At 41.5% G+C, this 72089-nt stretch overlaps 1 long non-coding RNA gene across 1 annotated transcript; it reads left to right on the top strand.

Moving 5' to 3' along the window:
• Positions 1-18747: 18747 nt before the first annotated feature.
• Positions 18748-67955, top strand: LOC125612070. The gene is made up of 7 exons (XR_007342334.1): positions 18748-18899; positions 19078-19219; positions 19967-20021; positions 37304-37436; positions 54297-54527; positions 55945-56003; positions 63562-67955. It is a non-coding gene; the product is annotated as an uncharacterized LOC125612070 (long non-coding RNA).
• Positions 67956-72089: the final 4134 nt, after the last annotated feature.

Below are 72089 nucleotides of genomic sequence, written 5' to 3'. Positions count from 1 at the left end.
GAGATGATGCTCATGAAGCAATGGCCTGTTGTCTGGAAGGTCACCAAGTGATAACAGCAGCTTCCATTTATTTAGTTGCTTACTAAGTGCCAGACACTGCAGCAGATTCTTTACATATTTTAGTAGGGATGGTTTCAGAGGCCGCATACTGGGTGAGTTAAACACATAAAAGGCTCTGTGCATTTTTCTCTTAAGTTTCTTTCTTTTTACTCATCAATTATCTTTTTCTGCATGATGGCAGATCCCCAGTGTCAGTCATCACCAGGCAATCTCAGTTGCCTCAGTATTTTTTAAGTCACTTTGGGTTTAAGCTCAATAAGTTCAACCTTTTTCCTTTTCTTTCCTCCCGCTTCGCTTGGCATTTGCATTCTGGGGCTGAGAGGTATTCTGGTGTGAGTGTGGGTGAGAGAATGGCTATGGCTCTGGCCCAGAGTCATTCTTTTCTAATGATGATGGCTGCCTAGATGTAACTCCTGGTCCTAGGTTAAGGCTATGCCTCATCTGGTCCTTGGTTGTGTGGTCTTTGCTATTTTTTATCTGTGGCATCTTTCTCTCCAAATTCTATTGCCACCCCATGGGGTACAGGGGAAACTTGCTGCTTTCTAGTGCTATGCTGGGGCCACTGGAGACCTGTGGGTGCCCAGGGTCTCTGTCTCTGGAACCCCATGGGGCCATTTCTGCTACCTGCTCCTGGGCCTCTCTGAACTGCCATCAACAGGCAACCAGATGAGAGCACAGTGAGGGGTCTTTCCTCGGGGATCCACAGCTCTCTCAACTACTTTTCCTTTCTGCACTAGTCACCTGGGTGTGGGGGTGGGAGGGCCCCTTCGCAGAGAGTCCTCTGCTTTCTCTCTGATGTTTCTCCCCTCCTCCCTACCTTGGAGAAAGTTATGAAGATGGCTGATGAGACAGGAAAAACTGGTTCTACTTGAGCACATGTTCTCCTAAATATTTTCTGTCTTATTTCTGGATGGATAGCATTGGACTTTAAAGCCAAGAATGTGATGTCTTTGTTCTCTGGTTCTACCCTGACAGCTTTCCTGAAGTACAGGAGCATGAGTCTAACTGCCCTGGTGGGGGGAAGGTAGAGATGGAAACAAGGAAAGCAACTGGATGAGTAAGGGGACCTCACTGATTTCCTGAACAAACACTATCTTTTTAATCTTTCAGAAATCCTATCATGCAGTTTCTATTATTAATCCCATTTTATAGCTCATAAGTGTTGACTCTAAAAAGTGACTTGGATGACTAATCCAATTCAGCCACCAAGTATTAACAGAATGTCTGCTATGTGCCAGGTACTATTCTAGATTTTAGAAGACATAGTAGTGAACAAAACAGATCAAAACCTCTATTCTCCTGAGGCTTAAATCCATGTTGGGTGGGGAAAGCAGGGAATAAACTGTAAGGAAAAAGACCAATAGGTAAGCCAGATAGTTTAACCCACATTGATAAGTTTTAGGGATACTTATAAATCATAGAAAGGGGATAGAGATTGCAAGACAGATGTGGCCTCACTGAGATGAATCAGAGTAAAGACTCCCATATTGGAGGGAAGTAAATCCCAGGGAGAAGGAAGAGCAGGAACAATGGCTAAGCTGGAAGTATACTTGGTTGAATTATTAATGGAAAAGAAGAGCTGGGATTTGAACCCCACTAGTTTGACTGCAGAGCCTGCGTGCTATACTCTGATCTGAAAGGTTCAAATATGGTAGTCATTGCTATTATTACTTCTGTGCCATTGGCTGGACATCTGACATCCTTCCCCTCTATGAGCCTTGGTGGGCAGTTGAAAATGCCTGATTCCTCCCACCCCTGCCCTAGATTTCCCTGTAACTATGGAAGGGATATATGCCCAAGTGCAACCAACAGAAACACTATGTGGGCTTCATATCAGGAGCAAGTGATGCAAAGAAAGGGGACCAGGAAGTAGAGTATCTCATGGACCTGGTAGGCCAAGAGAAGGGTATCACTGGTGGCTGTAGGGGAGCAATGATGGACTTTGTCTGTGGCTGATGACATCATCAGTGTAAGTTACAAGGTTAGGGCCACATGAGGCAGGGCTTGCATATATACTCCATTAGTTCCATGGCTTAACCTTGGTGTCCCATGGTGTTTACCACTGGGCTGGGTAGCCCTGAGCCAGGTTCCTGAGACTTTCACAGGCACTTGTTGAACTAGCTATTGTCCATCTGTTTTCTCCTTCAAAAGTAACATAGGCTTTATTTTTAGTTCAATAAAAAAAGGACTAGATGACAGAAACATTTTCTTTTTCATTCTTCTACCCTGTCCCCTAAATTTAGAGTTTGCAATTTTTATAAGGTTTGCATGATGATAAATAAGAAATAGAAATGTTATTAAGATTGAAGTGAACTTCCTTTGAGGCTGTGGAAAATAATGAAAAAGCTATTTCATCGGTTTTCTTTCCATTTTCAAAATATAAAATGGAAGACGGGGCCGCTCGCTGTTTTGCCATCATCAGGCATGTCTCCAGTGCCCTCCGTGGTGCTCACGTTACTCCAGCAAGGTCTCCCCACAGCTGAAGGAACGGGTTCCTATTCTCTCCTCAGCTTTGTCTCTGAGAGCAGTAAAAAGATCCACATTTCTCCGGATATCTCATGTTACCTGCAAAACAATCTCTTTCTTCACTCCGAAACTACCTTCACTAAAATGCACTAATTTCAGTTGGCAGAAATGAACACATCTTCTCCAAATCTATTACCTCCCAAAGATCATCATACATTAAGTACATACACCCAACTCACAGACCTGTCATCTGTTCCTGTATACCCCCTTTAAAAATTTAAGTAAATTATGAACAAAATTTGAAGAATCGTATAGCTTTAGAAATCTCTATTCCAAGATCATTCTTTTTCAATAACGGTGGCTGTCAAGATGTAAGTCTGGCCTGAAAGAGTTCACATTATGATGGCCAAATTATGAAAATTATGATGCTAATTATGGAATAAAATCTGAAGAATTAAATAGCTTTTGAATGTCAATTTCACCAACCAAAAGCTTCCCATCCTCCTCACCCCATTTCCCCCTTTCTGGAGACAACCACTTCACCCTGAAAGGTTTTTGTCATGTACTTCCATGCCTCCCAGTAGGCTCAGACTTATACTTTTAGAGTGTTTAATTTAGACATTGTCTGCGGACTTCCCACAGGGAAGATGAGAATTTAGCCTTTGGCTCTCCTGACCAACTCCCACCCTTCCCATCCACCTTTCTTTCTAATTATAGGACAGAAAGAGATTTTGAGAGATAAATATTGAATGTTTATATTATCATCCCCATGTAATGATTTTTACAGGTGATTCATTTAGAAAAATGATTATTTTTCCTTCCCACAACATTTAGTTCTTCCTAGAGTTAATACTTGGTAATTTTTTTTCCTACTTACTTGGTATTATATATACAAATCAGCAATTAAATTGCAAACCCTTTGCCAAATACCTCAATGTCCTCTCCAGACTTATCTGTATGAGGGTTTCTAGCAATTTCTCTCCAGGAGGCTCCTGATTTCTTTCCATTGCCTTCTGCCTTGTGCACATCAGATTTCCTAGGATCTGCTGTGCCCATCATCTTAGGGACTTCTTCATTTCTCCCCTGGGTTCTTCTCCTTTGTGTCCCTTGTCATCTTACTCCCATTATTCCCTCATTTTGTTAGAGTGCATCCTCTAGTGGCTTCCTCAGAAATTTGAATGAAAGGTATTTTTTAATTGGTTTTGCTGATCTAAAAATGTTTCTGTTCTTGAATTAATAGTTTGTAATAGAATGTCATTGTTTTACTCTCTTCCAGGTGTTCCCCCATCCCCTCTCGAAACATGGTCCTTACTATATGAAAATTTCACAGTGAAATGCCTTGCTGCAGTCCTTAATTTTTTAATCCATTTCCTGTTGAACTCTTTTATCAGGGAACTCATGTTTTTTATCTTGGGAACTTTTCATGAATTATATTTTTAAAGATAGTATTTGTTTTATTTCCTTAAATTTCCTAGAAGTCCTATTATTTGACTACTAGGTCACTTGATTTATGTTTTAATTTATTTTATATTTTATTCTCTGATTTCTTTTCTCTCTCTCTTTGTTTATTTTCTGGGAGACTAACTTTTCATTATGCTTTTTATTTTGTTATTTTTTAATTTCCACTATTTCCTTTTTGTCCTCTGAATATCGTTTCTAGTTTTTAGGCATGATTGCAATATTAATTTTTAAGAATATAACTGATATTTTTGTGTATTCTCACCAGTCTCCATGTTGTACCATTTTTAAAAAAGTTAGGATGGTAGAATCTTTCCTTAGGCTCCTGGATGCCTGATAGCCCTTGGTTGTCTAACCATATTTCAAATGTGGGTCTTCAAAGTGAGGCTTTAGACACATTATGAGATGTGTCAACTGAGAGCTTAAAGGTGGAGTGATCTGACTGTGTCTTTCCTTGAAGAACCCTCCATGTTTGTACCTTAAGGTCTTTTCGGTTCCTTTTGTTAGATGCCCCAGAAAGGACACTTTTGGTCTCTTTCCTGGAGTCTATAGGAAATATAGTTTATCTTCCAGCATTCCAGAGTCAAGAAGAAAATAATACTGAGTTTCAACATTCAGTAAGTAAACTTTTATTAATTCCCTCTATTTTCAATATAGTATATCTACATCAATTATGCTCAATGTTCTGCAGTTCAAAAACATTTTATTTTGGAGCAGTGCTTCTCAACTTCACCTGGAAGGCTTGTTAAATCACCGGATGCAGAATCCCAACCTTAAAGTTAAAGGTGAGAGACAGTCATTTGCATGTCTGACAAGTTCCCAGGGAATGATGGGTGGGTGGTCTAGTGGTACACCTGGAGAATGGAATTCAGTCAGTGGGATGGGTGAGCAGGAGCAGATACCTGGCTTCAAGGAGTGAAATGGTTTATGGTTGATTTTTCATTTACTGTAAATCCAATTCACCTGGTTTTAGCCTCATCCTCACCGCAGTTTCCAGAAGTGCTTAGCTGCTGTGAATTTATGAGTCTTTGGAGGGTTCTGTGATATCAGTTGGGTTGCCTACTGACTTACCCCACTGTTGGTTGAAGATCCAGCTTTCTCAAATTCACGAAGCCAGATTTTTCTTATTTAGTTTTTAACTTCCTAAAATTTTGTTATTTTTTCATTGCCAATATATGGATTTTAAAATCCCTTTCCTGTCATTGTAGTGAGATATATGGAAGGATGTTTATAACCAGAAGTTCTTATGTCTTTCTTCAACTCTGGAGAATTCTACCATTCCATCAGTTGTTATTCCTCTTTCATTTCCTCTGTGCTTTATATCAGAAACTTCAGTTAGATGAATATTGGAGTTTCCCAGTCTATAATTTATGTCCGTTAACTGTTCTTTAATTAAGAGACTCATCTCTTTTTCTCTTTCTGCTTTGATCTGGGTGAATTCCTTGCTGTTATCTTCTAGTTTCCTAATTCTCATTTCACTTGTGTCTGATTCAGACTTACTTTATTGAGTATTTTATTTCAATGACCACATTGTTCACTTGTAAAAATGTGAATTGATTCATTTTCACAGACTTCTCATTCATTTCCTGATTTTTTTTTTTTTTGGTTTCATCATTTCTTGCTCTTTATGTAATGACTTTATTTTTTTGCTGCTTTCTGAGACATTTAAATAGTTACACTTGAATATCTTTGGCAGACTGATTTATATAGTTAATTTTACATAGAGAGAAGATGTGTTCCTATTTTTCCTTTTGTTATCTGTCTTTAATAGCTTTTGGTTTCTTTGTGTCTTATCAATAGGATCATTTTAAGTTGGAGCTTTTCTTTTTAGCTATTTATTCTTTCTCTTTATTTGTGTTTCCTTTTCTTTCTCTAGTGGTCTTTGTGGTCACTTTTATTGGGCCCCAGACCCCAATCAAGATGGGGCTTTCTATTCCATGAATAATTCAGGGCTTCTAGCTAGCACCTGGGCTGAGTATGGTCAGTTCAGTCCCTTCCTTCCTCTCTCTCTCTTTACCTACCTCCTATAGACAGCATTCTCTCCTTCCTAAGTCATAATTTTCAAAGGGGCAGATTCTATCCCTAAAGGGAAAGGCCTAAGGCTACCCAGCCTTGTCTGTCAGCCCAACTCCTGAAGTTCAGTATGTAGTATGTTGCCGCACACCTAAGAATACAATGGAGATGTTGTTTGTTATAAAATGATAACTTCTATCAGCATGTGTCTGACTACTCTATATCATAGTGTGTACCAAACTTGGATAGGGGTTGAAAGAATTATGTGTTTGTTCTGTAAATCTCTAATATTGCCCATGTATTTAGAGAAGATAAGTCTTATCAAACTTTAATGTACAGATCTAACTTTACTGGAAGTAGTTTAATTTCCCAACATCCTTTTATCTTAAATCTAATCTGACATTCTCTTTTAGCTTATAAATTTAGTATATTAATGTTGTGGATTGACTGATATTGTAGTATACATCATCTATGTTATATAGTAATATGTTTATATAATTATATGGTATATATTTTATAATGTATGGAATTTCTTAATATGTCAATGTTTATTTAGATTCACCCACATTAACAATTTATTTACTTGCCACTTAACTCTTGCAACACAATTTCTTCTTCTCATACCAATATTCTCTTCATGAAATAGAATGTTTAGTCATTTTTGAGAAAGAAGATCTATTAGTGATAATTCTCTTAATCTTTATATGTACAGAAATTCTTTGTCCTTAATCTTATGACTAGAGAATGACAATCAGCTATGTATTGAATTATGAGTTGACTATTTTTCCCCCTCATTTGGATATACTATTTTGCTGTATTTTGTTTTCTCTTATTTATATTGAAAAGTATGCTTCCATCAGTTAACCTATTTTTCTCTTATTACTTTTGAGATTCTTTCTTTGAAGTTCTAGTTTTGTAATAGTATATTTCTTCCAGTTCACTAATTCTTCCCTTCTGTGTAATGATTAAAAAAAAAAATTGTCCATTAAGGATTTTTTTTTGGGGGGGGGGTTAAAATTACAATGGCTACTCTTTTTAAAAAATTCCCCTTTTTATTGGCACATTATAATTATACATAACAGTGGGATTTGTTACAATATACTCATACATAAATAATAAAATGGTATAATTTGATCAATTTCATTCCCCAGTACCTCCCCTTTCCTTCCCCTCCTTCCCATAATCCCTTTTTTCTGTTCTACTGGTCTCCCTTCTATTTTTTTCTTAAATTTGTTCTAGTTAGTTATACATGACAGTAGAATGCATTTTGACACATACACAAATGGAGCACAACTTCTCATTCCTCTGGCTATACATGGTGCAGAGTAACACCGGTAGTGAAATCATATGTGTATATAGGGTAATAATGTCTGTCTCATTCAACTTCCTTCTCATCCCCACAGCCCCACCCCTTCTTTCACTCCCCTCTGCACAATCCAAAGTTCCTTCATTGTTCCCTATCCCCTGCCTCACTATGAATCAGCATCTGCTTATCAGAGAAAATATTCGGCCTACAATGGCTACTCTTAAAATTTTTATTTTGTTCTTTAAAAAATCTAGACTTTTTCCCTTAATTTCTTGCTTTCTTTGTGTATTTTTTTCTTTCATGCTTTTATTTAATTAGATGATTATTCTATAATCATTTTCCAATATTTTTATCTAACTTTCTTGAGAACATAACACAGTTGTTTATTTTACCTGCCAACTGGACTCTCAGTAGATTTTTTTTTTCTTCATTGCATTAAGTAGGAGTTGGTTTCAGTGAAAGTTACACAACAAGAAAAATAATGTTGTAAACAATAGAAGTGTATTTGTCTCCTATGAAAGTCCTGATACAGGCTGCCCAGGATTGATATGGTGACTCTCTACAGTGATCCTTGTGCTGCACAGTGGAGCACCAGCCATCATATCCATGTTCCAACAGCAGGCTGGGTGGGCAAAAGGTGAAAGAAGGAACAGGGCACATGCCAGCTGTCTTTGGAGGAAATATATTGGAATCTTTCTGCAACATTTCTTACATCCTATTAGCTAGAACACAATCCTATGGCTACTCCTAACTGCCAGGGACTTTGATAACTTCTAAGTCCTCAGCAAGGGAGGATAGGTGTGTAGAAATTCTTTAGATAAGCAGCAAGCAGGCTCTGCTGAACCCAAATAGTTCATAATATTGGATTCTGTCCACAGCTTCAGTGGGGCTTTACATGTAGGACTCCTATGCCATTTGGGATGAGAGCCTACCTGTTCAGAAAGTTCAGTCCCTCATTCTGCCAGGAACCCAAGGTATCCCTTGTTTGGCATCTATTTTTGTTATTTCTTTTGTTAATTGCTTATGCTGAGGGGAGGCGAGGACATGAAACAACATAGACCTTATAAATTTGAACTCCAGAACTGTGTGATGTACGTCTTCAAGTTTGTATGTTCTTTGAGATTTTATTTTTCCTCTGAGAGTTTAATCAAGATAGATGAGCCTCCTGGTACACAAATAGTGGGTTGGAGGGATTTTTAAGTCTGATCCTTTAAGCATGGTGTAACCCCTTGAGTGTCTTGGTTTTCTACAGGGGCCTTTGATCAAGAGTCAAATTGTATGGGCCCAAGGTTTCATCTTTTGTTCCAATGTAGTTGTCAAAACCCAAGCTTTTCAATCAATGGTACTGATACCCCCATGCCCTTCTCCACCTCTCTATCTACTTATCAGGGAAGTTTCAGGGTCAGCACAGGGGGGTGAAATTTCCTCTTTATTTTAACTTCCCGTAGATATCTTTTATTTTTTAAAAATAAGTTCTTACAAGATCAAATATATACTCTGTCATTTCTTTCTAGGATTCTTGGTGTTTTCATAGAAGAGATTTTCAAATTACCACTCTACTTATTGAAGAATATTTCCCCCAATATTCTTTTCTTAAAGTTTCTATTTAAATTTTTTTTTCTATTAGCCTGAGTTTATTTTTATTGCTGGACACCAAGAATACTAACTGACACAATATGTTTTAGAATTTGCCAGTTTGAGTCAAGGCCTGATTCTTCGTGATCCCTGAGGTTTCTTATCTTGTTAGAGAGCTCCAGACACAGAAGACCAGATGGATGCTCCCAGGCTCCTGATGTGATCCCCCCACTAGAGCAATTCATAACTGGGCACAATTCCAAGTTGACACAGACTATTCCCCCATGAACTCACCAATTCCATGTGAAGGGAATTCCCTGTTAAATAAACTCTAGTCTCAGAACTCTCCCCATCTGAGGCCAGCAGCTTGAGGGTCTTCAGAAAACTGTACCAAAAAGGAAATTTGTTTCTTTTAATGGGCTAAAGTTCATCCCATTATGCCAACTTCTTTGGATAGTCAAAATTAGGCAGCAGAGCTTTGGAGTTGGGATGAAAACGTTCATCCCATCATAATGAGATAGACTCCAAGATGCCTATCCCATTAAAAATAGCCAAAGACCTGCACCAGCTGCTTCCCTGGCAGACTCTGAACTGTTTCAGGGTCAGCAGGAAGGCACTGAGGTAGAGGGACCAAGATCTGTGACATAGAGTTTGGGGGAGTTAGGTTTATCTGCCCTTTGGTCCTGGGTCTGCCACCCACCTGCTAAATCACTTTGGGCTTCACCTCTTAGTGTCTATTTCCTTAGGAAATGATGATAAGGTTGCCAGCTGTACCAATGTTATGGTACTGCGAGGACCAGAGACTTCTCAGATGTTATATATGCTTGGGAAAGAAGTCACGTTACCTCTGCAAATGGAGAAACTGAGAATTATAGAGATGAAGTGATTTCTCCAAGATCACACAGGGATTCAGTTCCTGAGGCTTTGGACTCCAGAATTCATTCCCTTTTCCCAATGCCACTACTGTATAGGTGTACGATAAGAGGAGAAAGAAGGGAATACAAAGTTTAGCAGCACCTCCTCTTGGCCAGCTAATCTAGGGACAGTATGTTTTTTACTCCCCATACCATAGTCTCAAGTCAGAGGGTGATTTTCTTATGATTATTTTACAGATGACAAAACTGGGTATCAGATACTGTCCATGATTTACCCAAAGCAGGCTATCAATTTCAAGAGCTAGGAATTGAACCTGGCATTGTCTGATCACAAAGCCTGTGCTGTCTGTCTCTGTGTCTTATTATAGTACTCTCAAGATATTAGCATGCTCCCCTAAAATCCACATGCATTTATACAAGGTTCAAATCAATTAGTTCACACTTTGCTACCGAGTCTCCTCTGTGCCAAAGGTGATCAAGGTGCTCTGGGTTTTATGCTTTCAAACCCAATGAGGACTCTTTTCCCTACTTCTTGCATGACAGCCCAGAATTGAGAACCATGGTGCATATGGTGTTTGCAAAATGCTAGTTGTGTATGGGTGTTTAAACTTTAGTTTTGCATCTTTTAATTTATTTATGCAAGCAAGCCGCCTTTCATGAATTTTAATCTGCGCTGTCTTAAAGAAGTGCTTTCCAAATGGGACAGCATTTGTGATCACCACTAAGCCATTCTAACTGCTTGCAGGCCTGGGGAGAGAGGCAGTGGAGAATATTAGCAAGCTCTGCACCATCCCTGTGTCATCCCAGGCATTGTGGCGTAAAATGTGCTTCGTGTCTAGGAAAAAAAAAAATAGAAAGAAAAAGAAAAAACCACTGTGACTTGGGTCTTTGGTTATTTTTAATGCTGAGCAGCAGAACCACAGGGAATATTATGAGTTCCAAGATTTCTGACAGGAGGGACTCGCCGCTGAAGTGCTTTCTTCAGGAGAGAGAGAGAGAGAGAGAGAGAGACACTGCTACAAGTCTTTATTCATTTATTTATCATGCTTCAGTTCCTAAAAAAGAAAACACTTCTCCTGTGCAGGGGAAATTGCTTCAATGGATAGATTGCATTTAAATAATTTAAGTATAAAATTACTCAAACAGGCCGACTGATATTTCGAAAACGAGACAGTCACAATCACTTAAGAGTGCTGGCAAAGTTGGTGAGTGGGTGTGCAGATTGGGGTGAGAAGGCCTATCTGATGGGGGAGGGCTCTCTGTCCTGTCCTGCTGGTGGCCCCAGAGGAAGCTGGTTTCTGGTCAGGTCTTCCAGACCCCAGAGCCTTGAAAGAGAGAAAAACTGTTCACAACTTTTGGGTCCTGGTCTTCATCTGGGCAGCTAACTGGAGACAGACATTGGATCCATATTCAGATGGCTCGTGCCTTACCTGTACCAGCTCTCTCTCTGCCCAGGCTCCATAGTCCTGGGGTTCCTTGTTTATACAGGTTGAGAATGCAGACCTCTAGAGTTGTAAGGCTGGCTTAGGTTTCTGAAAGGACTCAGCATGGGGTCTGGTATGTAATGGCCTTTTGGGTTATGACTACTGCATATTCTTCCATGTGTCTAGGAAGCTTTTCATACAGAGATGCCATCTGGTCCTAGAGTCTGTCCATTCTCAGAAAGACTACAGCCATGCTAAAAATGGCCACAGCTCTCTGTGACCTGCCTTACATGCCCATGTAAAGCATGATGAGACCAGCAAGGATCTTCCCTAACATGTCCAGATAGCATTTCTTCGAGCAGGCTTTTGGTTCACTAAGAAGAGTGGAACTAATGAGAGGCAGCAGCTCATACCTATGCATGATGCTTCCTCTAAATGCCTCAAAGACATGATCTACCCCCAAACCTGAAGAGCCTGGCAAAGAAACTGCTCTATGGTCAAACGCATTTACAAATTGCTACACACTTCATGGTCCTTTTGACATGTACTCTGGCATCTGAAGACTTTGAAAAGTCCTGCAGATAAGAAAACTTTTAACATTAAATTCAACTTAACTCTGCATGTGTTCATCTCCTTTGGTAATGAGAACCTCCCCACCCTAACCTTACACCAAGTGTCCCATTAATGTCCTTTGGCCTTCCTGAAATAAATCTATGGACATTGCCCAGGATGTTCCTTCTTCTTTCCTTTCCTACTCTGTTGCTTTCTGTTTTATTTTCCTCTGGACACTAAGTGGGCCACTTGCAGTGGGTTTCAAGGACTTCTGTTTACTACTAACTAATTAATGAAGCAAATGCATTGAGTGCTGAGTTTAAGATCAATCAAGCATCATCCATACCCTCCACAGTGCAGTCAAGACAGGGAACAGACGCTTCGTCTGGGAGGGTCACTGCCCTGTGCCTGGTGCCATTAGCGTGTGTGCAGTAAGCATGCTGGAGGACAGACATGCCGAAGGGGACATCTCAGGACTAGCCCAGAATGTCAGGCGAGGTCTCCTAGAGGACAGGTCCACGTTCTGTTGTCTTTTGTCATCGTTCTTTGGGGGGGATTTTGTCTTTGAGACATTTAGAGGAAGCATCGTGCATGGATTTGGGCTGCCGCCTCTCAGCAGCCCCACTGTTTACTTTGAAGAGAAAATGTCTGCTTTGTAGGCAAATGTTTTCAGCATGGAAATGATCATTGCAATTGCTGTGGTTGTCACAAATGTTTCATCAGAGCCGATAAAGCAGCTGAGTGTTGGCAAAATCGATGAAAACATCTTGAGAAGTGTTCGCTGCCTACTTAGCCGTCTGTGGCTCATCTGGTGTGAGGGAGGAGGGGAAGGAGGCGGTGAGCTGAGGCCACACATGAGATGCTGAAAGACAGTATGGCATGGTGGAGGGGCATCGGGCTTTGCAGCCAGAGTGCCTTGTTTTAAGTCCTGTCTCTTTTTATGAGCTCTGTGACCTTGGAAAGGTTACCTAACTTCTCTGTGCTTCCATTGCCTCATTTGAAGACTGTGGATAATAACAATATAGGTTGAGTATCCCTTGTTGAAAATGCTTGGGACCAAAAGTTGTTCAGATATTCGAGGCCTTTTTTTTTCTTTTAACATTTGCATACAATTTACCTGCTGAGCATTCTTAGTCTGAAAATCTAAAACCTGAGATGGTTGATTGGAGCTGATAAAGCAACTGGGTGTTGGCAAAACCCACGAAAGTGTCTTGGAAAGTGCTTGCTGCCCACTTAGCTCTCTCTGGCTCAACTGGTGTGAGGGAGGAGGGATGGAGGCTGTGAGCAGAGGCCATACCTGAGATGCTAAGATGCTCCAAAACCCAAAGTATTTTGAACATAATGTTGGAGCATTTTAGATTTCAGATTTTTAGATTAGGGATACTCAAGACATACAGACTTCACATTATTGTATATGTAAAGTACTTTTAGCACTACTACATATTGATTTGTATCACCATTCTTGAGTTTACAATTACATCCTGAGTCTCAACCGACAAAGAAGTTTTCAAGATATCACTTGTTCAACAAATATTTATTGAGCACCTTCCACAATCCAGACACTGTTCTTAGAGCTAGGAATCCAGTGGTGAATGAGATAGGCCAGGCTTCTCTTTTCTTGGGGGTGCTCTTTCTACTGAGGTAGACAAATCAAATAAAAGACACCTTCAGATCATGACATATATGATAAAGAACACAAATCAGAGTAATGTGGCCATAGGATAAAATGTATTGTATTTAAATTTCTGAACTTCTCTGCCATTCCGCATGTGTTGTCTGATGGTTAGCATGGAATGTATTTAACTTTCTTCATCCAATCTATAATTTTAATGTGCTAGAAGAATTTAAAGAACCTCTATAGGATTTTGCATTCCTATCTCTCCCAGCAAACATGGTGACATCTGGTGATATGGGGAGGGGAGTGTCTTATCTGCGACCTGCTGCTATTCCAGGAGAAGGGGCCCTCAGACCTGTGAGGTGCTGTTGGACTGTCCTTCAACTTCTCTATTTGTGACATAATGCCTTCTACCTGATGGCACCTTCTGCCTAACTGCTCTCTCAGCATAACCTGGACCTGACCACCCTCTCTCTGGCTGACTGACTTTCCTCTGAGCTCTCCTTGGCACCATAGACCTATATAAGGCTCTGACTTTATGGGACACCACCAGCCCTGTGTGGCTTGTTTTGGTGGTCTCCTCAGCAGGTCCACTGGCTCCCAAATCCACTGCCTTTTCCAGAAATACCTAAGGAAATAAAGAGAGGCTCAGGGAATGAGCCTTCCAGAAGCTCCTACTAACCCTCGCATGCCAGAGTGAGAGGAGGGGCTGCCTGCCAAGAAGTACTGTTCCCCCAGAGTCTTGTAACTCCAGCAGGGCCAAAAGCTCCCTATTGTCTCCCTCCTCTAATTTGGATGTTTCTAAGCCACTCCCCTTTAAAGTTCAGTTTCAAAATGAAGAGGAGGAAAAACGAAAACCCTGGCATCAGACCATCTCTTTCCTCCCTCATTCCTTGTTTTTTTCTCCTCCCCCCTCAAAATACTTCATGCAAAAAAGAGAGTATTCTTCTGTGTTGAAACTTTATACTCTGGAGCCAAGACTCTCAGTGTTGGACTTACAGTTTTCTCTTTGACACATAAAGGACTTAGAAGATTTACAACAAGGAATAGCTGAGAACTGAGAACACTGAAAACAACAACAACAACAACAAATCATTGAGTTTTCTTGACCCATCAAAGAAGTGAGATGACAAAGTAAACCAATCCCCCAAACCTGGACAGACAAGTGGATTGAGAGAGATTTGGCTGCTGGATCCATAATAGAATAAAGAGGTAATGTTGGTGAATTGCTTGAGGCTGTGTGTGGCCTACTAGGAGACTGAGAAACTCCCAAGGGCTGCAGCCTAAGGGGGCCTCACAATTTTATGGGCCTCGCTTCTTGAAACCCTACAAGTCTCTTGTGGTAAATAGCCAAGAAAAAAATCTCCTGGTGGCTCTGGCACCAGAAGAGGAAGCAGAATCATCATGAAATAGATCCAGAGCATTCTCCATGATGGAGCTCCTCCAGGGAGAGAAGAATAAGGCCATTCCCCCCTCTCCAGCCCTCTCTAGTCTTCGTGTCTTACCTAAAGTGTGGGGACACGCCATACCAGTGGAAAAACACTCATGTGGAAGTCACAGCTCAAAGAGACCTTTAATAAGAACAGGAATTAAATAAGATTATAGAATACATCCATTCTTAACAAATCTTACCACCATACTAATAGGGATTCAGCATAATAACAGTGGATTATAGCTGAGAGACTGGAAGTTAGAAACTCTCTTACTTAGTGAATCCCAAAGACAACAACAAAGACAAAAACAAGGACACTAGAGGAATTTGAAACCTCTAGCACCTACAGCTGCAGCAAATATTAACATAGTCCAGATTCAAGCCAGATTACCATAAATCATCACATTAAAATCTCTTAGTTCATACAACTCAGCATGACATGTCTGTCTTTCAACAAACAAACAAAAATACTAGACATGCTAACAGTCAAGAAATCTGAAGAGAGAAGGCATGAGAACCAGACTCAGATATAACACAGATGTTATAATTATCACATATGGCATTTAAAATAACTGTGATTAATATGTTAAAGACCCTAATGGAAAAAGCAGACAACATGCAAGAATGGATGGGTAATGTAAAGAGGGAGATGGAATTATAAGAAAGAATCAAAATGAAATAGTAGAAATCAAAAGCATTCTAACAGAAATGAAGAATGCTTTTGATGAGCTCTTAGTAGGCTGGACATGAGCAAGGAAATAATCAGTGACTTTGCAAAGAGACCTGTAGAAGCTGTGGATAATAAAATACAAAAATGAATGGCTGGAGGCAGGGGCAGATGTGGAGAACAAAAAATATCCAAGAACTGAGCAGTAATTTCAAAAGGTATAATATGTGTGTATTAGAAAAAACAGAAGAAGAAATGAAGTCAAAGAAATATTTGAGACAATAAGTGATAAGAATTTTCCAAAATTAATGACAGATACAAAACCTCAGATCCAGGAAGCTCAGAGAACATTGGTAAACACCAAAACCAGACACCTAAGCATATTAGTTTTTAAAAAAGAAAAGTCCCAAAATTAATAAACTAAAAGCCAAACAAAGCCAAAATAAAAGACAAAAGCAAAGAGAAGCTTTTGAAAGAAATAAGTATGGGAATAGAGATGGGAAAAACTTACTTACACAGGAACAAGGTAAGAATTACAACAGACTTCTCATCAGAGACCATGCAGGTGATAATAGGATAGAGTTAAGTATTTAAAGAATTAAAATGGAAAAAATATTCTAGACCTCTGATCCAATAAAATTAATCTTCAAAAATGAAGAAGAAACAAAGACATTCTGTGATTAAAACCTAGGAGAATTCATTCATTATCAACACATTTTCCTCACAATAAATATTAAAAAGTTTTATAGGTAGAAGAAAAAGTTGTAAGCTAGAACTTGGATTTATATAAAGAAAGGAAAAGTATGGCCAGGCATAGTGACACATGCCTGCAATCCCATCAGATCAGAAGGCTGAGGCAGGATGACCCCAAGTTCAAGACCAGCCTCAGCAATGTGAGGCCCTAAGCCATTTAGTGAGACCCTGTCTCAAAGTAAAAATAAAAAGTTCTGGAGATGTAGCTCTATGGGAAAGCATCACAGCTTTCAATCCCAGTACCAAAGAGAGTTGGGGGGAGGAGAAGTATGATAGGAGCAAAAAGGACAAAATTACAATTGATAACTAATTAAAGTAGTGACAGTAATGATGCAGTCAGCAGTTACTGCATAGGGATAAGCGAGATGAGTGACAACAGAGAAGGGAAGGGGAGGGGGCTTTGGGAATATTTTGTTTTTGGAATTTTCTAATATAAATGCAAAATGGAAGAGTCACCCCCTAACCATGGGGAGATATGTTCTAAGACCCCCAGTGAATGCCTCAAACCTCAGGTAGCACCGAATCCTAAATCTACCATATTTTCTTAGACATGTATACTTATGATAAGTTTAATTTATGAATTAGACACATGGAGATAATTTGGAAAGGAGTAGGGAGGGAAGAGAAGTCAAGTTGCAAGAATGGAATGTGTGAAAAGAATAAGTAAGTGAGGCATGATCATGAGAGCAACGAGGCCAGAGGAAGCGAATGCCATGCTTCCTGTTTCGTAGGCAAGGAGATTGGCTCTCTGTACCCTAATTTCTTCATCTGTGATATGGTGATGGAGAAAGAAGAGGACCTAGAATACATCGTGCAAGCTTTTTTAACCTTTCTTTATTGCTATGAAGCCTTTTGACAATTAATTGACCTATGGACCCTGTCATTGTTTTTTTCCACAACCAGAAATGAAGTGCAAGACATTTATTTGGGAGGTGTAGAAAATGCCAGTAGAGAAGGGGGAAAGGAAATAAAGCCAATAAAGTGAAAAACTGGAGCTTTATCCTGCAGGGATAATATGGGACAATATAAAAAACAACTTCTCAGAATTTTCCATCTGGAAGGGTGAGGGAGCTGGGGTACTTGTACACCTACTCCCAAGGGTATTAATACCTGGCACTTCCAACCTGCCACATGGGCATCCAGGTGATGCTACTTTGCATAGTTGGTGGGGTGGAGAGTTCTCAGATTCAGAGAATCAGAGACTGGAGTTTGAAGCCAGCTGGGGCATATGGAAAGGTTGGAGGGGTACTTCTAGCATCTGCTACAGTCCCCCTTCTCACAATAATGTTTTGAAATACATAAAATAAAATACATAGGATTACAAAGAAAACCAATTATATTGAAATTCAGTTCTATCCACAGACCCCTCGGGGGACCCTGGGTTAAGAAGCCCTGCTAGGATTTCTTTTCAACGTGAAATTATATGGTTTTATGACCTAAGAGTGCAGATTGTGTTTCCCTGCCAGGAGGTGGTTGAGTAAAGCTCTGCCTACTCTAAGTAGACACTATTTCAAAGGAAAAATGCACTCACCCAACCTGACAATCCCCTGCAGCTCAGGGACTATAAATGATGCCGCTGGACTCCTTCACTCTCTTTTTATTTTTTACAGTGTTTGTTTTGCTTTGTTTATGTTTCTGTGTTTTTAATGCATCCTTTGTTAGGCCTGAAAGCACTCTGGGGTACCAATTTGCCCACATCACCCTGGCAGCAGTTCTGGCCCTCTCAGCTGTCCCTGGGGAGCTCCAAAGTCATGTGTATGAAGCACCAGGGCCCCATGCAGCCACAGAGGCAAGGGTCCATCATGAGGCATCACAGTGCCAACAGGTGGCTGTGTGTGGCATGCGGGAGCGGCCGCCCCACTGGGAGCTGCACGCCACCGAGACACTATCCCACCTCCTAATGTGACTCCGTGGCTCTGTTACTCACAGCTAAATTACAGTATTATGACTTCATTGTTGAGTCCCAATTCTCCTAATTATAGCCTGGAGATCTATTATTTGATTTGGTAACACCAAGTGCTTCTTTTCTAAATCATGTAATCTCTTGTAGCTTATTAATGTCAGGTTTGCGCACACGCAGGGACTTGGTTGTTTGCCAGGCAGAATCAAATTTTCAAATTTTCGCTGTGTTATGTTACAGGGCTTTGCTTGTTACAATCTAATTATATTGGCACTGAAATACCGAAAACCAATTTATATTAGAAAGCACTTTAACTCTTTCTTTGGAGTGAATTTACATGCATAAGTGTTTGCCACACCATTGGTCTTTTTTGCTTTTCCACTGGAAGATTTCTTTTGGGGAGGAGGTAAAACTAATAGTCTCTTTCTATGAAATAGCCTGCTGTTGTCGGAGAAGACCTGTGCATGAGGCCATTCTTGAACTTGTTTGAAGCGTGGGGTTGTAAGCACAGACCTTCCACCTCACGATTTGCTCTGTGCTGGGAATGTCATTACTCTAGATGCCCAGAAGCCCCTCTCTTGATGGGTGATGCCTCTGGAACTGTGCTCAGTACCATTACCAACCCCAACCCCCTACTCCCTTTCAGACAGACATTTCCACACTGTAGGGCCCCAAGGGATCCATCACCCTGAAGACCAGGAGGGGCTTGCTGCCTCTAGAAGTTGCTGCAGCTGTGAGATGACCTGCAGAATCTTCATTGCCTTCTTAGGAGGATCCTGCATCGATTGCACCTGACCATCAAGGTATCTGTCTATCATTCTGTCAGTCTCCTTAATAATGACTAGGAACACTGCTCCTATCACACCTTAGAACCAGGGAGCACTATTTAAATCACCCATTGGACTGCCTTTGCAAAGGATCCTGGGTTCTGACTCCTCTTCTGCCTCCTGACTCCCTTCTTTCTTTTTATCTTGGTAACAGGAATTGTTCCTGCTGATGTTGCGAAGGTAGGGAGGAAGGCGGTATCCAGGGGACAGCTGGGAACCCAGGTGAAAGGAACACCCAGAGAGCAGCATCTTGATGCAATGAAAAGAGCAGCAGCATTAACATCAGACAGGTCTGGGTAAGAATCCTAGTGCCTCAGTTTCCTGCTGTGCAGCTTGGGCAAGCCATTTAATTTTTCTGAACCTCAATCTCCCTAACCTGTAAATTGGGTATAAATACCCACCTCATACATTATTTTGAAGATGAATGGAACAAAGTGTTGGGAGTACCTAGAAGTTCTAATAAGCAGAAAGTGCTTAGTATGTCTCTTATCCTTGGAAGGACTTTTCCTCTTCAGCCCACCTTCCAGGCCTGTGGGCTCCAGAGGACAGGCTTTTTCCAACTGGGGACATTTTTTCCTCCATATCCTAGAGTACTTTTGGCCCTGCCCACCACTGTTCCTAATGACCACGGCTATGACATGACTCAAATTTCTGAGCTGTAAGTGACTTGTTTAGCTATGAATTCATCAGACAGTGCCCAGCTTCTGAGAAACAATGAAGTCAGTGCTGTCCTTCCTCATACTCATGAGACATGTTTTAAGGCTGCAGTGGGTAGAGACTCACCCACTGACACTTCCTGGGCAGAATTAATGTTGGTGTTCAAAACCATAACTTACCTCTAAGGCCTTTGTGCATTTCATCTGTTTAATTTTATTTTTTATTATGCATATTTCAAACACATTCTGAAGTGTGTTGCAAACATTATAACTAATGCCTACATTCCCAACCATCAGCTTTCTTGGACTTGACCTTGTGTCATGTAATTGCTTCCCTGTTGTTCTGGTAGTTTCTACCCTCATGTACTCTTCTTTGATCCATTTCAGAGCCCAGTTTCTGCAGAGGGGACTACTCTTCTGAATCTGGTTTTTACCATCCCAGGTAAGTTTGCATGCTCTTATCCATGTCTATATCCACAGACTACCTATATACTTTGCTCACCTCATAAATGGCATCCTCTGCAAAAGAGAGGATCAGATAGAAGTAGTGTTCACTTATCTTGGCCTCAGTGTCTTCATCTGTAAAAGAGGAATGATGACACCTCCTTCAGGCTTGCTCTGTATAGAGTTGAACATAGTATTTGGTACATGGTAGATGCTCAAGAAATTTTCGCTCTAATCAGGATAGGGCTGTTGATACATTTAATGTATATTTAATTTGAAATTTGTACTTGCTTCACTTTTTCATTAGGAAGAATTTCAAATATGTACAAAAATAGAGAGAGAAACACAATAAATTTCCATAAACCCATAAAGGTTCTAATGATCAATATTTACAAAACTCTCCACATTTTCTCTTTAAGTTCCAGCCAACTTTCAGCATATCATTCTCCCATCGGCTGGCACTTGGTTTCTGCACTGTGGCAGGTGGATGATACAACACAGGTACCATCCATTGCTGGAGGAGATATTCATTTTCTAGTTCTGCAGAAGATCTCTCCCCTCCTCAGGTAGAAAGTTTTGCTACAAAGCTTTGAATATCTAGAAATTCAACTGCATTTTCCTAGTTCATGAAGTAACTTAAATCCCACTGTCAGAAAAAGAGCCCCATGGCCTTAAGCACCCTACAATGAGGATTCTTCTATCACCCTTTTTCCAGCTTGAAAAAAATCTTGACCATGTCCAAGATTCAGCCCCTGATTCTCCAAACCTCAGCCAAAGAGGAGCAGAGATACAAGGTAGATCCTGTGTGCACTTCTCTGGAATGAAGGCTTTGAAACACGTTTTATAAGCCTTTGCTTGGCTTCTCTTATTCAGAGAACCTGGCCTATTTCTCCCATAGTGCTACATCTTTGCCTAGTTTGCTCCCTCTGCCTGGAATACTCTCCTGCTCCATCTCATTTCTGCTTAGAGAAATTTAACTCATGCTTCACATCTTGATAGAAAAGTCGTCTGCTCAAAGAAGTATTCTCAGATCCATCTGGTCAAAATTGCATCTGTCCCAACTAGCCTGGGAGCAAATTGCTCATGATATTTCTATCTAGTATAATCATATGTTCCAATTTGCTGGGAACTGTCTTGGTTGGTGCCTGTTGTCCCAACATTATTAATAATATTCTTTAACTCTCAAAATCATCTGAATTGAACAATATGGTATGGTAGACATACCCTATGTAACCCCCAATGAGTCAGGCCCCTTCAGAATCCCCTCCTCTTAGATGAAGCAGAATCTGGGATTTGTTTCTGACAAATAGAATATAGAAAAGGCAACAGGTCAGTCATTCCTTGATTATGGTACCTCATATGAAACTCTATCTTATTGGATTAAAGCAAGATTATTCTGCTGGCCTTGCAGAAGCAAGCTGCTGTGGTGTGAACTGCTTGGGGAAAGGGCCTCAGGAACTGTGGGCATTCTCTAGGAGCTGGAGGCCTCAATAGTCTAGAAGAGAGGAGATGAATTCTGCTGGCAGCCATGTAAGCAGCAGACCCCTAGCCTAGAAAGGGGTCTTGGCTGTAGCCTTTTGAGGTCCTAAGAAGAAGACCCCATGCCCAGACTCCCCTGATCCATAGGCACTGCAGTGTTATTTTAAGCCACTAAGCTTGTGGTAATTTGTTCTGCAGTAATAAGAACTAATAATATGATTGCCCTAACAATAGTACTAACCAAGAGCTCCAATGACTTTCTCCTCCTGACACACTGAGCACTTGGGCACATATTACATTCATCTCTCTAGTTTCTCTACATTCAGGAAACACACCAGGCACTGTAGCACACAAGTTAAAGGAGCAAGATCTGGGGATTGAATGCCTGTGTCCAAATCCTAGATCCATCACTGACTGGCTGTGTGACTTTAAACAAATATTTTAATCTCTCAGGGCCTCAGTTTTCTCATTTGCAAAATGCAGTTATAGAAAAAGTACTTTCCTTCTATGAGATATGATTATTGTAAAGATATATTGAATTAATGTAAAAGCACTTAGACCCATTGGCACAGAGCACTGGGTACTTTGCTGATACTTATGCTCTTTGTGCCACTTAATCCTTATGTCAAATATGCTATAATTATCCCCATTTGCAGATGAAGAAACTGAGGCTCAGAGACATTAAGTATCTTGCCCCAAATTATACAGCCAATAAATGGAAAAGAGACTCAAACCAAATCCATAACTGTATTCTTTCATCCTGCCGGTACTTGCATCTTTCTTGTATATTTTGGAAAAAACAAAGAACACTCTCCTCAGGATTCTGTAATAGATTTCTACAAGAATTAAGGGTTCAAAGATTTCAAGTTTGGCTTTTGTTCTGGAGCCAATTTCCAGACATGGGTGCATTTCTAGAAGCACAGGGAGCAGGCAGACAATTTAGGCAGTTGTGTGGGATGTGGTGACCTATAAATGAGCACGAGGTCCCATTAAGTTGACATACCACCCAACAAATGATGAGGGACTTTTAAACAATTCCAGTCTACTAAAAACTGGATATTTGCATAAGTGCAGATTATTGGGACCCATAGATAATCTGCTACCTGCTCATTTTTAATGTGTTTGTGAACACTCGTGAGAAGCTCATTAATTGTAAGTGTCTGTAAGCTTATTGTGTTGTAAACCAAGCCTGACAGCACAATAGACACCTATAAAAGGAAGAGGCCTCTTTGCCAGTGAGTACTAGAGCTTAGAAAGAGCAGGCATGCAAATCAGCCCAGGGATAATTGACAAGATTGCTGGGCTGCACACATGCCCTTATCTGAGTGAGTTTTATGTCCCTGTCCTTAGGTAACCCAGCAGAAATACAAGCTGCTGTGATAAGGTTGACTCTAACCACATTTACCATGGTGATAGGACAGGGTCAGGCACCAAGGCCCGGTAATCAGGAAATGCGTGAAGGCCATGGCCTGACAAGGCTGAAATCCATTTGTTATTCTCTGCTCAGAATGCCCTTGCTCTTTTCTAGACTGCTGGATCCTGACCCTCCTTTCAAAATGAGTCAGCTCCTCCTTGATGCTTTCTCTGACTTCGCTGGGAAACAGGTTTCCTCTTTTGTGCTCTGTGAACCCCTTGCATGTTTTCTGGAAGAGTTCTAATTATGAAGGCATCTGAAGTGGCTCCCCTTTTCTCCATGCATAAATGAGTGCAGAACTCAAAAATTTTCTCAGATGCCCTTCAGAAATAAACATCATCATAGATGCACTGTAATGAAAGCATCAATGACTTCATACCTCTGCTTCTACCATGTATTTTACTTCTTTCTACATCTGGACCCTCATGGGGGACGTACTGCTCTTGTTGCTTCAGCTAGGGAGACACAGAACCCAAATCCTGCCTGACCAATCTCTGGGGAGCAGATGCTTCAAACATTCATTTCTTTTATTTTTAAATTAGAAATAAGTTTCTAGGGGAAATTGCCTTACTAGAAACTAACAGAATATACTTCTATTTATTATATGTATAGTATTATAGTAATCCCTCCTTATTTATGGGGTTATAGTTAAGAACCCCATTGCTCTCTGAATCCAGAGACAGTACCTAAAAAAGATGAGTGTCCTTAACCCCAAAATCCCAAATCTGAAATGCTCTGAACTTCAACTTTTCAAGCATTAATGTAAAGCTCAACTTCAGATCTTTAGAAGTCTATGCAGATATTCCAAAATCTGAAAAAAATAACATCGTAAACACTTCTGGTCCCAAGTATTTTGAATAAGGGATATTCAACCTCTATTATTTTTCCTACACTGTGTATACATACCTGTGGTAAAGTTTCATTTATAAATTAGGTATAATAAGAGGTGAACAGTAGCTACTCAAATAGGACAATTGTGGCAATATGAAGTAAAAATTACATGCATATACGTTCTCTTTCTCTCTCTCTCTCTAAATATCTCATTGTACTGACGCACCCTTCTTGTGATGATGTGAGATGACACAGTGACTATATGGAGAGATGAAGTGAGATGAATGATGTAGGCATTGTGACAAAGAGTTAGGCTATAACATAAAGGTGACACTTGAACACAAGCCCTGCAATTTTATGACAGGCAATCTGATAATTGAGATGGTTACTGAGTGATTAATGAGTGGGTAGATATACATTGTGGATACACTGGGCAAAGGGATGATTCATGTTCTATGCAGGATAGAGCAGGATGGCAATATTTCATCACACTACTCAGAATGGCACACAACTTAAAACTTATAAATTATTTCTTTCTGGAATTTTTCATTTAACATTTTTAGACTGAGAGTGGTAGCAAACCATGGAAAGTGAAATTTCTCATAAGGGAAGGCTGCTCTATTTATATATATATAATATTATGCTAGTTGATATGGGACTCCAGCAAAACATCCATATGTTAGATTTAATTGATACAATTGTATTCCTTAGTTCAACTGCAGCAAATAGAACCAAACAATGTATAATGGCTCAATCATAATATAATTTTATTTCTCACTTGTGGTAATATAAAGTAAATGTTCAGCGTGGTAGGCAGCCCTCTTCCATGTAGCAATTCAGATACGTGGCCTCCTTCCTTACTGGGGATCCTTTATCTTTTAGAGTATCAGAGTATCATCCTAGTCACACCAAATGACAGAAACTGAAAAAGCATGGGAAATGGACCATAAGAGAGGTTTTCCTGCTCAAGCCTGAAAATGGCAAGCATCTTTGGACACAGTCATGCCTAATAGCAAGGAAAGCTTTTACCGTGTTTCCAGGAATAAGAGGAAATGGATTTTAGTGAAGGGCAAAGTCTGTGGTCAATCCCTCTCTGTTAGTCCCTTTCCCTGTTTCCTCTTCCTTGTACTTTCCAGAGGAGGTAGGTCATAAGTATCTACACACAGATCTTCTAGAAGTGTCCTTCATATTTGAGACATTACTAATGATTTGCATGTTTCCGGAGGTTTTTTAAAAAAAATTAAATCATGTATTTACCACTTATTTCCAGAATAACATTGGAGGTATCTTCCTAAACATAGAATACTTGTGAATTCTTATGTTTATGTCAAAAAAGCCCCCAACTTTGCCAGGAGAATTTGATTCTTTTTACCCAAACTCTGCATATGGTAACCAATGGTTTCCCTAAACTTGCAAATAAATGACTATGCTAACTCATACTCACAGTAAATGTTCATTTTCCTAATTCCATGGGGTTGACTTATCCAGCTACCTCAACTGCTCAGTTATCATTTTTGCAGATAGTAAAAGTTCCTACCTACAAAAGCCTCTTGAAGATGCTATTTCACATTCTTCTGGGCAATGCCTTTGACACATGATGAGTTTCTCTCTCTCTAGATGGAGTTTCTGAGTAATGGGCCATTCGATGGTATCAGTGTTTGGCCAAACAGTTGCAGAGTTCAGTAAGCAGCGCTTCTGAAGCTGCTTCAGGAAACCACTGCCATGCTCTACTCAAGGCAGGAGCTCCTGGAACATGGCTGATGTCTGCTTTTGGCTGATGATGTACAATGTGAGACTAGCCAATTTAAAATCCTTCATCTGCCTTTCAGCTTTTGTCCAATTAGCCTGAGAAAATTAATAAACAGGGATGAATTGATGAGAAACAGATTTTTATTTTATGGTTACTTAAGAATATTTTCAAATGAATATTATGGAATATCCATCTAAAAATGGCTTAAAATATTATTTAAGCCTACATAATAAGTTGTTGGCAAGGCTTTGGCCAGATTCTCTGCAATTCCTTGGCTCCTTCCTCATGGTCATGTAGTATCTGATGTCATGAATCACTCCTCACAGAACAGCATCTGACACAGGAAGTAAGGAACAGAACTTTCCCTTGGAGTGTTCTCTCTCTTTTAATCAGGAAGAGTTCCAGCACAATATTCCTTAAGTTTTGTTTCTGGATGAATCACTAGAAATTAGTGTGATTGGTTTAGAATTAGTATGATTCATATCCTGAGGCTGGGTACATCACTCCAAATTTTATCTATTACCACACAAAATTTGGATTCTACTAGAAAGAAGCAGTAGGGATCATTTTGGGTAAGCAATCAATTGCATCTCTTCCATTTTTCAAGGAGTTTCTAGATTTTTCATTGTACTAAACTAGATGAAAGTAAAACAGTGCTCCTGAATAATATCACTTTTATCCACTCACAGAGAAGTTTTTATAAAATCATGCTTTACTGTTATAATCTCACCTTTCCCTGAATCATTTCCTTTTATTGCTCTAATAATAGAAAGTACAATCTGCAATTATTAAGTGCTTACTCTGTGTCTAGCATTAGTAAAAATTAGAGATGAAAAAGGAGAAACCACCACAGACATCACAGAAATCCAGAGGATCATTAGGGACTATTTTGAAAATTTATACTCCAAAAATTAGAAAATCTAGAAGAAACTGATACCTTTTTAGGCAAATATGGTTACCAAAATTGAACCCAAAGGATACAGAAAACCTAAACAGGCCAATAACAAGCAATGAGATAGAAACAGTAATAAAAAGCCTTCCAACAAAGAAACCCCAGGACCAGATTGATTCTCAGCTGAATTCTACCAGACCTTTAAAAAGGAATTAATGTCAGTGCACCTCAAATTATTCCATAAAATTAAAAGGGATGGAATACTTCCAAATTCATCCCATGAAGTCAGTATTGCCCTGATACCAAAATAAGATAAGGACACATCAAGGAAAGAAAACCATAGACCAATGATGAACATAGATGCAAAGTCCTTAGTAAAATATTAGCAAATTATTTTCAGCAACACATTAAGAAGATTGTATATCATGAACCAAGTTGGTTTTATTCCAGGGATATAAAGATGTTTCAACATAGGCAAAACAATAAATCTAATTCACCACATTGATAGAATTAAAGATAAAAATCACACCATCATCTCAATAGATGTTCCAGCATATTAAGTGATTTATATGCATCATCTGATTAAAGTCACCAAATAAACAAGATGAGGTAGTTACTGTGAGACCTTCATTTTGCAGATAAAGGAACAGTATCTTAACATGCTTAAATGTCTTTGTTTGAGTTCACACAGCTAATAAGTGGTAACAGCAAGATTTGAACTTCAGACTTGTGGTTTTCAGACTCTAAGGCTTTAACCAGCATCATATTGATTTTTATCCCTATATTACCAAGTATCCTTTATACATATATCCCTATGACCAATTCCTAGATAACAAGACTTGGAAAAATGTTTCTCTACAAGGCCCACTATGAGAAGATTTAAAGGAACACACCAAACATGGTTCCTAGGAAGCACAGAGACATTTTTTAAAATTTATTTTCAGTCAATTCATTTAGCTAGATTCTTGATAAACTTCATAATTATCCTGACTTTATGTTTTAGCACTTAACTTTTGTCTTTTGCAAATACTTTGGTTCTAATATATTTATCCATGCTTTGATCAGAAATCATTTGAGAGGAAGAAGTGATTATAAAAAAATCTAATATCAAATGATATGCAAGTTGAAGGTTAAGTAATAAAAACCTCTTGTGACTTGAACTTATTTTGAAATGCTTCAAAAATATGTGAAATTTATGTATAGATGGAGAAATGGATGGATAAACATAACAAAGAAAATATTGTGAAATATTAATTATAGAATCTATTTTGTTTGTTATATGGATATTGATTACAATTCTGTATCTTTTTTTTTTTTGCACTGAAGTCTTTCATCATAAAATGTTAGGAAATATGTCAATTAGAATCTGGACCTATGTTTATAAGAGTTTCACAAAGTATTAATTCCTCCTAAATAACATTTAGGTTTTAGTGTGTTAGTACCACATAGCCCATGTGTATGAGGACTCAGGCTAAAATGCACACATGTACTTTTCTTTTCCATTCTTTATTGGTCAAGAATTCTATACAATTTAATTATTGTATCTCTGAATAGAAAGATCTTTGGATCACCAAGAAAAGATGTCTTTGTAGACTGAGCAAGCGTTTCCTTCTTTCTTTTTTTCTATCTTTCTGTTCCTCCTTTCCTTTCTTTTTTCATTCCTTTCTTTTTTACTTTTCTCCTACCATGTGCCCAAACTGCATTGGTCAAAAGGGATCACAAACATGAATCAGAACAGAAATATTTGTTAAATAAACAAGACAAAGATACAAACAAATACAAGTAAATCAATCTAAAGACTTCATAAAGAAGAGAGCCCATGATAGTTTCTCAAAGGAGGAGACATTGGATTTTGAAAGAATATGAAGTTTACTAAGTAGACAAGGGGAGAAAGAGTATTTCAGGGAAATACAGCACCATGTGCCAGTAAATAGTGATATAATTCAAATTCCAATAATTCAGAATGTCTGGAGTAGTGCAGGGTTGATGGAAGATGAAGCTTAAGAGGAAATCAGAAGCTGAATAATGAAGAGTTTTGTCTACTGGGCTAAGAAACTGGGATTTAATTCCAAAGGTAATTGAGTGACAATGAAGGATATAAGTAGGGATCTAAAGTGCAAATGGACCTGGTGATGTGGAGGAGGACTAGATGGGGCTGGGTGGAAGAAGTGACCAGTCAGAGGCTGACAGAACAGCACAGTGAGGGTAACATGAGAGTGTCTGAGCAAAGGCAGCTGCTGTGGGTGGAAGAATAAAGGCAAATTCAAGAAAAACCCAAGACAGGAAGAAACTTGACACCTGAAATGGGGGCATGGAGACATTGGGTGACTTGATTTCCTGACTTGGGCCAATAGGATGCCACTCTGCATGGTAGAGGTCATGGACTGAGTCTTGCTACTGAGTTGGCACCTTTAGGAAGCATGATCCCCTTGGCACAGATGTACTGTCCTCTCTGGGAAGTCCCCAGCCCCACCACTGCCTGTTGAAGCTCTAGACTTCTCCTACATGGATATTTTTCCTTTTCCTGCTTCCAAGCAAAGTAAATCCATGGTCTATCTTCCTGTATCCTTGGAGCCTGCTGGGGAAAAGCAGTGCACATGGCTTTGAAATGCTTTCCCAGCCATCTGGAGCACAGGTTGGAGGAAGACCCGACATGGCCCAGCTCTCACTTCTGCGTGCCTGGTTTCACACCCCCTGGCTGCTGTCTTTCAGAAACAAATCCTATGCTGCCTCACTTTATTATGGAATTAAAATTGTTTCCAAAGACCTCAAAGGAGGAAAATGAAATTGTTTTCAGCTTTGATTGCGGTCATAATAAAATAGCTATTTAGAGGGGGATTTGTTATTCTTGGATAAATGAGGAGTAAAAATACTTTTTTACAGTTTGCCATAAAGAGAGCAATAGAACTTTTCATTAGACAAACACAAGCAATGGTTCAGGGAAGATGAGGGCATCTATATTGGTTCTCCCTTGGACATCATGCACAGTGGGATACTTGGTCTTAATCACAATGGGGGAGTGGCAAAACAGGCTTCTGCTCTGCTTTCCCCATTAGTCCATGCCTTTGACCTTCCTCTGTTGCTCAGAGCCCTGGCAGCTGGCCTCTGAGGACCCTCCAAGAAGGACAATAGGTCCTCTTTCCACTTACGGCACCCCATGTCTCTTTTATGTTGCTCATTCCCAGCTTCCTTGTCGAAATCAGTATCTAGAACCTGAAGGAGAGTCATTTGACTTATACTGAGCACCAGCCATGAGCACGAAGCCTGTACAGAACATTATCTTGTGTCTGTCTCATTTGACCCTCACAGCAACTCTGAAAAGTAAGAAATGAGCATTCTTGTTTTCCAAATGGAAAAACTAAGGTGTAGAAAGGTAAAATGTCTTGCACCAGGTTTCAGAGTTGGTGAGTATAATAAACCATAAAATTTAAGTATAGGTCTGTCTAAAGTTTTTTCTCCCACTCTTTAAGTTTGTTCTTCTCTTTGTAGGACCCAGACCATTGTAGGGCACAATCAACTGGCACTGTCCTGTGGAAATAATGCAGGACTTAGTGACCAAGCCCTGTGATCTTGGGAAAGTGGTTCTGAGTCTTGGTGTCTTGATATTCCCATTGGGAAATCAAAGGGGAGAAATAAATTCTAGAGGTTTGGATTTTGTAAGGAGTAATTGTTAGAACATGTGTAATGTGCCTATTAAAGGGTAAGGGCTCAAAAAATTAGTTCCTGAATGAAGTTCTTATTAGCTCATTTTAGGATGATGTGATGCCTTAATTCCCATGAAGACAGGAAAAAAATGGTGCATGGTATTTAAGAAAAACAACTCCCATGTGATGTGCTGACATAGCAGTGTGTGTGGTGGGGGGAGGAGGATACTTCAGACACAATGGCCTTGGAATAACCTAACAAGTCCCTCTGTGTTGGCAGCTACCCACTTACTCTATGTGTAAGGGGAGATTTCAATTCTTCCTCCGTGACCTGGACTTCAGCATATGCCCAGAGGCAGGAATCAGGAAAGGCACTTCTTTTTCTTCCATCCTGAAACAAAAAGACAGTTTAGTCTATTTCCAAGTGCACTTCCAAAAATCAGTCTTGAATACAGAAGAGTGTTCACCTTTCAGATGATTCTAAGGTTTTGAAGAAAGTTTGGATTTTCAGTTCTCTGAACTGGCAAGATAACTTTTTTTGGATAGGGGATCTCCTGCTTCCTTCTAAATGCTGGCATGAATGAAGACTCAAGCCTGCCTCTTAACCCTGGTTCTAGGAGGAAAGCAAGAAAGGGAACTGAGGTCTTGTGCACACAGCCAAATGTTTGCTCTAACTCCATTCATCTTTGACTCTTCACCTGGAGAGACTCAGCTGTGAGTAAGCTGGGACCATGGAAATACTCTGTCTCCCACACCAGCCCTGGGTTTCCTAGGCCTGCTTCAAAACATATAGACTTGAGTTGTTGTCAAGCTAAATGCTTCTCCCTTTAACTCTATTTCAAGTCTACACATTTAAAGGCCTGGCCTGGAGACTTCAGTGGCATAACACATTTGGGCTCTTTGATTTTCCAATAATAAACCAAACATTAGGGAAGGAGTTGCAAAAGTCTCAAAAATCTGCTCCCAGTTTAACAAACCTCTTTCAGTATTCAGATGCTTTGGATAAACATTAAAGATTTTAGCCTATATTTATGATTTTGAACATTATCTTAACTTTTGATAAATGTATCAATAATTGGCATGGGAAAGGGAGGGAAACATTGACTGATTCTCCAACTACTGACCTCTCTTGGCAGTAAATCTTGACGCTTATGAGGAATTATGGGGTCATTTACATAAATGGGCACAGGTCCTTGCTCACCCAAGGATTGTGCCCTCTAATAGGGTAGGGAGGGTTGGATATATAAGGAGGAGTTGTTCATGTGTGTTAATATTAGAGACATTGGGAGGCCCACCTCCCTCTGAATGTCTTCTGTTGTATCTGGCCTGAATCCAACAATATGGTCTTCCCTAATCTGACCCTCAGGCAGTGGGTGAGTGGGGAATGTACAAAGACAATCTGAGGTTGGGGTAGAAAAAGAGAAGGAGAAACATGAAGGTCAAATTCCATTACCTTCATAGCCGACCTTCTGATCAGTAGTATAACACGAAAAAGATCATTGGCAAAGCAGGGTACATGCAGATAAGTGAACAGGATACAGAAGGAGGGACAAACCATGTCTTCAGAGAAAAAGAACTGAAGAACCTAAGGCTGTTTAGTGTGAAGGAAAAGAAAACATGGGGCAGTGAGAGCTATTTGAAGGGTGAATATGAGAATACTTGCTGTTCATAGTCAGAGAAACTAGAGCTAGAAAGATACAAAGGAAAATATTCCAATATTTTTAAGGGTCTCAACAATGAAGGGAGGGAGAAATGGAATACTACCATTTACTAAACACCTCATATGAACCAGGGCCTGTATGCAGCATTTTATATATTTTTTATCCTAAAGTCTGCATCCTATTCCTTATACATGATGTGAGAATTGAAAGTCAGACAGGTTATGGAACTTATTTGAGATCCCAGAGCTGGCAGAAAGGAGTTAGAATTTGAACTTCTACCCTCTCTCCAGTGACCCAATTATAGCTAGTGCTCAAGCAGAATCTTTGTGACCTCGCTTGGGGGGAATGAAGAGGGACTCCTGAACAGGTGAGGGTTACGCTAGCTGTTCTATGAGGTCCTTCCTATTCCCTGAACTCTGCACAGTCCTGGTGGCCCAAGGAAGCCTGGCTGGAATGCTGGAGAGAAGGAGGAGGAGGGACAATTTGTGGGCAAGTCATCTGTTCAGCAGAGTGAAATGAATGGCAAATGGGCCTCCCTGGGACGGAGTCCCTCCAAATGTACCACCAATAAAATGCTTTACAAAGAAACCTGACAATTTGGTTGTTAATTCAAAACATCTTGCTCCAAGCTTCCTTTAACTAGAACTTAATTGTTGCAAGTTGGTGGTTTATATAGAAGAAATAAAGGAGAGAAAAGAAAGTAAAATCACACTAAATACAAAAGCATAAATTTATTCAGTAATTCACTATTCTTATGGTTTTTCTCTACATTCTTTCATGTTACTATTGGAATCTTATTATATACAATAAACATTTATTTCCATGAAAAGTCTAATATCACTTCAAGAAATAAGACTCTTGTAAGTGTAAGTCAGTGTTGGAAACAATCTGAGTTCTGAGGCATAGGACCTGATATTAGACCTGGGATGGAGGTGTAGCCAGCTGGCTACATGGGCAACTTATTTAACTCCTCTGAAGATCTTCTAAGCTCTACTAAGTAAACCAATGTTTGTTATTCATTTCTAGCTCCAGAGGTTTGGCATGAGGGAGACCTTATTTGGGCTCCTGGGTACTTAAAAATTATTGATTTATCTTCTATTAAACCATCCATCCATCCACCCACTATTCATCCATCCATTCATTTATCTGCCTAATTTTTTTTTAACAAATGGTGATGGAATTTCTGCTATGTTCCAGATTCCAAATCAGGAACTAGGATTATAGACATGAATAAGACATAGTATAAATTCCTGTTACCAAAGAACTTCTATCTAGAAAGAGTAGCACATTTATATATGTTTGTAATGAAATGGACACAATAGACCTATTAAGCCATGAAGAAAATGTAATCACTTCATATTATTTTGTTTTTTCAAGTCATTGACTAGGAACAAAGGAAAATTTGTGAGAATTTCAATTGTCCATTATTCTGCAGTAGAAAATAGAGCAGGTGTTGAACATAGAGAAGGGAGAAATTTTCTGTGGACTTGGAAGCCAGAAGGGGATGCTACCAGGAAGCTTGTGAGCAATTCTGGTTGTGAGAATCAACTGCCTCTGACTCATGCAGCCAGGGCAGGTAAGCAGAGCCTGTAATCCTCTTTCCCTCCTCTTGGGGAAGTGCCAGACAGTAGCCATAGAGGATGCTTTATTTCCAAACTTCTCATTCTGACACATAGCAATTCAGGGAATTGAGAATTATCGGAATACTCGGGAAGAGCAGATAACATCCCCACAATTAGCCTGATATTACCTTTAGGCCCAGTCACCCTGGCATTGTGGGGACATCTTGGGAAAGTGATATGCATGCATGTAACAGATGATCCTAACTAGTTGCATGGGTAAAATAACTAGAAAGAAATAATTGAGTTGTCAGAGCCCCAGCCAAATGTGCTGGGTTTTGTCTGGAGCTTCAGACTTGGCAGGGGATTAGATGCTAAGGAGGAATGGAGGAAAGTAGACCTGTGAGGTGGGTCTTTGCCTGGGTATGAGGGAAGCAGGAGTTTCATGTTCAGGTTTGAGTGTATGTCCTGTTCTTGTGTGCATACAGAAATTCTACACTACAATCAAGATAAAATTCTGGGACAGTGCAGTTCACATTGAAGTGACATATGAAGGGAAATTAGATTTTCCAAATCTTTACCATGCAAATTTTTTATACACTGCTCTGAACAGCATTAAATAATACTTAAAATGTATTACACAAGTATTAAATGTGTTTGGGTTATTATTCTTACCAATGCTTAGTTGAAATATAGGAACCCACTCAGGATAGAATGATAAAGGCAAAAAGAAGATGGAGGAAAAAGAATTCTACATGTGCTGTAATGAACAAGCTAAATTCATGTAGTATGTTCAGAAAGTAATGTTTTTGAACTATATCTTAAGGAATATAGTAGAAAGACATATAATAAGCTTCACAAGTTTGAAGTATACAATTACACCTTTGACATACCTATATACTCATGAAACCATCTTTACAACCAAGATAATACACATACTAGTCTCCCCTCAAAATGCCCCTTTGCAACCTTTAGAAATCAACTTCATTTTTACTTACTAAGCTTCTTTAAACTTATTTGGAGGGGGATCAGTTAATCCAGCATGCATGAATGAATACTTCAGGCTGTTCCCTCCAAAATTCCAGAATGTTCTAGACTTATTTTAGGTAATAAAAAATGTTTTAATAGTCACTGTCTCAAAAAATGTACTTAATTTATAACTTAAATGGTTTCTCCCACGTAATAGAGAAATCTTAAAACTAGATTTACAGTTACAACTTTTCTCGCTCTCCCACCTCATGTAGTGGGAAGGCTGCTGTGGCAAAAAAGGACAGGGCCAGCCAGGCTGTCTTCTCCATGTGGTGCTTTTTCCTCTTGCTTTGTATATCTCAAGTTGAAGCACCATGGTCAGGAAGAGGGAAGAGAAGCATGTGGTCCTTTCATGAGTGTTTCTGTCCAGTGAGGGTGCTTAGTTACCTTCTTTAGAGAAGCCCACCCTTTCACTCATGGCTGGAGGACTTCTGTCTTACAGGACTCTGGATGCTGCTGCTCCCCTCCAGCTAGTTGTCTGCTCCTTTTCCAGCTACTATATTTGGTAGTGCCCTCAGTTTGTTTCTGCTGAGACCTTTTCATCCCACCAGATTCTCTTGGGTAAGAGCACATGATCCCCTGCAGGCTTTCTCTCACATAGACCCACATATGGCCTAATTTTCTTACCTCTTCAATCTGTGCTCCTCTACATAAGCAGCCATCTCATCATATTTTGTGGACCTATAGATTTATTAGGTGTAGGCCACTAAGTCCTCCACCTCAGAGGATAAAAACTAAGGATCATTAGTGGTCTCCTTGAAGTTAATTTGACTTGAGGTAAAGGTAGAGGTAACTTCTGACTGTCCCCCTTAGGGAGTTGAGGCTGAAAACACATAGACTCTTCTTCATCCATTGCTAATCTCCAACTTTTTTGTTATGAGTAAGAGTTTAGAGTTACATAGATAGGATTTTGCATATTTTTCTTAATGGCCTCTCACCTCACTTCAGAATATTGCATATGTTGTCTTCAGTTAAAATTAAGAAAGGAATAACTCCATTTGAACATATTTTTTTTTTTAACCTAAATTTCACATCCTGGGGGATCAGTGATGTGATGAAATGTGAAAAATTGTGTTCTCCTGAAGGCCCTTGCTTCTGATTTTTTGTTATCTTTCCTTAAGACAGTAAAAGTATGAAACTGCTCTCACAGATCAGAGTCTGGTGAATAACACAGTATCGTTCCTTCTCTCTATTTCTGCCAAAATTATGCTTAAAGATAGTACATAACATGGTAACTTTTAGCAAAAGTAAGCATTGAACACACAGAAAGGGTTATCAAAGAGAATATGTTTTAGGAATAAGAACATGTTCTGTAGTCTATGACTGGTTCATCTTTGTATCTTCTAAGTCTCTGACACAAAGTGTGGCCCATAACAAGCATTTTTACAAATGTAATTGACTTTGTACCAAGCATGTTCAGCAGTGTTGACTTCTGAGTTAGGAAGCCCCACAATACACATTAGCTCAATGTTGGCTGAGGCCAAATGGTCTCAGAGCACCCACACTGAGGCCCATGACCTCTACCTAGAGTTGTCACCTTCTGACTTCCAGGCTCTTCCTTTTCATTACTGAGGACTTAGGGATTTGATCACGATCTTTCTATTCCTCTATCTTAGAACAATATCTACATAAGGCTACATATCACAACCTAGCTTCCTAAGATTTGAACCCCCTTAACCTCTTTGACCATGTCCTCTACTCCAATTCAGAGACACATCTCATTGCCCAGAACTAACTGTTCCATCAGAAAAATTTATTTCCTATTTCTTAATTCTACCACAACTCCCAATCCCATCCCACAGATGTCCCATTCTCTCCCCCTCAGTATACCTGCATAGGTTCCTCACTCCCTTGGTCCTATCACACCCTCTCAGGCTTCCAATCACTTCTGGTCTCACATATATCTCTGTGTATCAAAGACTCCATGGTTGATCATTGCAATTACTTTCTCAGATGCACCTTTCTTTTCCTTATCCTTCTAGCCTTCTGTCATATCTCCCTGGCAAAACCTCAACCTTAGATCTAATTTACATTCTACTTACTCATCTTGTACCTGGTCAAGTAAAAAAAATATTGGGAAAAAATAAAATAACCATAACATTGGTATTCTATAAATTCATGACTATTAACCTAATCTTTGGTCCATTTCCTCTATCATCTTATTCAAATTTACCTCAATATTCTTCATTTTCTGCAGGCCTCCTACTCAGCCTTATCTATACCCCCCAACCATGGTATTCTCTGCAAATAGCATTTTCCTCTACTTTATCAAGACTCAGCATGTGCTTGGGGCATGGACACTGGTATTTTTAAAAGCTCTTCCAGAAGATTCTGAGGTAATCTACAGAAATCCTGCCAACACCTAAACTTCTATCCAGGGAATCTAGCTCAGCCCTCTGGCTCCACATTTCTTCCACTTATTCTGAATCAGCAACCTGCGGTCCTAGCCAATGGGTTTCCCACCTTGGCTCCCTTTTATTTCATTTTGCTCCATTTGATGATCCACCTTTAGATTGTGGATCTGGCCTACAATGATGACTTGTGATAATCTCAGCTGCACATGAAACTGCTGGCACAAAGCACTGTGCTTCTTACCATCAGACTTGAGTTATTGAACTGTAAGTGCCTTTATAAATCAGGCTGCAGAATTAGGATGTGTCAGGTTGGTTATTGTCATCTTAGCAGCATCACTATCAAGCTCTTCAAAGGATGGGCTAGAAATAAAGAGTTTTGGGTTAATTTGCCAATGAGAAGATGCATGAAATTGGGGAAGGTAGAAATGATGCGATTATTCTTCTCAGGAGATTGTGATTATCGGACACAGCAGGCTTCCAGAACTTTTCTCCATACCTTCATAGTTGCAGTGGTCAGAGAACTCCATGCTACAGTTCATCAGCAATTTAGTGTTTCTTTGTGCCTTGGATGGTAGCCTTCTAGACAGACCTTTATTCCCTCCACTTTTCCCACATTTATGTAAATTCCTTTTTAAAATACTTACTGGGGGCTTCATTTTCTTGACAGAATCTAGGCTGATCCAGGGCCTTAATATGCTGTATAATGGAGAAGTTCTAAATGTTCTTGCCTGGGAAAATCATATCATATAGAGACCATTTAAGGAAAATTGCTTATGGAAAGCCAGCAACCTATCCAACAGGTAAGAATTAATAACCACCTAATTTTCTATGTCATCCTGCTCTGAAGATGTCTCCTGGGTGGGTCTGATTATCTGAAACACAGGTCAGCTCTGGGACGTGTTCTTCTCTCCTAGCTCTAGTTGAATGTGTCAGTATGTGTATTTGTGCAGATGAGAAGCTCAGCTCTCCATCTCCATGCCTGGTCCTGCTCTGTTTTGCGTCTAGGAAAGAATGCTAGAATGTGATTTAGAACCCCTGACTCGGAATCTTGTCAACCATGTGAACCCGACCAAGTCACTCTCCCTGCTGTGCTTCAGTTTCCTCATCAGTTAATTGGTCAGAGTACTTATTCCAGAGGTGCCTTTCATTCCTAATGTTTTACATGAATCCATTGTTGATAGTTTAATTTCTTGAAAGTGTCCCTGAAGGCTGGGCCTGGGACAAGTTCAGCAAGATCTAAACCAGCCCTGGAAACTGAAAGTTCTTTCCTGGGCCTATGGGAGCTGATTTATGGATAGGGCCTTGTTGGGATGGAACCCAAGGATAGCTAGGGAGGTGAGAATCCACAGGCAGCAGAGAAGCAAACAACTGTGCCCTCTAAGTTAGGCCCAGAGGCAGAGGGAGCTTGGCTGTTCCAGCTGCTGACAGTCAGACAAATGGAGATACACATCTCATGCTTGCCTTGTGGTCCTTTCCTCATTGGAACTACTGCCACCTCTCACAGAGTGATGATTAGGTCAAGAATAAGCCACAGTGTAAATTTATGGCGCCTATAAGCTTCCCATGTTTTGCAGGGAGATTCCTTCACCAAGGCAGTCTCCTCTTTCACTTGTCCTGAGGTCCCACACAAATCTTAATTTCATCAGGATTGCTGTGTTCCCTCAGCTGCTCTTGGGTTCCCTCTGACACATGCCCTTCCCTGGAAGTTTTATTGTTCCCCTCTGCCTCATTTTCTCACACGCTCCTTCCTGGAGAGCTGGGACCCAGCCAGCCTCTTCTTATGGGAAATAGTCTCCATCACCCACAAGAAAGCCCCCTTCTCTCTTCATTATGTCCCCTGTTGTCATTAAAAAGAGAAAGACAATAAAAATCTCTCTTCCTCCTGGTGCTTTTTATAGATTTTCTCATTAAGAGAATTAAGAGCAATCAAAGCCAAATCCATAGCTGCTTCTCTTTAGACAAATCATCTTGAAACTGTTTGCTACTCAAGTCAAATATGATGACTGCTGGCTGCCAAAACTGAGCTCCCAGTTTTGGTAAGTTTCCATTATCTTCTCTGCAGTGCAGCCAGAGGGAAAAGGCACGGCAAGTGGAGGTATTTCAGGCTGACCACTGCTACCCAATAGCCACTCTATTCTGGTGGCTGAGGGGACTCCATCCTTTGCTTTTGGCTGGGTAGGTCCTCAGGAAGACCTCCCACAGATGTGAGTCTAGGTGGAAACTTCTAATTAAATTCTTAGCCAACAAGCCAGAATTTCTCAGGCAAGTGGCAGGAATTGCATAATATAATGCAACTGGCACACTGTAGGTTTCTAGTATACCAAATAATAGCTTCTGGTGACTGTAAGACTTTCTATTCTACCAGAGCATGCAATGATCTGAGAGTCAGGAAAACTAGGATTCTCTTCTCTTTCCTGTACAATTCTGGGGAAGTTATTTTCCATTTCTAAATTTTAGTTTCCTCATCTGTAAAAACCTATGATTGGTCTATATCTGAATTTCTTCAAGAAGATTCCAGGGAAACAGTACCATAGATTTTGTGGCAAAATGTTTGAAAACCTTATATGTAACGATGCCCCTTAGAGAGTGACAATGTTGATGTGCCTTAGAACACTCCAAAAAGTCCCACAGAAGACAACTGTTTATCTTAACATTGTGTTCCTGAGATATATTTGAGCATAGAAGTCATTTTCTCCAGTACATGCCTTCATTACCCAAGAAACCAGTGCCCCTCAGCACACGGTCTAGGGTGAAGGGCTCTAGATAATCTGTGTCATGTTTATGGTTCCTCAGTCCCAGGACATTCTGCACACATTTAACTAGTAGGAAAATCACCAACAAAGAGCTTTATTGTCAAATATGAATCATTGTGTGTGGGGGTATGTTGGAAATGTTGTTTTCTTCTTTGAAACATGTCACACGGGTTGTTAATTAATAGTTATCGTATAGAAAACCAGAATTAATTCTTCTTCTCTGTTTTGGTGGCCCTTAAAGACGTACAAATATTGTGCCTCAATAAAAATATAAAAGATAAAAAAGAACTTCAATGTCATTTACACGAGCAGGAGCCACACTGCTGGCTTTGATTAGCTGGCTCTGCAAACACTCCTTTCTCTGCCTAAAACAGTCCACATTTTGACTGGCCAACTCAACCTTCTCATCTCGGCTCAGTGGTACTTCCTTGGAGCTGCCTTCTTTATCCCTCAGGTCTGGGTTAGTGGCCATTGTATGTCCTTTACTTTCCAAATCATGTCTACATTGGAATAAGAACTTCCCGAAGGCCAATGCATGCATGTGGAGTTCTCTATTCTAACTGAAGTGCTAGGAGGGTGTTTGGGATCTGGCAGGGTCAAGTTATAGAATGATTTGGAAATTGTACCTTTAATTGGAACTGGAGAGCAGCGATTAGCTCTTATAAGAAAAAACATATATATTTTTTTCTCTTGTTCCAGTGAGGATGTTACAAATGGAGAGACATCTGAGTTGTTCAAGATAGACTAACTGACTGCTTCTGTTAGGACAGAGCTTCCTACTTGTTCACCAGAAACATAAAGGAGGCTGTCATCAATTGGAATTTCGTGTTAAATGATTTTGACATTCCCTGCTAATTGTAAGAATCTAGAATTTAATTCTTTCTTAATTAGCATTCTATGTAATTTATATTTCCCTATCAAATAGAGCCTCTTTTATCATATATCTGGTTTTTGAGAAGTATAACTAAATTTAAACAATAATTAATTTACTAGCAATCTCATTACATTAATAGTAGCCATCTAACGCATTAATGAAAATGTTGCTATGTGCTGTAGTCAAGGAACAATTAAGCTATATTATATAGCTCCCAACAATGATAGAAATTACGATTTTAAAAATATGTTTATGACATAATATTAATAGAAAATATGTAGATTTAAATAAGCATTATATAAATTGTGTGAATGCAACTTGGTTACAAGCAGGAAAAAAAATATGAGAAGGAAATACACACAAATGCAAAGTATTGGGGTAAGAAAGTTGGGACCAGGGTAAAGTTCACCTGTTTATAAATTTGCTTCTGCAAAATTTTTCTCCAATTGTTTATTTTTATTTTTTGTGTGTGTGCTGGGAATTGAATCAGGGCCCGGGATACTTTACTGCTGATCCACATTTCCAGTCCTTTTTATTTTTTATTTTGAGACAGGGTCTCCTTAAGTTGCTTAGGGCCTCACTAAATTGCTGACTGCTGGCTTTGAACTTGAGATCCTCCTGCCTCAGCCTCCTGGGTTGCTGGAATTTCAGGCATGCACCACTCCAGCCTGGCTTTTAATGTGCTTGTCTTAATTATACAAATTTGAAAGAAAAAAGTAAGACTGGAAACAGCAGAAACACTATTTTGCCAACATTATTGACATTAATGTTCTGCAAAACATTATTTTGACTTTTTTTCTAGTGGAGTTTTTGGGCCCTTGTTCAAAGATGACTGGACTATAAGGATAATTCAGGCCTTATTCTCTTTCCCAGATGTTTTATAGGATACTTCATAACAAGACAGAATGAAAACAATCATCCCCAACTCAAATATTCCACTAGTTATTGAGAACCCCCAAAGCCCCTAAGATGGGAACTGGACTGAGATTAAAAAGCTGAGAAACTTGGCCTTCATCTGTCCCCATTTTTGGCTTAAGTTTTTCATTTGGAGGATGGAGGAAGGATGCCTACTCCAGATCAGCAACCTTTTCTCTTTGTCTTAAGATAAATCTCCAAAGCTATTACCGATAGAAAGGGAAAAAAAGTTTTGTTTGGCTTTTTGTTGCTCTGGACATAAACAACAGTCCAGGATCCTAGGCCTTGTGGGTGCACAGGATTTAATCTCCTCCAGCTTTTCTTCTGATAAACATCCTTTCAGCTGTCCTGGCCCCAAACATTTTTCCTTTGTGAGACTAGATATGCGGCTTTCTACAGAGGCCTGAAGCGTTGCTCTCAATGGATCCAGTCACTGATTCTGACCCTTCATGCCTGGACAATCTCAGCTCATTCAAGCCTGAGATATTTGCCGAGACAGTCCCTGACTTGATGGTTAAATATATTTTGATGGAACAGAGAGGCCTGCTAAAGTAGCAAGAGCATGACTTTGGGGAGTCAGAACAATTGAAGTTTGAATCCCAGTCCCTCTGCTTACAAGCAGTGTGACTTTGGTTAGACAAATGACTTAACTTCCAGAAACCCTCACTTCTCCATCTGATAAAATGGTACAATCATTCCTACATGAAGGCTATTTTGTGGCTTGAAAAATACCTATAGTATCAGATACAAAGTGCCTGATAGAGTAAGCCTGAGTTCCCATTCCTCTGCTAGCTAGTGTCACATGCTGAAGTGTTGAAATCACATTTTCAAAATTCCACTGCCCTGGACCAAGTCCTAAAAAAACTAACCAGTATAGCAAGGGGTCTGTAACCCAGGTCCTTCGAAGAAGGGCAATTACCACTGAGTAAATAAATACTTGATGGATGCCTGCCATGTGTCAAATTCTGCTTATCACTGAGGACAGACTAGGTGACAAGAGGTGTTTTGCCATCTTGAGCATATAACCCAGGTGGAAAGACAAACATTGAGTGGAGTAATTTAAGTGTGATTAGTAATGTAAAGGGGAAAGTCCCAGGCACTGTGTGGTTTATAACCACAGAATCAGAACCAGGCAGATTAGGACCAATAGGTAAGAACTAGCTAACAACTAGTATTGTTTCAATACAATAATTCAAAGAAAGGCACATCATAGCATAAAGTTGAGCCATCTGTAAATTGCACAGCATCCAGTTGAGAGGACGTACAAGGACTGAAGTTTAGGCCTCACTTTATTTCTTAGACTATGTACCTTGGAGTAGCATCTTCCTAAAGGAAACAACATTTTCTAATTTTCGCAGAAACATTTTATAGTTGGTGTTATGGTTTGGATGTGAGGTATCCCCCAAAGCTCACATGTGAGACAATACAAGAAGGTTCAGAGGATAAATGATTGGGTTATAAGAGTTTTAGCCCAATCAGTGATTTAATCCCCTGATAGGGATTAACTGAGTGGTAACTGAAGTGGTAGGATTGTGGCTGGAGAAGATGGGAATTGGGGCATGGCTTTGGGTATAAATTTGTGTCTGGTAAGTGGACATTCTTTCTGCTTCCTGATCACCATGTAAGCTGCTTCCCTCTGCCACACTCTTCTGCCATGATGTTCTGCCTCATCTTGAGCCCCAAGAAGTAAATGGAGCCAGCCTTCTATAGACTAAGACCTCTGAAATCATGAGCCCGCAAATAAACTTTTACTCCTCTACAGTTGTTTTGGTCAGGTCTGTTAGTCACAGCAGTGGAAAAAGCTGACTAAAACAGTCGGTAATGGTCCTGAACGGAGGTTTCCAAATGGTGATCCTGGGTAATATCTGACATACTTTGTTGGCTTATACATTATTTTATAGGTTTTTAGTTTGAATTAGTTGCCAGATTTTAAAATTAAAGCGATTTCACATCAAATGCAGATTACTGGACTCTATGGAAAAAGGGAGAACTGAACTTTGTGAATCCAAAAGAAAATTAGCTAGAGATGAGCAGTGGCTGCTAGCTTTACTTTTTGAAAACGAAAGATGCCCCTATCCTCTCCAATCATTTTATGCAAGTTCTTTCCCTCTCTGGATCCCAGTTACTTGCATGTGCTACTTCTGTCCTTTATATGTCCACAACTGTGAGGAATAGGCCGCCCATTGCCTCAGTGGATTCACTCCCTGGTGCTGGTCAAGCAGCAACTGCAGATTCTCACTCAGAGATGTAAAGGTGGAACCAATTATTCTAGGAAAGAAATGTCCACTGAGCTTTAGGTTTTGCAGATGACTGAAGTTGGACAAATGACTTTTGCATGAGTCATTATATAGGAGGGCTGAAAGTATATGGATCAAAATAAGAGTTGTTTATTATGTTTGTTCACATGAATATGCCAAACATCTGAATCTATTAAGAAAACCCTCAGCAAATTCCTGATGTGGAAACACTACTATATTTTGTGATATGGAGCAATTACAAATTTGGTTTATTTTGGCTTTGTTATCCAACCTACTAAATAATAGAATGATCAACTAACTAAACTATTATGGGCTGAATTGTGTCCCCCTAAATTTATATGTTGCAGCCAAGCACAGTGGTACAATCCTGTAATCCCAGAGGCTCAGGAGGCTGAGGCAGGAAGATCACGAGTTCAAAGATCCCTAAGCAACTCAGTGAGACACTATCTCAAAATAAAATATACAGAGGACTGGGGATGTGGCTTAGTGTTAAGCACCCCTGGGTTCATTTCCTGGTACCAAATACATAAGTAAGTAAATAAATAAATAATAAAATTTATGTGTTGAAATCCTAACACTCAGAGCTTCAGAATGTGACTATATTTGGATATAGGGCCTTTAAAGAGGAAATTATTAAAAAGAGGTCTTGGGATGGATCCCAATCCAATATTACTGGTGTCTTTATAAGAATGAGATTAGAATATAGACACACAGACTGAGGGGCAACTTCTGGTGTAAAGAAGCTCTTTATACTTAGGGCTCTTCCCCTTCCTCATTCAGGAAGACAGTCATCTCCAAGTCAAGGAGAGAGACTCAGAAGAAACCCAATCTGCCAGCACCTTAACTTTGAACTTCTAGTCTCCAGAACTATGAGAAAATAAATTCTGTCATTAAGATAACGAGTCCGTGATTATCTTGCTATGGCAGACATAGCAAATTAGTCTACTAACTTATTAAATAAGTAAATAAATAGATAATACAATTCCTATTTCCTGCCCTAAAAAGGCTCATGAAATTGGAGGGAAAGCTTGACTCATGAACATTTCCACCAGTCCCCAGAGTGATTTCCCAAAGTTAAAACTAGATCACATAGCTCCACTGTGGCTTCTCCTTGAATTGGAATAAAATCTAAGCTCTGCCCTGTGAAAGTCCTGGTGTGATTCAGCCCTTGCCTAATGGCCCACCTTGGTTTGTGCTATGTCCTCCTGGCTCGTGCCACCCTACTAATCCTCTGCAAGACAGATACCAACTTTTTTCCAAACACCAAGGTTTCAGTGGGTTCTGCTTTTTCTACTTAGGGCTCTTCCCCTTCCTCATTCAAACAATCTCATCCTCATTCTCAGCTGGGCCTGGAGGAAGGAGACTTCAAGGAGAAAGGGAAGCAACTTCCATTTCCTAAGCTATACCATGCATATGTTATCTGGATGTAAAGTGTTCTGAGGTGGAGAATATTAAGCCCACTTAACAGATAGGGAAGCTGAGGTTCAGAGAATCAGAAAGCTTAAGTAAGAAGAAGGGATGGGATTGCAACCTAAGTCTCACAGACTGGAGACCCCTTCCTCATCCTGTCATTGTCACCTGCTGCTCAGAGTGCCTGGTCACCTGCTGGAGGGAGCATGTAAGGGTCTTGCTGGCCTATTTCAGAGATCTTGCAGCTTTGGAGTCTTTCCTGGGGATTAAAAAGCTCTCAGGCTTTTTTGTTATTTGCAATTAGCCATTAAAATCCCTATCCTCTGCTCTTGTCTAACTTAAAAAATATCTGTTCTTTTTTTTTAAGAGAGAGAGAGAGAGAGAGAGAGAATTTTTTTTAATATTTATTTTTAGTTCTCGGCAGACACAACATCTCTGTTTTTGTATGTGGTGCTGAGGATAGAACCCAGGCTGCACGCATGCCAGGCTAGCACACTACCGCTTAAGCCACATCCCCAGCCCAATATCTGTTCTTTTATTTAACTTGGGCATCTTCAGATGAGCTTTTGTCTGCAGCTAGGCTGAGAGGAAGGAAGGCCGAGCAGAGGACATAAGAAAATAAAAGCAGAGGAGAAGGTAAGTAAGCAGTACACAAAGCTGAGGGCACCAGGAGAGCAGAGAGTTGGCGGGACGTGAAGAATGAGGAGCTGGAGCCGGTGGAGTCACTCCCCAAGTTCACTTATGGGGCAACACCTGTCACTTTGTCACACTGAACTGCGGGTGGAGAAGGAGAACAGGAGTAATGAGTGTTATGAGGGGTGCTTGCAGAAAACTGAGAGTTTAGAAAGTTTTACAGTATCTAAAAGGTGAGAGGAGTTGGAATTATTATTATCAGTAATAGTAGTATTTTGAAAAAATATTCAGGATAAGGAAGAACCCAGACTCAGCCCTACTGAACAGAGAGAAGGCTCAAGAATTTTACTGGGTTGTGGAGTGACTGTGACCTAAGAGGGGACTCAGTACACAGAGCCCATGGGCATGGAAATTAAGCTTTATCCTAGCCAGGGTCAGTGTCCAAGGAGGGCCCAGCTGATGCACAGAGTTGTACTTTCTAAGCCTTTAGTGATGATCAATGTCTAAAAGACAAGGGAGGAGCTGAAGTTGTGGCTCAGCGGTAGAGTATTCGCCTGGCATGTGCAAGGCCCTGAGTTCGTTCCTCAGCACCACATAAAAATAAACAAATTAATTAATTAATAAAATAAGGATGTTGTGTTCAACTACAACTAAAAAATAAATATTTAAAAAAAAAAGACAAAAGATTTGAGGTCTGAAGTAGGGATCCTGTGATGAGCCAGGACCAGTGATTCTGTCCTCTCTCCCAAGCAGAAGGGTCAGGAAGAGCTAGACTAGTACTGGGCCATGGCCAAATAAACTAGGGTTAAGGTAGACTTGGGTGACTGGTGGACTGGATGGAAAGTCAAGGCCAAAGCCAAGTTCAATGGATAAGGCAGTGTGGGGTGTGCCATGCTCAGTGAAGTACTGACTGCTTCTGCTGCTGAGAGTGCTCTTGGCAGAGGGGCCTTCAGTGGTTTCCTTCAGGGATTGCCTCAGCTTCAGAGGTCCACTTAGCCAAGGTTATACCTGTCCATGGACCCCACATTAAATGATTTATCAGTGTAGACGGGGTGATCGCCTGGTCATCCCAGTCCTACCAGGTCACTGTGAAGAGCCCTTTTGTCTCCACAGCTCCCAAGATTTGGCCAAGGCTGCCTTGGGTCTGCATCACAGCTAAACTTTTCATTTTGCCACTTCTCCTTTCTTCCCTTCCTTTTCACAGGTATTGACCCCAAGGATACTCTTTTTTAAAAATTTTTTCGTCAATTTTATATTTTTTAAGTTATTGATAGATCTTTATTTACTTGTTTATATGTGGTTCTGAGAATGGAACCCAGTGCCTCACACATGCTAGGCAAGTGCTCTACCATAGAGCCACAACTCCAGCCCCAAAGGATACTCTTTAATAAGTATTCTGTGTGCTAGACTGTCTAAGCCTGCTTCCTTGGGGACTCACTGAGCAGAGACTTAAAGATACCTGGCACAAGTGTTCCAGGCCTAGGGAACAGCCAATGTTAAGGTCACAAAGTAGGAATATGCCAGGAACAATCTAGAAAGGAGGCCAGTGTGACAGAGAAGAGGGGGAACCAGGGGGAAGATCACCCAAGAGAATGATCAGAAAGGTGAAGCGATGATTTGAATGTGATGATTTGAACAATTTGAATTGTTCCCTTTAAACCTCATGTTGGAATTTCATTCCCATTGTGAAGTATTAAGAGGATTAAAACTTAATCTGACTATAGTGTTTAGAGGTAGGGCATTTGAGAAATAAATGAGGATAGAGAGGGTCGTTAGGGTGGAACCCCCAAGATTGAATACTGGTTGTTGGCTTCATAAGTAGCGGAAGAGACCAGAGCATATGGATACATATGCTGTCCCTCTCTTGCCAAAGTGGTGTCCTACACCACTTTGGGACTCTGCCAACAAGGTCAGTGGATGCATCCCCTCCACCTTGAACCTTTAGAACCATAACCAGTTTTAACTTAACCAGTCTGGTAATGTGTTATTAGCAATAGAAGATGGACTCAGAAGGCTAAAGAAGGCAGAATTGTGTAGATTTTACTGGCCACTGTAAATTCTCTGGCTTTTCCTCTGTGTGCTCCAAAGCCCAGGGATGGTCATATAATAAAGACTGGCATGATCTGACGTTTTAGAAGGATCCCTCTGGCTGCTGCATTGAGACAGAGGGGAGGAGCGCTTGAGTGGAGGCACAGCTGTCCATCTTGGATCTACTCCTCCATCAGGAAGGAGAGTCCTGCTCCTTGACTCTGCGTGTGTTTGGACTCTCATAGATTCTGGGCTCTCCTCAGCCCCAGGGCTCTGAGCCAACACAGTTTCTGCAGGGATGGTCTGTTCTGCCCCCTATCTCCTGGAGGTGATCAGAGCCTACCTCTTACAAGATTGTAAGATTGCAAGGACTGCCCTTGTCCTCCTTCAGGGACTCAGCTGCTGCCTGTCCTCAGATGCAAATGGATCCTCCACTGGGTGCTCACTGCCTTATCACAGTAGTCTTCATACTAAGCTGAAATTACTGGCTTTTGTGTCTGTTTTCCTAACTGGTTCTGCAGAAATAGAAACTTCCTCATTTTTATTTTAATCTCAAGCACCCAGCAGAGGGTCTTACACAACTGGGTTTCATTTTATGCTTGATAAGTGAGTGAACGGATGAATAGAGCCAATGGGTGGACATTACTGGGAATTTTAGTCTGTTAAAAAAAAAAAAAAACATAAATGGTTCTAACAACCAGACCTGATCAACAATGGAAGAAACTGCTCCTAAGGTGGAAAATTCCCCACTGTTGGGAGGGCCAAGCAGAGCCTGGACACCACCCTGTTGGAGCTGTTGTAGATATTACAGAGACTTCAATTGCCGGGACACCATTCATTGATGACCATCTGTGTTAGTTCCATTTTAAGGATGCAGTAAGAATGAAACACTGGACCTATGTGCCCAGGGAGGAGCTTCTGGCATTAGCAATATCCTGTTTGGGGGTAAGATTAACCTCATCCCTCTTCCTACTGTAGATGCGACCCCTTAGGAAACCTACTAAGGTCAGAGAGATGGAAATTAAAATAATTGTAATAACAATATTATTTTAAGCTGATTAGAGAAAATGCCTTGGATCTCTATCCACTCTGGCTCCCTAATTTTGCCCACTTCCTGAACTGAATGTCTTGACCCGCTTATAGTTGATGGACCATCATAGACTTTCCTGGAAGAAACTTTGAGAAGACAGAAGTTGAAAGGCAAATCTACAGTGCTGATGTCTTTATTTCTCATCCCACCTGCTCTTTGGAGAGCAAGACGCCGGCTGAGAAAGGAATTATACTTTGGAAATAAAAGAGGAATTTGTCCCCTTTAATGAGAAATTGGGGTGGAAGAACAAGGATCAGTGATGTTCTGTCCCAGCAGCATGGACACACCTGGGCTGCACATCAATAGAGCCCTTCTCTGGCCTCTCTAGTCCCTCTCCTGGAGGCCGATGAGCACTGGGAAGGGTTAACAACAGGAGCTGTGGTTCCGTTTGGTGGAGAGTTAGGATCTCACAATTGAAGCTTTTACTTTAAGACACAATAAAAGACACTGACATGCTGCGTAAGCATTGTTCCTGGCTGTAGTTATTCCAATTATTTTTTATGTTTTCTCCTTAAATGAGAAACATATCAGACACTAACTCAAACACAGAGATACCTATTTATGCTTCAGAACAAACAGTTTAAGGGCATTATATACAGATGTCTAAATATTTAGAAAGTGTCTGTTTATGGGAGTGAAATGAAAAGTACCTGTTTTCATTTGAAGGATTTTATGTGAAATTTGCATGTGAAAAAAGGCAGCCCCCTGTGGCAAAGGGGTGTCAGAGATGAGAAGCATGTACAGGCGTGGAGTGGGGGTGACTGTGGGGTGGGGGCTTCCCTTGGCCTGTCACAGGTCCTGCGATGACCCAGAGTTCAAAGGGCCTGGAATCTTAGGCTGGGTGATACTTCCCGTTAGGCGGTGGGGATAAATAAATGCCTTGGAGACATCTGGGTGTTTTACTGGCCTAAAATGTGCTTCCGAAATCCTGACTTTATCTTCTTATCCCACACTCATCTTAGCCCCAGAGGAACATTTAAAGAGAAATAGGCTGCTTTAGAAGAGTGTAGCAGTAAATGGAGGGATGATTAGACTACTTGGGGGTGCTCAAGGCCCTCCAAAGCTGGGGCACCACAGGAGCTCAAATGGAAGAGTGAGAGACTGTTTAACACACTGTCTGCTAGAGAGACAGGTTTCAGCTCAATTTATGGGAGTAACTAACACGTGAAGATGCTGTGTATGGTTTGGGAAGCAGAGAGGTCTCTGTTGCCTGTGGTGTTCTAAAACAGGAAGGCCTCTTACAGAGGTTTTTGAGTAGATTAGCTGGATTGCAATGTACCTCTGGTTCTTTGGTTCCCAAGATTCTCAAATAGGTTATTCAGAAGAGTCCAGAAGTTGCGCTCCTCTTTCGTGTTTTTTCCTAGGAGGATCCTACCAACTTGCGGCTCCCAGAATTGGGGCTTCTCAGTAGCCCATTGAGTCCACAGGTAACTAGGATCTAAAGTTGTTCTTGAGGTCAGGAGAGGGTAGCCCATGCTATCCTCCCCAGGAATTGCTCTGAAGCCCTCACCAATCCCAGCTCAACAGGTCTACATGTCCTCTGAAGGGGTCTTTCTCTTGCTTTACTCTCCTTTTCAAGATCTGGCATGGAGGGTTCCTGGCAGAATCATTTGCTCAGGGTCTTTGAGGAAAGAGATCAGAAGCTGGGGAATGGAATGATGTCTGGTCCTTCTCCCTTCCCTGTCCCATCTTGGAATTTAGTAATGAAGCAAGGTTACTCACCACAGCATTAGAAGGAAATGGGAAAGTGCTGAGTTCCAGCAAAGCTGCCTTGGGCCCCCTCCCCTCAACTGTCACAGTGTGATGGGGTGGGCTAAGGGCGTAGCTGAGTAAGATGCAGGAGTGAAGGTAAAGGTTCTCCTGTTAAAACTGGCAAAGTGCCATTGGTTAGCACTTTCTGATCATATTGGAAAGTTGAGACAAGTTTGGCCCTGGAGACAATATAAAGGTTCAGATTGATATCCAGAGGCTTCTGGCAAGTGCCCTTAGGATGGGCATTCTAGAACTCTCCAGAAGGTGCTTCACAGTGGGCACATCCATCTGTAAGACCTGTACCAGAAGGGACTGGCCAAAATAGAGAGGACAGAAAAACAGTGGGAGGTTGGAAGTTAGGGGCGGCTGATGGAGAAGGATGGATGTGGGAATTGCTAGGATCAGCAAGAGAAGCTTATTGTGTAGAGGGAAGAATAAGAGAGTGAGAAAACTAAGATTTAAGACCAAAATTTTGAATGGCTATGTTCACTCTGCTCTCTCATTCTGTAAAAGGCAGGGTCTGAGGCGAGGCATTTGTCTTTCCATTTATTCAGTTATATTTTTTCAGTTGTTGCTGGCTCATCTTTCTAGGTGGGGCTGCTGCTGGTTCATCTTTCCTTCTCTGAGTTGTTCTTTTTGGTCATGGTAACAGAATGTTAACCAACACAGCACCCAACTATTATTCACTGAGTGAATTGACAATTTATTATTCACTTTAGTTTTGGTTCTTTTTGTGTGTGGTATAAATAAAACAAGCCCTCTCCACAATCTGGAATGAAGCCCTGTTACCCTCTAAGAGAGAGTACTTAATGGTAGACGAGTCACCAAATCCTAATGGATATTTTACACTCCATCATCCATGTCCAAAGCAGCTGGCATCAGGATCAGACCCCAGGTATCAAGTGGGAATCAGGAGAATGGGGAGGGGGCTGGCAAGAACAAGCAGGAAAGCCCGGCTTCCTTAAAGTGGTGACTGGAGAAGTCACCAACGTGAAACTAAATAGTCTAGTCCTGTACCAGGCAGCACTCAGCAAGAAGGCCCAGTTCAACACCTGAGTTCTCTGGCGATGCCTCAGCTAATGGGGAGTGCAGCACAGAAGCCTGGTAGTTAACACCAAGCACCTCCCAGACCAGACCAACAAAGGAGATTCAGGAAAATCTGTGGAATCTTGAACCCAGTCCTGGGGCAATGACTCACAGATGAGGCCAGCAAACAGGGGGAATCAACACTAAGCCCCATTGGACTGGGTTCCAAAGGTGCTTAAGAACTTCCTGCCTTGCTCTGGAACTGGGGCAGAGCCAGGCCTACAGGTGGGAGCAGCATCAGCCCCAGCTGTGTGACCCTCTGACCTCTTTTCCTGTCTGCCAGGGAACTGACCACATATCTGTCAACTGATGTTTATCAGGAGATTGAATTCAGCTGATATTTCAACTGGGCATGCTTGTCCTCCTACCCAGTTATAGAGCTAAAAGAGACCACCTCTGCCCTGGAAGACCTAAAGGCTTGTGCTGAGCTGGCCTCCTAAATAGCCAAATTGCAGTGCAAAGGGATAAGGGTCTTATAATGGATTTGAATAGGGACTCAAGTGGCACACAGAGGAGTCTGTCATAGAGAGGGCACCTGTTATGATTCAGACCTAAAATGTCACCCAAAAAATCTCATGTGTTATCTGTGCAGCCAAAGTTCTGAAGTGAAATGATTGAATCATATGGGCTGTTATCTCCTCAGTGGATTAATCCATTTGATGGAGTAATAATTTAAATGGACTTACCCAGAGGTGGTGAAAACAATAGGCAGGTGGGGCATGGCTGGGGGAAATAGGCCACTGGGGGTGTGGCCTTGGGGACTATGCCTATTTCTGTTCCCTCCTCACCCCTTCTCTTTCCTGGCTACTAAGAGCTGAGAGGCCTCCCTCTGCCATGCTCTTCCATCATGATTTTCTGCCTAACATCAGGCCCACAGCAGTAGAATCAGGTGACCACAGACTGAGACCTCTGAAACCATGCACCAGAATAAATCTTTCCTTCTCCGAGTTGTTCTTTTTGATGATGGAACAAAATGTTAATCAACACAGCACCCAACTATTATTCAAGGAGTGAATTAACAATTTATTATTCACTTTAGTTTTGGTTCTTTGTGTGTGTGTGGTGTAAATAAAGAGGGGTCTGTAAAGGCATCAAAGGGAAACTAAAATTTGATAATTTGATTCTGCTCTTGAATGATGAGTAGGTAAAGAAGTGAATTTCAAACAGAAGAAACTTTGCGAGGAACGTCATGGAAAATTGAATGAACACAGTGGGCTGGGAACAGATTAATTGTTTGGTACAACTAGAAGATGAGGCTAGAGAGGGTAGATCACGTCATATTGAGCAAAGGATCAGGAACACAGGGTCAGTCAGCTTTTGCTGAGTAATAAACAACCATAGGACCTAAACACATGAAAAATAAACATTGCTTTCTATCACATGCATCTTCTGGTGGCAAGGACATCTCTGTAATGAGTGAAGAGCAGACATGACTCACCTGAGGTGGGTTCAAGTTCAGATCTGGACTACACAGACCTATCGTGGTATAGGGGCCCATGCTGTAGTACAGTAGTTATCTGAGGTGTGTGCTTCTCAAGGAGAAGGTGGGAAGCTCTCAGGGGAGCAAGTAGAACCATACAGTGCTCCCCAATCCCTGGGCTCAGGACTGAAACACGGTCACTTCTACCAAAACAGGTCATGTGTCTATGATAGAGGGAGTGAGTGAATAGCTGTTTAACAACTCTCTCACCTGAAATAATGCTATGCAATTTGTTTTGATTCTAAAAAAAAAAAAAATGGGAGTTGTTGCTGGTTCATCTTTCTTGGTGGGGCAGTTTCATTTTAACTGGCATGTCAGGAATACCTGCCACATGCAAGAGGACACTTTATTCATACCTGGATGTGGCTAATATGCCTACTTTGTTTATATATTGAAGTTTTTGAAGGGTAGGGATCGTGATTCATTTATCTCTGTAGCCTTAGCACTGAGCACAGAGTAAATGCTTGAAACACTCATGAATGGGGAATTGACCTCATGATGTCCTCAATGTATGATTAAAATTGAAGGGAAAATGGACATTTCTCTGTTTCCCTGGACAGTTCCAGGTTAAGAGTGGTGTCATAAATGACAAACAGTCACAACATGTTTGGGGTGAGAACAAAAATGCTAAGCAGGGAAAAAAAAATAGTAGAAAGCAGATGGTTTAACTCACAGCGGCCATAGTCAAGCGACCACTTGATAATGAGAGTCAAGAAGGACTTGGAATAATGGAACTTCTTTTCTTCTTCCAGGTAACCATCAATTTGAATATATGTGAGTGTGTGTGTGTATGTGTGTGTGTATACATACACACACACACATATATATATATATATATTCTGAAATATCTATGTGTATATATATACACCCATTTATATATATATATGTCTAATTATCATAGCTAACAAATATTGAGTGTCTATTATGTGTCTGATGCATCTTAATATGTTTTATATATTGTTTCATGTAATTGAATCCTCCTTTAGATCACAGTTATTAAAGGCGCACAGCACTGAGAACAATAGTCTATTTCCATTCTACTAAAGTTGCATCTTTTCATGCTAGTTCAGTGGCAAACAAGGACAGAAAAGGCTGAAGCAATGTAAATACAATTGAGTGGTAAGCACAGCTGAAGAAGTCAGTAAAATTGTGCAATCTCGGATGAAAGACTAAGCATATTCTGTGAATAGCTTCAGGTCTCAACAAAATCATGATCAGGGCAATGGACAACAAAGAATAAGAATAAAGATGAAAGGGACCAGAATACTGACCCTCTTAGTCACTTTTAGTTCTGAATTCCACACAGGTTCTCGGGCCGGGGAGGGGGTGGGACTTAGGTCCCAGGAGTCCTGCTCGGTTAATTGTTAATTTGGATTTCCAGATCTCTCCAGGGAAGGGGTGTCCATGTTCATTTCTGCTGCCCCAGAGTACAGCACAGTGCGTGGGTAGAGTACAAACCCGATGTACTTCAAAGATCTGATCTTGGGCCTGTCACAGGGTGGAAAGAGACTTGAGAAAATTTGCAGCCTCTCAACCAAGTGTCTGCTTCTTCCTGCTCCTCTCTGGTAGACTGCTCAGGAGTGGAAACACCATCATCCCAGGGAAGCTTAGGGTAAGTACCTGCCCTTTGATTCTGTCTTCAATATCAGAATGTAACTTCTTCTCCAATCCTGTACCTGCCCCTCATATCTGGCCCAATGTCCTGATCTCCAGGAGACAATCAGATGGCAAGAGGCCACTGAGTTAAGGCTAGAGTGTGTGGTCTGCACATGGCAGCACAACAGGAGACGAGACCTGAAAGGTGGGCAGAGTCTGCACCACATCTTGGGTGAATTGTGCTATTTCTGACTTTCAGTCACCTCATGTCTGTAACTGGGCCAGAGTCCCTGCATTTCCTAATTCATGGGGTCAGTTTTAGGATTACAGAGAAAGATGTCCACAAGATGCAGGAATGTTTCGCTGAATAAAAGTTACACGTAGGTTAGTTAGTTCCCTCTGAGAGAAATCTAGACTTGTAAAGGGAGCAGGAAGGCCTCTGAATGGCCTGATAGTCCAGAGATTCTCAAGCTGTTTCCAGGGATTGCTGTGGAACCTGGGAGTTCGCTGCCCTTGGGAGGGGGTGAAAAAGGCTGGATCCCTGACTTGAGCTTCAGTCAGAGCAAAGGCTGTGCTTTGCTTGTGAGTGCTGGAATTCTAGGTATTGATTGAGACCCCCACCCCACAAAATGAGGTGCATATACTCATGGTAAAGTTTGAAAATCACTGAACTAGTTAGTCCAACCCTCCCATTTTGTAGATGAGGAAAATTGAGAGGGGTGAGAATGACTCCTGGGGCTCTAATGAGTCAATCAGTGGGCTTTGACAAGGCTGGGTTTCATATTATTGAAGACACATTCTCATGCTCATTTTCTTCTTCAGATCAATCAAGGTGTCCCCCTCCTTCCTTTTAGAGGAGTGAGGCTCCTGCCAACAAGAAAGACAAAGGATCAAAGTAGAAAAACAAATGCTAATGCTCCCAACTCTGCTGCCCACCTACTGGGCCCAAGAGGTTCAAAGCTTCCAGACCAGGAAAGAAAAGCCCAGCCCGCTCCCAGCACCTGGGCTCCTGCTGCTTCTCCAACCCCATCCCCCCATCCTCCAGGTCCTTCTGCCACCTAGCTTTCCAGAGCCATTTTTGTCTCCTAACAGGCTTGGGCCACTGGTCCCCAAAGGCTGTGACCCCTAAGTAGTCCCCTTACCACAGGGACTGTTTGTGTGCTAGGGGTTGTGGGGTTAACTGCAGTGGACTAACTCTTCCATCTGTTCAAAATATGTTTACGAGGTGTAAGCAGAGAAAGGGATTGGAAAGTACACACACTTCAAACTGCTGAAGAATTTTGCGAAGTGTTCTGTGTGCTTTTAGGCAAACCACTCCAGTTTTCTGGGTCTCAGCTTTCCACTTTTAGAAATGAGCAGCTGGAGGAGTTATTTCTAAGGTCCTTATCGGCTGACAAATGTAGCTCCTCCTTGTTCTTTTCTATTCTCTGAAGGCATTCTTTGAAGAGAGTTTTCCCTGGAGGAGAGGGATTCAGAGGGGAAAATATGTCAGGTATGTGTTCCCTGTGGCTACTTAGGACAGTTTGGAGCACAAGAAATTGTAAAAGATGGACAGACAGGGCAGAGTCACGCAGTCACGCAGAGTCACGCAGAGTCTGCAGTGGGGATTGGGGACTGCATTTGAAGAGTGAAAAGGACCACTATGCAGGGAGCCCCTCAGGGAAGCCACGGAGGCACAATGACGGCTTGATCTGCTGCCCTGTGTCCAGCCACTGGCCACTCAGATGCCATTGCTCTCCAGTGATATTTGAGTAGGGCTGCATCCTAAGATTAAGTAGCAATGAGTGCAAAGTGGAAATTAGTGAGAGGCCACCATCTGTGACTTTTGCTTTTGTAATTCCTGCTTTGAACGTTTCTCTTTTCAGGCTAATAAAAAATGCAAGTGAGTAAGTCACTTTTATGAAATCATTTATAAAAATCTCTTTCAGGCAGGGTTGAGGTACAGTGGGTTCCCACACCAACTGGTGGGACCTCAGTGGTCAGTCCTGTGCAACTCTAGATTGTTCTGTATTTTAAATATCACCTGAACCCCTGGGACTTTTTGCTTGGGGTGCTGGAGCAGAGCAGTGGAAACACAAAAATCCTCAGGAAAACTTCTTTTCACCAAAATTCAAAGAAGACATAGTAGGCGTCATATCCTTAGACATGGCTACAGTCCCAAAGCCTCATGTCTGCTAGCGTGTTACTGTTAGAAAGGAACCAGGGTTCCCCAGTATTAACCAATTCTGTAAAGCACTCAGTGAGAAAAAAAAAACAAAAAACAAAAAAACGGCTAGAGAACTAACCCAGACCAGATCTAGAATTTCTTAGGCTGGACAACTGCCCCTGCCTATTTCCTTCTGCAGGAACTCGCCTGGGCTCTACTCTACCAAATTGCTTGCAATTCACTAAAGAGAATTCTGCCCTGGTCAAGGCCTCGGAATTCCCTTCTTCACTTCTCTTCTGGGAGAGGGGTTACTTCCTCTTTGAAGTTTTTGTTTTCAGGTCCTTAGACTTGACTTCACTTTAAACAAACAAACAAAAACTTCTTTTGCTATTTGCCCACCAGTTATTGCAGTCTCCATAACACTTTACAGTATTTATCTATTTAAAATGCTGTCTTCCCCAGCCAGACCTGGTTTCTGCCAAAAATGGACCTAGTCCAGGTCATCTTTGTTCTCCTGGTGCCTAAGAGTACCTGGTACATAACAGAACTTTATAAATCCTGTTAAAGGAGAAGTTGAAAGACTCAATAAATAAAAATGAATAAATAAACAAATCCATTCCTAGCCTTCAGCTCCCTGAAGGCATCCCTTAGTTGCCTACCTGGCTCCTCATGGTATTTGTGTTCCAGACCCCTGCTGTAAGTGATAATTCATTAGAATTAGGATCAGCTGGAGTGTCAGAAAACCCGGAAATAGCTGTGGCTTAATCAGGATAGAAGTTTCTCCCTCAGTGACTGTTTGGAAGGAAGAGCCAGGTTTAGGGTGGTGTGTTTCTCTCTTGCTGTGCATGACCTCTGCTGCCAAGGTCACTTTATAGCCCAAGATGATTACTCCAGCTCCGGTCATCAAATCTGTATTTTATCTGCAAGAAAGAAGACAAGATGACAAAGAGAACATTACTTCCCTTTAAAAATGCTGCTTAAAATCTCATACTCGATTTGAAGGTAAATGCTATCAATCAATCAGAACTGTGTAGTAGCCACACTTTCCTGCAAAGGGGTTGGGAAATGCAGTGTTTGTTCTCAGTGGTCCCCAAAATGTGGGAGTTGTATGACTATAGGAATATGGTGAGGGAATGTTGACTGGATCAAACCCGTAATTGAGAAAGACTAGATGGTGTCTGGAAAGAAGGAATTCAAGAAAGAAGAGAGTGGAGGCAAGGAGACCCATAGGAGGCCAGTTCACAATTCCAGACAGATGAGAAGCACATGAAACAGGACAGTAGCAGAGGGGACAGGAAGGAGGACACAGGTTAGTAACTCAGTGGGATGAGGGAGGAGAAAGAGTCTAGAATGAGCCCCCTTTCCTGACTGGGGCCCTTGGGAATAAGATTGTACTTGACTGGTTTGGGGAAATCCAGGAAGGCTTCAGTGTCAGAGGTGGAGGTGAATACTGAGAACACTTATTTTTATTTGGGATCCTTGATGAGCTGGGCACCCCCAGAAGGAAACCATAAGGTTCCCCAGAGCAATTTGTGGGAGTGGGCCGTTGGTCCAGTTGGAAGGAGCCAAGTGGAGTAAGAAGTGCATTTGGGGGTGTGGGGTCAGATCCCTATTCCCTGCCTGGTACCTTGGCCACTGACTTATCAGTGGAGTCCTGGTTGTCTTAAGGGTCAACAACCAATTCTTCAAAGAATTTCAAGCAGAAGTCATTTCAAATTCCCCCTAATTAAAAGGGGTAGATCAGTGTGTGCCTGGAGTCCTGCTGCTACTGGAGAAGGGGAAGGCGGGGTGTGGGGGTTTACAAATCCCTTAAGGCAGTATCCTGACTCTATGGGGAGGTGCTGGGGAGTCTAAGGAGGGGCAGCCACGTGCCAGCTGGCTGTGCCAAGTGAAGGAGCCGCATGCCTGGGGTTCTGCCATGTGTTTGTTTATTTGGTTTGGCTGATGTAAAACATACACACACAGACGTACAGCCTCAGGGCCTGTGTGCAGAGCCCTCGTTCAATTCTCAACTAAAATCAGAAACAGTGCAGAAAGAAAGAAGAAAGTTCAAGTAGCAGGATACAATCAGGTAGCCAATTTGTGTGTGTGTGTTTTTCTTCATTCATTTATTTATTCATTCATTCATTTAGCAAATGAATGTCAGGCATTCTGTAAGGCACTAGGCCTAGAAAGTGAATTCAACACAGTCCCCTAGAGGCCCAAAGACAGGGCAGGGGATAGAAGCCTGGAAAGAGGTCATTTCATTACAAAGTGAGCATGCAGGATACAAATCTCTGGTCTGGTCTCTTCCGGTCTTAAAATCATACCAGGGCTCCCAGCATCTCTACCCAGACTTTCAACAGTCTGACAATTGCACCCTTCAAACCCAATGTATGCTCCAAATTCAGGGGAGTTCACAGTCACGCTTGCATTTCCTGCCTCTATACACCCTGTCTCCCTGCTGTTCTTTGCTACTTCCCACTCAGCTTTGAGGGTCCAATGGAACCCTTTGTTGGGGACCATCCTCTGGGTCCTCCCTGCCTTTCCTTCAGCCTTTATTGCTGGTGCTGCTCACCTGCTACTCTCATAGTTCACCTGTACATTTCCCCTGTGACCTGTGAGCAACCTGAGCAGAGAAGGATCTTGTCCACATCTCTATCCTGGCAGTTAATCAATACCTGGCACAGAAACCCTCTTAATAAATGCCTGACTAAATGAACGGACATAATTTAGCAGCACCATGGATAGCCTCGATGTGCTGCAATTAAGATGCTCAGGGACTCTGAACCCAAACTCCACTGTGATACAATTCCTGAGCTCTGTCGCCTCCAACCAGCCCCTTCTCTTCAAGCCTGTTTGCTTGTTTTTTGGCATAAGCATTAATGTTCTGTAAGTATGCCTTATGTGTAAGCTTCATTGTGAGTGTGTTGATCTTTCCTTCCTTAATGTACATGAAACACTTATTACTGTTATTATTATCATCACAAGAAGAAGGCAAGACACTGATCTAATGGGTGAGGGCATAATCTAGTAGGCAGGAGATAGCTGAGTTCAGATTCTTGAGAGAGGCCTCCCATGGTTGTCCTGAAATGCCTGTCACTCTATTCATCCAAGCTCTCCTGACTGTTCCTACTCTGGCATTTCCCCTGAGCACTGACTTGGTGAGCAGCATTGCAGAGAGGTAGAGGAATGGGCTGTGGATTCCGGCTGCATGGTTCAGCTCCCACTGTGGTTGGACACCTCTGTCCTTCTCAAATCTCTTAGCTGGCTCCTTCTTTCTCTCTCTCTTGGTGGGAGCCATTCTGGATTTTGTTGAGATGCCACACCACAGACATGGGATCTGTTTTCCTGAGGACTTCTCCTCAGATGGAGGCAACAAAGAATATTGCTCTAGGCCCCATACTTTAGAGGGTTCCACTCTGGCCCACCCATGCCACTCCCATTAAATTCGAGGGGGTCAGAGAATGTGTCAACCTAGTGTCCCTATCCTCCCCTTGCAGACCATGCAGTGGAAATGTGGACCCACAATTCCCAGCCTCTGTAACCTTGAGTCTGCTTCAAGTGACTGAAGTGACATACTTCCTGAAGGCAGCCCCCTGATCAGCGTGCAGTCCCCAGGCCTATTGTGTGACCAAGGGTGATTATGAAGATTGTGACCAGAGCTTGGTTCCCCCATGTATGCACATAAGACTACTCATGATTTAGGGCTAATTTGTGGGAGAGGCCAGAGGCTGGAGAACAGAGATGGGCTGTATCCTACCCACCTTACCTGATGTGACATAGCATGATGTCCTAGGGCTCTAAATTCTAATGTGGCCTTTCACGTCAAAACAAAAGTGTGTTTGACAAGATAGAAGAGTAGAAACATTCTGTTTCTCAGTTTGTTTTCCTATGTGTAACTTCTAAATATTTAGCTTGGTGGTATGTGGGTCTCTGTATTAGTCAGCTTGCTTAGCTTTGGGCTGCTGTAGCAAAATACCTTAGACTGAGTAATATATAAACAACAGAAGTGTGTTGCTCACAGTTGTGGAAGCTGGGGAGTTGATTTGGTTTCTGGTGAGGGCTCTTGTCAACCTGCAGATGGTCACTGTCTAGCTGTGTATATCTTTTCTTATATGAACACTAATCTCCTTCCTTATGAACTCATGGTCTCCCATGGACCCCACCTCCAAATACCATCAGGGGTATGACTCTCAATTCCTATCCAAATACCATTAGGGCTTCCAGTCTGTCCATAGCAGCTTCTCTTTGTACCCTAGGTTGCTCTAGGGTATACTAATGTTAAGGGTAAGTCTGAGGCGATGAACTCTGAGAGTGTGGAAGGGTAATTAGCGCGCATTGGAGGGCTTCATGGTCAATGAGAAAAGGGAATCAGAGGGAAACAAACACAAAAATAACTCTTTCCCTCTCTCCTTTGTGGACTGCACCTGGAAGTGGTTTCTCCTTGCAAATGATCCAGCAGAATTCCACGTGCTGAAGCTCAGCTCTTAAGCAAGCTGCCACAGCTCAGGGAGGTTCAGAAGAGGCGGTGGCCAACTGGTGTGCAGGGCGTGGGGCCTCTCCTCACCTTGCTCCCATTTTAGTTCATCCTTAGCACCTGCTGAGCTTCCCCTTAAGGCCCTGGTTTTGCTCCTCTTAAATGTCATTACTTTAATGCTGGCCTTGGGCTCATGCTCTCTAGGGAACTCAGAATGACTCTCAATTCCTATCAATTACTAGCTATCTGGCTTTAAGGCAGGTTACTTGTCCTCCCTGTGCCTAGGTTTTCTCCTCTGCAAAATGAGGATAAATGATAATAGCTCCCATGTAAAGTTCATGTGAAGACTAAATGTAGCCAGGCACAGTGGCACACGACTCAGTCTCAGTGGCTTAGGAGGCTGAGGCAGGAGGATTACAAGGTTAAGCCAGCTTCAGCTAGGATTGAGGCACTAAGCAACTCAGTGAGACACTGTCTGCCACAGTCTGGCTGGGCACAAAATAACCCAGCGGCCACGAGGCACTTGTAGGTTCAAAACAGGAACTTCTTTTTTGCCCGAACTCCCGCGAACACCACCCACGCGACCCTTCCAGGAACACCACCAACAGGAAATCCCTCCTCCAGTACTTCCCCAACCAACTCGAACTCTGGGAACTCTGTAGGAATCCCCATGAGAACTCCAAAGTAGCAGGAGAACTCCAAAGTAGCAGGCCCAGGCAGACCGCAGGGGTCTAATATACAGTTGAATACACAGCTTAACATAACCATCATCATCTCAATGGCTTGCTGGCATCACCTCTCAACCACTCCATTCTGGCAAAAATGCCATGCGTCATTCCAACTTGGCTGTGGCTCTCAGCAACTGTCTCCAAATAAAATACAAAATAGGGCTGGGGATGTGCATCAGTGGTCCAGTGCCCCTGAGTTCAATCCCTGGTACTAAATGAAAGAATCCTCCACACAAGACACTTCGCCGGGAGAATTCCAATTTTATTGCAAAAGGCTGTGTGCTTATATAGATCTAAGGAGAGATGGCAGGGCTTAGATAAATGGCAGGCCACCCGTTTATTGGCAAGTTGGGGCTAAGGTTCCCCGCCAGCGAGATTTGAAGATTTGAAATTGGCGCCAGCGGGAAAGTTCACACCTGCGGGAACTTTTCAAGCCAGTGGAAAAAAAGGGGAAAGTAGGAAGAGAAGGACGTTAGGCACCATGTTGGGGTTTTTCTCTGGGGTGCGGCTGCCATTTATACTTTTCCCAACACTAAATATGTTAATATATGTTAGTTTATTGCCCCCAAATTGTTAGCTTTTATTACTGTTCTTTCTTCAGGGGCACTGCATTAGTCTCCTTGGGCTGCCATAACAAAATATCACAGATTGAGTGGCTCAAACAACAGAAATTTATTTTCTCATAATTATGGAGACCAGAAGTCCAAGTTCAAGTTGTCAGTAGGTTTGGTGTCTTCTGAGTTTTCCCCTTGCCTACAGATGGCTGTCTTCTTGCTGTGCCCTCACACGGTCATTTTTCTGTGTGTGCTCATCCTTGGTGTCTCTTTTGTGTCCAGATTTTCTCTTATAACGACACCTGTCAGAGTGGAATAGAGCCCGCCTTGATAACCTTGTTTTAACTTAATCACCCCCGCAAGGGTCCTGTCTCCCAACATAGTCACATTCTGAATTATTCTATGTCAGGGCTTCAACAGAAGAATTTTGGAAAAACACAATTTGGCCCTCTCAAGACCTACCTCTATGATGGGTGATCAACTTGTTCAGATTTGCCTGGCATTTTCTTGGCTTCAGAACAGAGAGTCCTGGACCCCAGGAAATCCTCTAGTCATGGGCAAGCCGGGAAGATTGCTCACCCTAATTCTTCCAGAAGCCTGCCCGAGCCACAATATGTAAGGACAAGAAGGACTAAATGAACCCAGCAAAGAAGGTCCTCAACTTGGAATAGTTCAACTTAAGGAGTTTTTGACTTTATGATGGCACGGAAGAAATACACATTCAGTAGACATTGTACTCCACATTTTGCCCTTTGATCTTTTCCCTGGTTAGCAGTATGCGTGATACTGTGTTACAATACTGGGTAGGGGAGCAAGCAACAGCTCCCAGTCAGCCCTGTGACCATGAGGGAAACAGCTAATACTTGTTGCTAAGCTGTGATGCTTGGTGCGAGGTGTTTAAAATGCATTTTGACTTACGATATTTTTAACTTACAGTAAGTTTATTTGGACAAAACCCCATGGTAAGTCAAGGACATCTGTATGTATTTAGAACTCCATAATTCCTTGTGAACTTTGACATCTATTAAACTGTCTGTGTCCTCATTTCAGCCTTATGAGGTGGTATAGAAAATAATATTACAGTTACAAAAATGGGAAACAAGTGCAGAAAGATTCATCTTTGCTTGGTGACCCACCCTGTTCATCTTTTTTCCTGGTTCTAGATGTTTCCTAGACCAGTATGAGGCAACCATAGTGTAAGCTTCAATCCATGCCGTACAAGGGCCCAGGCAAAAGGTAAGCAACCAGGATGTATCAAGGAGCCCTAATATTTCTCTATATTGATGTGAATTAAAGAAATTAAACAGTGATCATGCCTGCTCTACCTGGGTGGGGGCGATGGGTAGGCCACAGGCTGGGCCTGAGCACATGCCTCTGGCTGGAAAACAGGCAGGGCAGGAGGGAAGCAGAGAGAGATGCAGGATGTGTTTGATGATCTGCTCTGAAAGGCAAGGAGGGAAGTCATTGATTACTGAGCTTTGTTTGATCTGCTCAAGGATCAAAGGGACAAACACTATTTGCAAAGATGAAAGTTGACCTGAAAACCCTGTGTCCCCACCTGCTGGGATGCCAGGCTTCCCTGTGCCCATGGGTCAGGGTGGAGGACTCTCAGAGGAACCAGGGGCAAGACTGTAAGCCCATCACTTCTTTAACCTGACCTCTGAACTCTCTCCTGACAATTGCCTTTAAGAAGAGGTTTCTCTCATCCCTTGGGCCCTCTCTGTTTGGGGAACTCAAGGTTATAAGGAGACCTGGGGGCCAAGCATTGCCTCTGGCCTTTAAAGAACATGGATAAATCATCAGATAATATGGGCTAAATGCTATGATTAGGCTGAGCTTGAAGGTGTGAAGGTACCACTGTAAAACCCCTAAACCTAACCTGTGGGAGGGTACAAAGGAGGTACCCAATTTTTGCCTAAAAGATAAATTATAGAAGGATGAAGTTTTTTGTTTCCTTTTTGGAGGAGGGAGAGGAGAATCACATACACAAAGCCAAGGAGGTGATAGACACCATGATACAGTAGGATTGGGTCAATATGAACTGAATTATAATCTGAGCCAGGGCCTGTATAGTCTTATTGTCTCCTAATGACATCCAGTGAGCTAGCCCTGGGGATTATTCCACTTCATAATGGAATGAGAAGCTTGAGGCTCACAATGTTTGAGCAACTTGCCTGAAGTCACATAGTTGGCATATGGCAGAGTCAGAATGTGAACTCAGATTTGCTTACTTGAAAACCTGGATTTTCACCAATAAAGATGTGGTCACATCCATGTTTTAGAAAGTTACCTCTAGTCCTTGGGGTTAACTGGAGAGACTGGAAGTAGATGCAGAGAGATCGGTTAGCATGCTATTGCAACAGGTTTAGGTGGCTGGCATAATCTCCCAACTCACAGGATTGCTGTGCAAAAAGTAAATTTATTTTCCATAAACTTGAGAAGTCTGTTGTTAACAGAAATGTAATCTTGGTTCATGGGGGTTTCTTCCTCTTTTTCTTCTCCCTATATTATCATCTGAAACCTGCATGGAGAAGAGCTACATAGTAGATTATAGGGTGGGGATCGGATGAGAACAGGGAGAAGGTGGCAGTGACTGTCATCAAGTCATACTTCCGTATCAGGTTCCTAGCCTCTGGCTATTGGTTCACATCAATGTCATCTTGTGGCCTTTTTTCTTTCCAGACAGTTCTAGACTCTACTTTTTGTAGATTATTTAGCCTCATTTTACAGCAAATTCAATGGATCTGAGTTATATTCTGGGCCTACCTGTCCCAAGTCACTAATCTTCCTGTTCTTTCCCTGGTAGATATCAGGAGAATTCTGGGACATTGCCATTGTCCCAGGCTGAAGACAGGAAGTTTAGCACAAGAATCCTTGTTCCCAGACACCAGAACTAGAGGGGGAAAACTCTAATCCCTTCCCATGCCCAGGTTCACCCTAGGCAAGTAGGACACAGACTCCTCTCATAGACACATTTTAGTAACTTCCTCTCTGACTCTCCGCCAACTCTCCCAGCTCTGTTAAATTTTATATTTTTAGTAAGTATTCTTTCTAATCTATTGTTTAGGCTAGGACTTTGACTGTTAAACCAATGATTAGCTTACTTGTTTCTCTTTGTGTTCTGCTATCGATTTCTTTCCACTTGGATCCTGGTACTAGAGATATAGTAACAACTTAGTCAAAGCCCATGCACTTGTGCTGGGTAGACATAGATAATAAATTAGTACATAATATGTTTGTTTTAGTCAGTTTTTGCATAATTTTGACCAAAATACCAGACAAGAAAACTTAGAGGTGGGAAAAGTTTATTTGGGGCTCACAATTTCAGAGATCTCAGTCTATGATAGATCAAGTCCATTGCTCTGGGCCCAAGGTGAGGCAGGACATAATGGCCAAAGGGCATGGTGAAGGTGCACTCTTCTGTTTGTGGTTGGCCAGGAAACAGAGTAAGAGGGAGAAAAGGGCCATAGATGCACCTTTCCAGGGCACGACCCCAGTGACCTACCTCCTCCAGCCAAGTCCCACTTGCCTACAGTTAACACTCAGGCAGTTCATTCAAACAAGGATGGACTGATTAAGTTTCAGCTATCACAATCCAATCATTTCACCTCCCAATATCCCTGAATTACCAATACAGGAGCTTTGGGGGACACATCATATCCAAAATATAACATGTTCCCTGGTGATAAGTGCTATGAAGAAATGTCAGCAAGAAAAGGGGGCAGAGGTAGGTGAGACTGTGACATATTAGACAATGGTTCTCAGTTAAAGGAACACTTGGGAGAGAACCAAATGAAGTGAAGGATTAAGTCCCAAGCTTACAGGAAGCGGGAACATCAAGTACAAAGACCCTGAGGCAGGAACAGGCTTGGTGATTTCAAGGAGCAGCAGGGAAAGTCCTGGGGCAGAAAATAAATGAACGAGGAAGGAGGAAGCAAGAGTTAAAGGCACAGAGGGAGGAAACCAGAAAGCCTTGGAGGATGGAGGTTTGGCGGGCATAATAAAGACTTTGATTTTTTTTTTTAAATAAGATAGAAAGCTACTGCAAGATTTTGAGCAAAGAAATATCATGGCCAAGTTATTTCTCACAGGATTACCCTATTTACTATGTGAGATCTTGAATGAAGTATGGCGGCCATTTTGGAGACAATTGCAGAAGATCCAGGATAGAGGTAACAGTGGCTCTTAGAGCAGTACCCATGAAGATGGTAAGAGATGGGGAAATTAGGGATAAACTTTTAATACATTTGCTGATGTTTGGATATGCAGTGTAAGAAAAAGACAGGAAAACATGGGAAAGTAGGCACATTAAGGAAAGATGCTGCTAGGTCAAGTTTGTGGGGGGACTGTTTCTGCCCCTACAGGATTTGAGGGTTGGGGGTTATTTGAGGAGCACTCTCAGGAATAATACCTGTGAGGAAGTGAAGGTACCTGGGGAGAAGTTTTACTGTGATGCAGTCATGACAGAGGCCTCAGCTGACCCATAGGAATCTTGGGAGCTGAGGCAATCCTATATTATTATCCAATTTGACAAAAGGGCCAGACCTTTTGTAGCCCCCTCATTAGCCCATCATCGGAGGCATGCCACCCCCAAGAAGGAGGCATAGCATGAGGCAGGTGGCCTCCTTCTGTGAGGGCAAGTCCTAGAGAGAGGTTCCTCTGTGATTCATCAATTGCCAATACTTCTAGAAGCCCAGGTCCTGAGGGGGCACTGGGGGGGGGGCCATAACACTGTCCCCTACAAGTGTCTACTCTAGTTTCCTCAGGGAAGGGTCAGGAGGACTGTTCAGAGCGGGTGACACCTGGACTGGTTTTAAAGGCTCCTTTGCTACTTTTCTTAGTCATGTGATTTTTGGTCAGGAATGAGACCGTGCTTGAACAAGACTCAAACTCTACAACCAAAACTGTTCTAATTATGTTCATTGGTTAAATCTTAAACTAAATGGAATTCTGAAATTAATTGCCTTTTAAACTAAAGTGTTTTCATTTTCCCAAATTATAATAAATTCCTGATTTTTCAGTTAGGCTTTATATTTTCAAAATCTATTGATTCTGAGAAAATGCCTATTTTCTGAGACAAAGTTGATATTCCAGTTGGTTCAAATTTCTAGCAATTGAATATTCCTCAATGAACAGAAATCCAATGTGCTGATGTTTTTCATAATTCTTATTGGCAGGAAGTTCTTTCCATGAGCTAACATCCTATTTGGAACAATTTTAGACATTTATTCTAGATTTTTCTACAGAGGAGATAAGGAATGAGTGGCAACAGGTTCTGTGTAACAGGTGATTCCTGCGTGCAAACCCTATTTTGAAGATGATTCTCACCCTTCATAGAGGGAAATATTGGACTTAGGGTCTAGAAGCTGGCTGAATATATTTTAAAGAGTATATGCTCAGTGAATGAGCAGATATGTATGCATGTGTGGTTATTATGTATTTGCATCTTTATGGTGTTTTGTTTTGTTTTGATACTGAAGATTGAACCCAGGGAACTCTACCACTGAGCTACATCCCCAGGTCCTTCCCCCTGGCTTTTTAAAATTTTAAATTTTGATACAGGTTCTCGTTAAGTTGCCCAGGGGGGGCCTGGAACCAGATATCCTCCTACCTCAGCCTCCTGAGACACTGGGATTTTAGGTGGACACCACTGTACCCAGCTTCTAGGCATGTTTTAACAGAACTTCCCTCATTACTATGTGGAGAATAGACTGGAGTCTGGATGTATAGGGATGTATAAATGTGCACACATAGATATGTAGGTAAGTGTGATGAGTTTGAGGGAGAATGAGTATATGAACAATTTTGTTTCTGTTTGTGTGAGAATCTACATGTTTATAATGCATGTACATCTGGGACAGTGATTCAGGTGTGTGTATTTAGGTTTATGAGTATGTTTGTGCACATGCACATGAGAGCAAATGTACAGATGTGTCAACAGTACTTCCCAGCAACATGAGGTAATCAGATCTCATGGTTCAGTGGCAAAAATATCAATGCCAAGGTCAGGTTTCTTGCCTGCAGCAACTTCAGTGATCCTTCTCCAAACATTTTCCTTAGGGGCTCCTCTAGTTCTTTCCTCTCTTCCCACCAGGGGTCAAGGCCCAGAGGGGCTTCAGGCAGCTTCTTGGCCTTTGGAGCTGCTACTCTGATGTCCGCCCCAGGAGCCTTGACTGTGGCAGTCTTGTCATGTTGGACTCTCTGCTGTCACTGCCAAAGTGACAATTGATGATCAGAACTGGGGCTGCCCAGAAACCCAACTTCTGCACAGGGCCCTTTGATCTACCCAGCCTTGGAGTAGAGCAGAGCCCAGCACAGATGCCTTTGATGGGGCCTGGCCAATGAAGGGCCTGCGGGCTGCCCTTACCCAGTCCCTGCAGCCTTTGATGCCCACCCTGCCCTGCAAGGGTCAGCTACAGAAGCAGGCAAGTTGGGGAAGGAGCCAGGCATACTGCACCCTGTGTCTCAGTTTCAGTGTCAAAGCACCATCTGGGTGCTTGGCCTGGCAAAGATTAGATCTCAAGAATGCAGAAACTCATTCTCAGAAGCATTGCTCTTGTGACTACCTGTATATCAATGCATCTAGTATTTATGGAGCACTTTTAGGGTCAGCAAAGCAAAGCTATAACATGCACAGCCTGTCAAGTCAGAATGTTTGGATTAAATTTGGCCGCTTATTAGTTTTTCCAACTTGGGTGAGTTAAGTAACTTGCATGAGCCCCTCTGTGTCTCCATGTTCTCATCTGTTATGAAGTTGTTATAAGGACCAAATTAGATGTTGCACATAAAGCTCCTGACACTTATTGAGCCCTCACAAATCTTATCATGACAGGGAGGATGAATAGTTCAGTGCTGAAATCCCAGGTTAAAGTCCCAGGTTGAAGTCCTATGACCTGGGTTTAGATTCCAGCTCCATGTCCTGGCCCCAATGTTTTTTTATTTCTGTTTTTGTTTTATCTCATAGGGTTGTTATGAGGATTAAAGGAGTGAATGCATATATAATGCTTAGAATAGTGTATGGCATGGAATAAGTGCTTCATAGAAGTTAGTTTTTTATGATAATGACACAGTATAAAGGCCAGTCTGGATATGGTGCTATGAGTCTTTGTCTACCTCAAGAATAAGTCTTCAACATTTTTATTCATTTATTAATTTTTTCTGAGAGGTCCCTTCTATTCCTATGATTTTATTGCTACTCTAACTCCCAAATTCTAATTCAATTATGTCACTTCCCTGGCTTAAATTTCTTTAGTGGATAGCACTGTGCAAAGAATATTCCACTCCACTTAACATGGCTTTCAAGATTCTCCACCTTTTGATCTCTGTTTATCTCATCAGTGTCATAATTCATAATCCCTCTCCTCTCTACCTCCCTGTTCCCTAGACACAGAATTACTTGCAGGTCTCAGGTTCTTCTGCACCCGAATATGCTTATCACTGCTGTCCCTGCATTGTATGCCTGTGAACATCTTCTATTTCTTCAAGATTCATATCTCAGATCCTTCCTATTTAAAGCATTTTTGGACCATTCCCCACACAGTAGATTCAGCCTCTACTTCTTTCATGCTCCCCACTAAACCTAGTATGTGTCTTGGCCCCTCTGACATGGCAGGACACTTGCTGGTCCACTCTCCTATAGAATGTGAGCTCCTTGAGCAGGACTCAGCATTACCTGTGGATTCCCAGTACTGAGCACTAGACCCAATATGTGGCTGCCACATGGTTAACACAGAGGAGTTGAGGAATGAGTGGCAACACCTTCTGAGAAAATTAATTTGTATGAATCTCTCCCACTTCTCAATTCCATCAGCCTCCTGGACATCTTCCCCTTGGAGTCCCATGGCTCCTAAAACTCAGCTAATCCATCATACCACACCATTTCAAGCTGTTCCTGCTTAATTCAATGAATGCCACCATCTATCCACCTAATCTTCCAATATGGAAACTGAAGACATCTCTGAAGCCCTTGCCCATAGTCACTATATGCACATCCCAAGCCATCATAAGGATTTTTTGATTTGACTGAAATATTTTGTTGTTGTTGTTGTTACTCTCTTCATCTCTATTTGCCTCCTCCCTTCACTGGGATGATGTGTATGTTAATATTACCACATTCCTCCAGGTCTTGAAAAGTTTCCCAACATTTCCAGGATAGTATCCAAACTTCTTGGCAACACTTGCAGGGTATTCTGGTGTCTGACCCTGGCATCATTCTCCATTTTCACTTTCTCTCATTGCACCCAGTGCTCTTGCCATAGCTGACAACTCACCTTCCCAAATATGCCAGCCTATGCCTACCACTGGCTCACTGGACCATCCTTCCCTGGACTGTTTGGTAAGCTCTCTCCACTTCCCTCCTCCCTAAATTATGCTTCCTCTCCTTTGCAACTCCAGCCAATGCCACTTTATGACACCTTTCCAGAACTTTCTGGGAAACCTTACACCACCTCCTGCTAGTGTTGTTCCCTCTGGGTGGTCTTACAGCACTTAACAATCAGCTGGCTATGCTGGATTTATTTCTTCATTTTTTAAAAAAAACTGTGTTTATTTCCCTGACTAGACTATCAGCCCTTTGAAGACAAATATGTGAACTTAATAAATAATCCTTTCTGAACTCAGGTTCTTCATCTATAAAATGGACACAGCAATAACTGTATCTTCTTCAGAGATCATTTTAAGGGTGAAATGACAATGCAGGAGGAGGGACTAGGCTCACAAAAGGCATTCAGTAAATAAGAGTATCACTGTGGTTCTTGCTGGCAGGGGTGATGCTCAACAAGAGAAGCTTCCATAGTCCACAGAGCACAGGATTGCCCCAGCTGGGTTCGCAGCAACTTAATGGTGCTTTCAAGTTGACTCAATGAAATGGAATCATCAATTCCCTCAACTCATTGCAACTGAGTGACTTTACATTGTTATCATTCCTCTTTGTAGCTCAACCTCCTTGTTTGAAATATGGAGATAATGATACTACATTTATCTCACAAGGTTGTTCTAAGAATAAAATAATAAGGTGCCTGTGGGTATTGGTGTTATTATTAATGAGTAACCATCATGAAGTAGCTGAATCTATGCTTGGATGATGCTCCATAAGTAAATTAATATCTTCATGGGGCTGCTTAAAGATACAGGCATTTGAAGAGATGGAAACTTAGAGATTCAAACCCAGTGATAGCAATGATTGCAAATGGCTGTGAGTGATGGAATCCTAGCCCAAGATGGAGATCTCCTGCCTGCTCACAGGCTTGAACACAGATAAGTGGGGTATGTGGCCCTTTGAGTAGTTCAGAACTAGGGAAGGTTAGAGAACTTTTATGATAATGCCCAATGGTGCTAGTCTCCTCCCCTGATCCTGTAATGAAGGATCAGGCCTTTCTTCTACTTTTCCATGAAAGATGGAGAACTCTGGTATCAGGAATGTTCTCCAAAGTTCTTGCTGATTGCTAGGCTTGCTTCACTCAGCCAGCATTGTGGTCAAATGATGGCATGGAGCCATACTGCATCAGTCACTTTAACAGCTCTGCTACTTGCTGGCTATGACCTGGAGGGCAAGTAGCTTGGCCTACTTCAAATCTCTGATTTCTTGCTTGTAAGAAATAAGAGATAGCATTTGTACCAATCTTGTAAGATTTCTGTGAAGATTACATTAAAAGCTGCATGTGCAGATCAGTATTTGGTGTCTTCAATAAAT

The sequence above is a fragment of the Marmota marmota genome, unplaced genomic scaffold (genome assembly GCF_001458135.2).
Source record: "Marmota marmota marmota unplaced genomic scaffold, marMar, whole genome shotgun sequence".
Taxonomy (NCBI): domain Eukaryota; kingdom Metazoa; phylum Chordata; class Mammalia; order Rodentia; family Sciuridae; genus Marmota; species Marmota marmota.
Note: the sequence above shows the minus strand (reverse complement) of the source record. Positions and strands in the feature narration are given on the sequence as shown.